The sequence below is a fragment of the Mustela nivalis genome (assembly GCF_964662115.1).
Source record: "Mustela nivalis genome assembly, chromosome: 7".
NCBI classification, from domain to species: Eukaryota; Metazoa; Chordata; class Mammalia; order Carnivora; family Mustelidae; genus Mustela; species Mustela nivalis.
Genome location: NC_139026.1, coordinates 60,480,332 through 60,552,420, shown reverse-complemented (window position 1 = coordinate 60,552,420; position 72,089 = coordinate 60,480,332). Strand labels below are relative to the sequence as shown.

Here is a 72,089-nt window from a genome sequence, read left to right as displayed (position 1 = left end):
CATCCCTTTGAAGGAATTGGTTCCGGGAAACTTCGCCAGCCCACCTGGCATCAGGACATGAAGACACAAGATCAGAAGTCATGTTGTGATACGAATGTGCCATATAATGCCAGGCGCTAAAGTAGGTGGGTAATGGAAGAGGAAAAGGTTTTAAAAACAGGAAGCCAGAAACTAGCCAGTGGCAAACACTTTTGAACATCAGAAGTGTAGAATTGTAACCAGAGCACCTACTTTACATTATTACCTAATTGAAATGGTTGCTCCCTCCTGTCAGGAATACATTTACTAATGCAGAGTGTACAACTATAAATGCATCATATTTTTTCCTTTTTTGATTGAGTATCACACAAAATAAAAGCTGGTCCAGGAATTCCTGTGCTTATAAGTCAGACTTTAGAAATACTACAGAGAATGGGCCCCCCTTGACATCCTGCTTATTGTCTTCCAATACATCAGATCACCTCATAGAGTATCTGACCTATCTTGTCCTTAGATCGTTGTGCAGTTCCAGATGAAATTGTACACAAATTGGCCAACAATGCAGATGTACAGACTGAAAAAAAAAGTGCTTGGATGGCAAAATTTCTACACATATTCATCAACTTAGTCGATATTGTGTAAGAGTAATTTGATTATGCTTCATGCAGCTCCGCACAAAGTAGCAACAACTTAAAACCATATTTTAATTCCTCTTGTATTACAATTAATTTTGTATATTTTTTTCAGAATAGAAGTGAAAAAAGGAAAAAGTTTTTTAGAGAGATTTGTCAAGTAATTAATAAAATATGCTATTTCTCTGTATCGTGTATTTTCTGAATTTTATATTTTCTCTTTCCACACATATACTCCCTTGGGTTTCTAATTTCATATGTGTGATTTTGTGTTCTTTTCTTTAACAGGTCTTCCTTTAGGCCAGAAAACACTTGGTTGCACAAAAGCTTAATCTTCCTTTGTTTTGATGAACTAAAATGGTTTCTGTCCTGTGAAAGTCAGGCGTTTTTCTGTTAATCATAAAGATAATTAAGCATACAAGAACATATTGCCCTTCATCAACTACGTCCAATATTTATGAGATTCAGCTTTCATTTATGTTTCTATGTTTGGACTATGAATCCACAGAAATTGGGCTCATGGAGAGTTTTTTTTTTAGATTTTATTTACATATTTGAGAAAGAGAGAGACGAGAGAGGGAGAGAGAGAGAGAGAGAAAGAGAGAGAGAGAGAATGAGTGGGGGATGGGGCAGAGGTGGAGGGAGATGGGGTAGCAGACTCCCGGCTGAGCATGGAGTGGGAAGCCAGGGGATCCCAGGGCCCTGAGATCATGACTTGAACTGAAGTCAGACATTCAACTGACTGAGCCCCCAAGCGCCCCCCAACGGAGAACTTTTATACAGCCCCCCACCCACTTTCAGAGATGGGTTTTCTTCTTCTTCCTCTTCTTTTTTTTAAAGAGCTTATTTATTTGTCAGAGAGAGAGAGAGAGAGTGAGCACAAGCAGGCAGAGTGGCAGGCAGAGGCAGAGAGAAGCAGCCTCCCTGCCGAGCAAGGAGCCAGATGCGGGGCTTGATCCTAGGACCCCGGGGTCATGACCTGAGCTGAAGGCAGTGGCTTAATAGACTGAGCCACCCAGGTGTCCCAAGATGGGTCTTCTTTTTACCCTTGGTGAAGGCAGGCAGCATGCAGTGAAAGATGAGTCAGAGATTTGAGTAGCTCAGAATAACAGAGGGAAATGTAGTTTGATAGAGAACGATATTTAAAAAAAGAAGAATGTAACTAGATCCTACTATTAACATTGGTGTTAAAGATGCAGCTAGGAGATATCAGATACCTATGAATTTCCTACTGAATACAAAGAAACCGAACAAGTCACTGAGTTGAATTTTGAGAAATGATGAGACCCAGTTTGTTTCATCTTTTTACCCAGATGTAAAAAGATGAAACAAACAGGAAAACCCCAAAGGAAATAAAAGGAATAGAAGACAAAAGACCAACTGAACGAAGGATCTGCTGTTAAGTGGGAGGCTTTCTTGGAAATAATTGGAAAAGAATAGTTGGTTCACCTTCTGACCAATTTCGATAGGAGAAGTCAAAGCGTCTGCTACTTGTTTTTGACCAGCCTCAGATTTGGGTCTCCCTCCTTCTGTGCTCACATATCTGGTGAGCAGAAATGACATTGTTCTTCCATAGTTCCCACAGAGACTTTGCCATTGGATCTCTTGGAGGCTCCTACTCACCTTTCCTTTTGGGGCTTACTTATTTCTGCTTCAGTAGAGCTGAGAGCTCAAGTGTCTGAAGCTCTTTGATGTTTTCATCATTGCAGAAAAATTAAACTAATCTACAGGTTATAAAATATGTGCTCTAAGAGTACATGGGGGAAAGGATACAGAAGAACCCAGATTACAGGATACAAGGTGCTAAAGCCCACAGTTAGCAGTACCAATGGAGACTCCAAACTAGCCTGAAAGGCTCTTCAGTCAAAACACCTGGGGGCACCTGGGTGGCTCAGTGGGTTAAGCCGCTGCCTTTGGCTCAGGTCATGATCTCAGGGTCCTGGGATCGAGTCCTGCATCGGGCACTCTGCTCAGCAGGGAGTCTGCTTCTTCCTCTCTCTCTCTCTGCCTGCCTCTATGCCCACTTGTGATCTCTCTCTGTCAAATAAATAAATAAAATCTTTAAAAACAAAAAAACAAAAAAAACAATACCTGAAGGCCACCATTCATTCAGGCCCATCATTTTATTATCCCCTCCAGTTTTAAAGATAAGATTCTTTAGAATTTGGGGGAGCAATCAGATTACCAGAATAAAACATGCAACAAGTCCATCAAAGAATTATGAATTCTGGGCTGCATTGAGAAGTAAAAGGTCAGTATTTTAGCAAAACATCCCAAAGTCTCTACAGGACAAATTACCTCCTCTAGAGAGCTATACATATATGACCCTGCTGAGTGTCACCAGATGTTTGTTTTGAAAATATTTTGCATTTCTTAGATGAAGGGCACGCGTTAACACTCCAGATTACAATAACATGGGCTTACATTTCAGCTACTTTAATTCACATCAATCTCACAACTTGGCAGAAACATCTTTCACACAGTCTGTGTTTGTTCTGGTCACACTGAGAATTTTATTTTTAGGAAAAGGTGTTTAAAAAAGGAACCACAGACACAGATTAAAAAAGTGTTATCTTGAAACCTATGTATGTGTTTCAGATTTCAGTCTTAGGAAAGGAAATGCTAGTTAATTTCTATGGAAGGGCTTCTCCTGCCTGGATTGAAAAAGAAGAAAACAAAAGAACAAGAAATGTATCTTAGCAAATCAGAGAAAACTTTTCTTTCTTTTTCCTTTGAGGGGTATAGAAAGCATAAGGGTGGAGAATTATTTGTTGTCTTCTGCTTGGATTATGTTTCATATTTTCATTTAAATTTTGCTCATATGCTTAAAGGCCTTGTCATAAGGAAAGGAAAAAAAAAAAAAACCAACCCTGAATACCCAGAAATGCTTATTAAATCTAACAGCACACCTGCTAGAGATTAAATGCCAGTAGCTCCTTGACTCATAACATTTCTTTTCACATCCCAATATCTTTTTTCACTGAGGTGTATCATTTTTTACTGCAGGAATCCAAGGAAACATGGGAGTTAGACACGCAGGCCAGTTAAAAGCAAACAAAGCTTAGCACTTAAACATTTTTTTGAAGAAACATCTGAGCTTGCAAAGTGGATGATACTCACTGCCCTAAAACACAATCCTGATCTTTTTGATAATGATATGCTGGAAAGCCTGTGCAACACCAGCACAGTACTTTGAGTGGAATTGTTAAAAAAACAAAAAACAAAAAACAAAAAAACCTCATCTTACCTTGCTATCTCATCTAAGAATAAGAACTAAGCTCTCTTCTGCCCAAGGGAAGATCTTGATAGATACCTCACCCTGTGAAGCTACTTCTTGCAGTCTATTTCCATAGCCTGGCAGCCTCACCAGAGTGGCACTTTTGGAGAGGGGAGGGACTGGCTGAGGACCTCAATGGAGGGCAGAGCTGCAACCCGTGAGGGAATCCACAGTTGAGCTGAAAGCAGCTGGAAGAAAAGGGCCCTGTTTGGGAAGATGGCGCTGTCCTAGGAGGCCAATACACTGTGGGTCAACACCTGCAGAATTCAGGGAATGGTGAACTTAGCAGAGGTCAGAGGCAGGTTTCAGGAACAGGCTTCAGTCTTGTGCAGCAAATGAGGAAAAAAAGAAAACCCTTAACAGGTACCAGGCATGTGGTCCAAGCCAACACAACTGAGATTGGGGAGGCCGTGGCCTCGTGGTGGGAGACAACGCCAGGCACAGGTCATCAAAGCTAACAGCACCATAGCTTCTAGATCCTGCTGACGAGCGTGTCCGAGCCTTGACGAGAGTCTCTATGCAATCTGTTCTGGATACGGTGTTCACCAGAACTCAGCTTGTCGGCATCAGGGTCTGCAACTGAGAAACTTCGGGAAGTTTCCGACCAGAGCTACTTATGTGGTTTCCCTAAATCCACTTCTGCCCCATTGCAATCTGTTTTTAGCCAAATAGTTGGAGGAGTCTTTAAAAATTTATCTGATAATTTCACCCTCTGTTTAAATTCCAGGGAAGGGGTTCCTTTGACCTTTAGGCTAAAACCAAACCTCAACACAGTCTACAAATCTCTATATCTAGCCATTCTCCCTGTTGAGTTCTGCCCTCCAGCCACGGTGGGTTTTCCCAGCTGTTCCATACACATGCTCCTGCTTTATACTGTCCACTCAGTCTGAATTCCTCTTCCCTATTTATCTGCAGAAGAAGCCTCCTGCTCTTTGGCTCGCAAGCCAAAAGTCACTTCCTTGTGGAGGAAGTGGAGGTGGGGACCATCTGAGGTCCCCTGTCCTAGATTCTCTTGTAGCTTTTCTTTCCTATTCAAAGCAGGTACCAAAAAGAGTGATCAAATAATTAAGTCTGCAATTTATGGTTTACAGTTTGTCTTCCCCACTGGCTGAAAGCTCTCCTAGACTAAGACCACATCCATGCCGCCTTCTGCTGTGCCTATCTACCATAAGGCCTTTGGCAAAGTAGGTGTTTAGTGGATAGTTCCTGAATGCTTGGATACATAAGGACTGACCATGTTATTATCATGTCCTAAATCACCATAGAGCCAGTAGTCTATTCTGCCTGTTTTCAAGGCCAGCCCATTGCAAGGATTAGTCTTTCTTTCTTTCTTTTTTTTTTTTTAAAGGATTTTATTTATTTATTTGTCAGAAAGAGACACAGCGAGAGAGGGAACATGAGCAAGGGACGTGAGGCAGGGAGAAGCAGGCTTCCTGCCGAGCAGGGAGCCTGATGCGGGGCTCGATCCCAGGACCCTAGAATCATGACCTGAGCAGAAGGCAGATGCTTAACCACTAAGCCACCCAGCAGCCATCCTTGCAAGGATCAGTCTTAGCAAAGCATTGGATCACAGGATGTTACATCAATGAGTGTAACATAACAATGATAATAAAATGAACCATATTTATGCATTGCTTTATATATTATTAAATCCATCTTTCCAAATTTCTGTTTTTAGAGTTGGGAGAGATGTTATTTGTGGAAAATGAAAAGAGAAAAGAGATGACAGACTACCACATCAGTTATCTGGAATTGATAAGTCAAATGAATACTCTGTATTGGTGACTTTTTCCATGATCCATAAGGCATTGCGTCCAGTGCGGTTTTACACAAAGTCACATTAACCAACGAGCCATAATGCCCTCAAAAGCCTAGAAGCTTTGGAATGCAGCAAGAGCTCTTACCTTACCTCCTTGTCGTACTAATACCTTGGAGCTGAAGTAGAGCAACTGAAGTTTTATTGATCCAATAAGGGAGGGAGGGTGGAGTGCAGTTTCCTGCCTGCTCTGCCTAGTCAAACACTGTCAAAAACTACTATGTGTGTAGTAGGAATGGTAAATGACTGTTCATCCAGTTTTCAAAATGTCGCTAGAATCCATTCCCTCTTCCAGCTTCCATTCACACTCCTGCTATCACTACCTTGGTTTGGACCTTTGGTCATATCCGCTATAGGATGTGAAAATCCAACTAATTGCCTTCCTGCCTTTCATGTCTCCACTCTCTAATCTTTTCTCCTGTCCTAGAGCCAGAATCAGTGTTCTGAAGTGTAAATATGGTCATTCAACTTCCCTAACCAAAGATCTTTGATGACTTTAAGTGGGTTATATGAGCAATTTTAAAACTTAAAAATAACAGCTGGGTCCTACTTTCAAATAAAAAATATAAAAGAGATATAAAAGATACAAGGCGGAGTGGAGCAGGATGGAGTTTGAGCCTTTTGGCCCACCCTGTGCTGCCATTAGGATACCTCTTTGGAACATGTAGGCCCGTTGGCTGCCCTGGTTGGTCTCACAAAGGCCAATCTCTTCAGAAACGCATTTATGAGATTCCATCTGGCCACATTTGATCCTTCTAGCATAATGGCTTGCTAGTCCACTCATATACTTTCTAGGCCCTGGACTTATCTTTCCAGCCCTCCATGCTTTTTCATTCATTTTTGCCTTGGCCTATGCTGTTAGTGGTGACTGGAAAGGGCACTCTCTACTGGGGAAATTTAAGACCCAGTTGGAAGGTTATCGCTTCTGAAGGCTTTTTGGACTCCCCCAATCAGAGCTGGGATCTCGCCTTCCTCAGCACTGACTCTACTTAGTAACCCCATCACGGCACTTAGCAATTGTATTGTCCATCTCCTTATTTGATATCAGAAAATACTTTATTCAACTTGGTGAAACCAGTGCTCTCCTAACACAATGTCTGGCTTATGGTTAGGTGTTCGCTGAATGTAAGATGATTCTGTCCACTTCTCTCAGGAAGTAATTTTTCCTTATGCTGCTTCCCAGCCTCTGCAGTATGTACTGTTCTAGACTGAATGTTCATGTTTCCCCAAATTCATATGTTGAGTTCCTAATTCCCCATGTGATGGTATTTAGAAATGGGAGACAATTAGGTCATGAGGGTTGAGGCCCTCCCCCACTATGGGATTAGTGCCCTTAGAAGAAGAGACGTGAGGGAGATGATCTCTCTCTTCTATGTGAGGATACAGGAGAAGGTAGCTACCTATAGACCAGGAAGCTGGGTCTTGCCAGATACCAAATCCGCTGACCCCTTGAGCGTGGACTTCCCAGTTTTCTTTGAGAAATAAATGTCATTTACCCATTCAATATATAATATTTGTTATAGAAGCCCAAGCTAAGATACACACATACTTAAGATGGTCTCTTTCTTTTCTCTCTGATTTGCATAGACATTTCAGCAAGACATGAACATCGCCCTCTTGGACTTTAAACCAGACTTTGGATCACTAAGGAGAGTCTAAGGACACAATGGGCTCAACTCTTGAGTGTACTGGAAGAGAAAATGTAACAGAGGCGTCAAGAGTTAAAAGAAAAAATTCGGTAGAGAAAAATTGAGAGGGATTCGGAATTGTTCTTCCTCATGTGGCACACGGTGAATATAAATTTCTCAAAATCCCAAACTCAGACGTGCAAGAAAGAAAAGTTTTTAGACTTTTTCCCCCCTAAATTCCAATTTAATATTTATTTAGAGACCCTATTCTTCCTGGTGGCCGAAACCACAACTTTAGTCAATTTCTGGCCAACTCAGTCACTGCAAGTTTTAACTGAATTCCCTGATTGCGTGCATGTAAGTAGACTCATGGCTCCGGGGAATGAAGCCGTATCTGGGTCTTAGTCAGTAGTTGTCCATGCTGTTATTTGCTGTAATCATCATGTATGGTTTCCAGATGTAGCCATCATTTACGGTGGCTTCTGTCTAGAGGTTCACATTCCTACTAATCCCCAGTTGTGTGGCCCATACCTCCTCACACTGCACTCTTCCCTTGTCATGAAATCAAAATCCTTTCACGCATCTAAACCCTGTCAACAAACCTCGTACCTTTTGTGGGGATTGTAAATGTAAGCCTGTTCGGGTTTATACAGCTTTAGATTATTTTAGTAAATAATAGTAACCACTGCAAGATTGCTTTGCTCTTCATAAATTATGCCACAAGTACAGACCTGATTAAAAGAACATTTATTAACAAGCAAGCTTGAAAACATTTATACAAACTCTAAGATTGATGAAGTCCCAGCTCTCTGTTCTTTTGGAGTGCTCTGACTACCTCTTCACATGAAATGTTTACTTGAAGCAGATGGAAAAATATCCAGAGGCAGAGTCCTGTGTTCTTAGAGTGAGAATCAGGCCACAAGAAGTCCTCTGGCTCAAGGGCTACACACAGGTTCATCTGTGAGACAAGCCTCAGACGGTCTCCCTAAAGGTACAGGTAGCAGGCCTGGTTAGATTTTCATGTTCTGTTATACAATGTATCTTGAGTTTATTGATTTCCACAAGGAGACCCTAATTCTAAAATTCGTTATGCTAATTAGAAAAGCTACTGGGTGCTCCTGGGTTGCTCAGTCTGTGGAGGGTCCAACTCTTGATTTCGATCTCAGGGTAGTGCTATTGGGCACCACACTCAGCGGGGGAGTCTGTTTGAGATTTTCTCCCTCTGCCTACCCCCACCCCCCATGCTCACAGACTTTCTTTCTCTCTCTCAAATAAGTAAATAAGTCTAAAAGAAAAGCTTCTAAGTCTAAAAGAAAAGAAAAGCTTCTGGAATTTATGAAGATATAGATAGTAGAAGGCATATATTCATCTCTGTTTCTGGAGTGTCAGCTCCTTGATTTGCGTGCTAATATTGGATTGCTCCTGGGATTTTAATTCCTGATTTGGGTAATGTCTTAGTCAGTTTGGCTGCAACAAAAATACTATGGGGCGCCTGGGTGGTACAGTAGGTTGAGCACCCAACTCTTGGTTTTAGCTCAGGTCATGATCTCAGGGTGGTGGGATTTTGAGCCTTGGGTTGGACTCCATGCCCCACATGGAGTCTGCTTGGGATTCTTTCTTCCTCCCCCTCTGTTCCTCCCACTTAGGTGCTCTCTTTCTCTCTCTCTCAAATAAATAAACAAATCTTAAGAAAAAAAAATTACCAGACCAGGCTTCTTAAACAACAAATATTTATTTTACACAGTTCTGGGGGCTTGGGCTCGGCTAGTGCCGAGATCAAGGCACTAGCAGATTCTGTGTCTGGCGAGAGATCTCTTCCTGGCTTGTAGATTGATGTCTTCTTGTTGCATTCTCCTGTGATGGAGAGCAGAGAGAGCAGAGAGAAAGGGCTAGCGCTCTTTGTCTTCTTGTATGGACACTAATTACATCATAGAAGTTCTACTTTCATCATCTAATTGCCTCCCAGAGCTCCCACCTCCAAATGCCACATTAGGGCTTCGACATAATGAATTTTGAGAAGACGAACATTCAGTCCATACCTGGAAACTAATTGAACCTTGAGTTGTACCTTAAACTAACAAGTCTATAATATTACACTAGTTATGCTAAAGGATTTAAAATTTTTTTCCTTCATACTCTGCCATAATCACTATCCTTCTGGGCAGTGGTGGACCTATGTTAAATTGCCTGGGTTTGAGTGGAGGGTGGAGAGGGATGGAGAAAGGATATGCTGATTAGTGCTTCAAAATACTATTTTACCTTGTAAGTATTCTTTTCTCTCTTGAGAGGAAACAAAGTCTGTTTTCTCATAAAGCATCAGCAGGAGGTAGATAGCCCTTTTAGATAAATGTTAACATTTTTCTCTGTGACAAGAAAAGCCTACTGACAAGTTGGGTAAGAGAAAAATTTAAACTGACTTGATCTAATTTAGAAAATAAATCTTGGAGCTTTTATTTTCTTAACATAATATAGTTTATCCTCATTTTAATTAATCATTACACCACAGAAGGTTGCCTTTTCTAATTAACACATAAAGAGGCAGTGATTATAAAGAACTTTGAAACATCTTAATTCCTACATATGGATACCATGCACAGAGAAAAAAAATAATCTTAAAAAACTCAATAGTAAGTATCTGGCACACAGTAGGGCCTCACTCTACATTTGCTTTTGAACGAATGATTGAATGAAGAAAGCCTGATACCCAAAGAGCTCATGTCTGAGGATATTGAAACATAGGAAAGAAAGGCATGACAACCTTTTGCACACTAGAAACTTGTAGATGATTGAGAGAATTTGTTTCTGTGGAAATTATCATAGAGAAAACAACACTCTGCCAAAATCTGATGGAAGAATTAGGATAAAGTCTCTCCAGTGACTCCTTCCCATCTGTCCCTTTGAACTCAAAGCCCAGAGTCTCAGGGTTTGAGGCATTCTGAGAGGGACAGAGAACTGCTATTAAGACAAGATGGGAAGCCTCAAGAAGCCTTTTGTCCTGCTTTAAGTGCCAGAACACAGAGTAAGGCAGAAATGATCTGTGAGAAGAAACTTAGAAACACTCACTAAACTTAGTGAGTAATTTATTTTTTTAACTTGATTTTATTCTATTTTTTATCAAACTAATACCAGAATAATTTAAAAGGCCAAATGCTTTTATAAGGTTTATAACGATAACAAAAAGTTCCTCCCTTACCTCTCTTTACCCCTCTTCCAAAGGGGCAACTGATTTTTTTTAAAGATTTTATTTTTAAATTATCTCTACACCCAGCATGGATTTTGAACTTACAACCCTGAGGTCAAGAGTCACATGCTCCACCAAGTAAGCCAGCCAGGTGTCCCAAAGATTTTTTATTTTTATTTTTAAAGTAATCTCTACACCCAACATGGGGCTTGAACTCACAACCTCAAGGTTAAAAGTTACATGTTCTACTGACTGAACCAGCCAGGCCAGAGGCAATCAATTTTAACTCTTTTAAGTAATGTTTACATTGTTAGTTTCTAATTGTTCAATTTTAGGTATTATCTATTAACTTCTTTAAATGGAGGGTGAGAATTTAGCTTTCTTATCCCATCTCTCTCGCATTTTGTCTTTGTAGGGGAGAAGCATAATTTTCCTTTACCTTTGTGAATTCTTGAGTAGGGAGTAGGACCCCAATATTGAAAGGGGAGAATAAAGTGACTTTTAGGAAAGGTGAATGAGCCTTTAGAAGAATAGATAATAGTTATGATAGTGTGTAACAATGTTTTTCTGGGTGGAGGTAGTGACCACTTTTCATCTTCTCTCCTGTTGTTGCAGGATTTCTTTTCCTTTAGTGCCCCTGGTTCTGGGTCCTGATGCTTCTAAGAATGAAGAGGTAGACCAGACAAAGAGTTGTGGGCACCACAGCAAAGTTTATTGAGCAGTAGCACAAAGCTCCCAAAGAGGGAGGAGACCAGAGAAGACTGCCCATTTGGTTTTATGGGCTCTTTTAATCTGATTAACTCTCCATGTGCCTGTCACCCAATCAGGTTTTTGTCTACACACTCATTTACCAGGTAGTTGCTCATTTGGCTCAGGTAGAGGGCTCCTTCCAGGGTAGTGTTTCGTAGCCTTGGGGATTAAGAAGGCAGGTGGCTGTCCTGCGCTAAGGCCAACCAGCTATAGGCCGCAGATCGTGCTCTTTGTTTAAATATCCCACTGGCTGTTCGGGGGCTTGGGCTGGGATGCCAAAGACCATTCCCTTCTTTCCTGTCACATATACATTGTAAGTCCTCCTAGTAGGAACACTTAAAACTAGAGCACTGAATAAAGCCTAGAATAACAGGATGGGGTCTTTTTCCTTTCAAGAGTATTTTTCCTCTTAGGATAGGGTACCTTGTCCCTGCCTGCCTTTCTTCCACCTATCCTCCATCATTGTGATGAGATTCAATCTTTCCTTGCTGAAGAAACTTCCCAGGGAAGGGATTTATGACAACTGAGTTCCATTTTTTTTTTAAAGATTTTATTTATTTGAGAAAGAGGGAGAATAAGTGAGTGAGGTGGGGGATGAGGGGAAGGGTAGAGGGAGAAGCAGACTCTTCACTGAGGAGGGAGCCTCACTCAGGTCTTGACCACAGGACCGTGGATCACGACCCGAGTTGAAGGCAGACAAGTAATGGACTGAGCCACTCAGGTCTCCTGACAACTATGCTTCTTTTAAAGAGTCTTTCTGGGCACCTGGGTGGCTCAGTCGGTTAAGCATCTGACTCTTGATTTCTGCTCAGGTCATGATCTCAGGGTCCTGGGATCGAGCCCCACGTTGAGTCCTGAGCCCCTTCTCAGGCTCCCTACTCAACATGGAATCTGCTTGTTTCACTCTGCCTCTCCCCCCCACCCCCTGCTCTTTCTCTTTCTCTCCTAAATAAATAAATCAATCTTAAAAAAAGAATCTGTCTTTCAGCAAATAACGAGAGCTCAGAGAAAACCTTTCCTTACATCAGCTGTTTTCTCAAATGCCCACAACTCAAAATGGTTAATATATGAAAATGGCGTATTTTGGGTGGCCTATTCTGCTTCTCTTCATCTTGCTACCCATCCTTCGAATATAATGATGTAATTTTTCATTAAATCATTATTCAGTACTTATTCTCATAGGACTATGCAAATATTAGCTCCATCATGTAGTGTGATTACATTTCCTTTCAGATGCAACTTTTTTTTTTCCCCCTCCATGGAATATTTGCCTCAGTTTTGCTTGTTTGGTTGTTTGGCTTTCTATATAGTCATCCTCTATCTTCCACAAAGGTACAGATCTCTCAATATATTTAAACACAGCAGGCGTTTACTTGGCTTCATTTCTTCTTGGTGCATGTGGGGTATGTTGTAAATAAGGGTATGAGTCCTGGGTCCTGGGTGTGAATCCTCACTGCGCTACTCACTAGCTGAGATCTTGCCTCCGATTCCTCATCTGTAAAAATGGAGAAATAGTAAGGCTTATCTCACAAGGTTGTTAAGACAAGGGTGCCTGGCTGGCTCAGCCAGTGATGCATGCAACTCTTGACCTCACGGTTGTGAGTTCAAACCTCACGTTGGGTGTGGAGATTACTGAAACATAAAAATCTTAGGGCGTTTGCGTGGCTCAGTCATTGAGCGTCTGCCTTTGGCTCTGGTCTTAATCCTGGGGTCTTGGGATCAAGCTCCATATCAGGCTCCCTGCTTGGGGGTGGGGGTAGGGAGGTGGAGCTTGCTTTCCCTTTCCCACTCCCCCTGCTTACGTTCCTGCTCTCGCTGTCTCTCTCTCTGTCAAATAAATAAATAAAATCTTAAAAAAAAATAATAAAAGTCTTTTTAAAAAAAGGCAATGATTTAAGCAGTAATAAATAGAAAGCATTCAGAACAATGGCAGACACATGTAAGTGATCAGCTGTAATATCCCTCCTGTAGCCTTGTGCTTCTGTTCTGGACTATTTTGTGTTATGTGTCTTAGAGCATATGTCTTCTCTTTCTTGGTTCACTCCTTGTTCTGGGGGAGCATATCCAGTAGTAAAGTGTTTTTCAAAATTATTTACTTACTTACTTTATGTATATAAGTATGTATGTATTTTTCAGAAAGAGTGAGTGAGAGCTTGAGTGGAGGGAGAGGCAGGGGGAAAAGCAGGCTTCCTGGCCCAGGAAGGAGCCCGATGTGGGACTTGATCCCAGGACTCCATGCCAGAACCCTGGAATCATGACCTGAGCTGAAGGCAGATGCTCCACGGACTGAGCCCCCCTGGGGTCCCAGTGTTTTTCAAACTTTAGCCTGCACCCAAAGGGCTTGCTAGGAAATGGACGTAGGTCCCCGCTTTTAGGGTTTCTGCTTCAATAGGTTTAGGGTGAGGTCCCAGAATTTGCATTTCTCAACAAATGTGCCAGAGAAGCTTCATTAGTATTAGCAGCTTCCTGAGAAAGAACTTGTAGGCAATAAAACTTCTGAGATTGTGCTTATCTTACAATGTCTTTATTCTGTTATCTCACCTTGCCAGTAATTTGAATGAGTTAGGATTCTAAGTCGCAAATTGTTTTCTTTTGGGATTTTGACTGCACCGTAGCTTTCAGAGCCAGTAATGAACCCATATCATTTTTATTCTGATCACTTTGTATGTGATGGACTTTTTCTCTCCAGAAGCTTTTAGGACCTGCCGATTAACAAGATCCCAAGGCATATTATGGAAAAAAATTCAGGATATCAGGAATAAAACTGGGTGATCCCTGGACCCTGGGCTCCTTCAATCTGAAAAGTTACCTCCTTCAGTTCTGGGAACTTTCTTGGTGTTTTCTCACTGATAATTTCCTCTTGTCCATCTTCTCTGTTCTTTTTTGTCATTGGAATGTTTAACTTTCTTGCTGATTTTCTTTTTCTCAAGTTCTTTTAATATTTTTTCCTTACAAGTGGTTTTATTTGCTTTTGGATAACCTCATCTTTTCAACACTTTGACTCACATTTTTATTTCCACCATATTTTAATTCTAGGAATGCTTCTGTTCTAAGTATTACTTTAAGAAAGCATCCTGTTTTTATTTCATGGACTTGTAATAGTTTCTTTTCTCTACCTGAGGATATTAGAGTTTTGTTTATGACATTATCTTTTACTTCTTGGGGTCTATGTCATCCACTTTTCCTTTTTCCTATTTTGGCCTCTAACTTTCATATTAAAAGCCTTAATCATGCCCAGTGATCCTTGACTGTCTTTTTCTAACAGTAAGGTACTAGAAAGATGACTAAAAGCTCTGTGTGTACTGATGGGACTTGGTAAGTGCTTGCTTCATTGTTGGATGACAATGAACCTGGTTCTTTCTATGGGGAATCTCTAGTTGTCAATCTCTGTAGGTCTCTTTTCTCTGGGGTTGATCGGTTTCTCTAGAGACTGATTGTTGCATCCCTTGTTTGAGGTTTATCATTCAGGCTGCCAGATTCTTGGAACAAATGGGAAAAAAGGTACTGAAGATTTTGCCATTCAGACTGGTGATTTTCCCCTTAATCCTGGTTTTCATCACGGCACACAGCTTCTGTCCCCAGCTCTGCCTGTTGTCAAGTTCATATTCCCTTTGATTCAGTTTCACCAAAGAGAAAACCTCTAGTCTTTGGCTGAAGTTGGTGACAGGTAGACTCCTAGTTGCACGGAATTGGGGAGTTGATGTAGAGATCAAATTGATTTTTATATCAGACTTTGAAAAATAGTCCGGTTTGCACCCCATTTGGACACCACCCCATCTTATTTCAGTGGTGCTTTGTTTCTTCAATTGCTGAGCCCTTTTGGGACTTGGTGGGGGGAAGTTATTCACTTGATTTTCTATTTTCCTTTGATTTATCACTCAGCACCTGCTTCTAGTTCTCAGAATTTTGTTACTTTCTCTTTGTTGTCATTTCTTATGTATTCTTGTTCTTGTGTATTTATTTATATGTTGTTACGTAGGAATGGAGGGAAAGAAGTATATTTAAGTTAATGGATTGCACCAGAAGTTAAGTAAATGCATTTTTTCAAAATAGATCAAGAAATATAGGTATCCTTACATATGAAATCTTATCAATGAAATACCTTTTGTAACTCTCATTGTTCTTAGGATAACTAATGGTGAAATATGTAATAAGAAAAAAAATGTAAAGGGTGAATATAGGCACCATGAAGCAGAAGAAAGTTGAGCCTCTTATAGAGAAAGAAAATAAATTAAAAGAAAAATATATCTTTGGAGGTTACTGGTTATCTAATTGGTTAGTTTATTTTTCTATACCACCTAGTTGTTCAAACTAAAAATTTTGATTTCATCCTTAAAATGCCCTCTTTTTATCTTCATATTCAATTTTCCCTGAATTTGATTTGTTTTTCCCTGTCTTCATTGCTCTGAGCTTAGTTCAGACTCTTTGCCATCTCTTCCATACACTAGAGAGCCTCTATACACTAGTAGCTCCTGTGATGATTAATTTTATGGGTTAACTTGGATGGGCTACAGGCCGCACAAATATTTGGTCAAACATTATTCCTGGTGTTTCTGGGAGGGTGTTTTGGATGAGATTAAAATTTTAAAGAGTGGAGTTTGAGTTAAGCAGATTGCCCTCCATAATGTGGGTGGGCCTCATCTAATCAGTTGAAGGCCTGAATAGTACAAAAAGTTGGCCACCGCCAAGCCAAGAGAGAACTAACTTTCAGCAAACTGCCTTTGGTTTTAAACGTCAACATTGAGTGACTTTGTGGTATGCAGCAGACAGCCTTTGGACTAGAACTGATGCATCAGCTCTCTTGTGTCTCTAGCTTATCAGCGCAGCCTGCAGATTTTAGACTTGTTATCCTCCATAACTGCATGAAATAATTCTTTAAAATAAACTTCCTATTGGTTCTGTTTCTCTGGAAATCCCTGATACAGCCTCTTTCTTGACTTTAATTTCACCCTGTTCTTATCCATTCTCCAAATAGCAATACCCAAGTATCTTTTAAAACTCAAATAGGATACCTTCACTTTGCTGTTTAAAAGATCTTCAGTGTCTTTTCTACACAAGACAACCTTTTTCAAGGTTCCAAGCTATCTTTCCAGCTTTAATCCTGAGCTCTTCATTGGTGAAACACACTATAATCTTTCCTGCTCTGTCCTTTTGCATGCATGGTTTCCTTGGAAATGTTCTCCCTCTTTTGCATCTGGAAAATTGGTCTTTTGATTCCTAGCCCATGTGTCACCCTATGAAGTGTTACTAAGGCTTTCTCTCTTTCCCAACCAAGTTGAGGGCTTCTTTTTCTAGTTCTGCAAAATCTGTACCATGATATATATGGAAAGAAATGCAACCAAAAGTGTCATATTGCATTGGGATTATTTGTTTATGTTTCCCTTTCTCATTAGATTCCAAGACTTTGAGGGGGCTAGTACATAGGAGGTATGCCACGAATATTTATTTAATTAGTATTACTAGAATTGTATCTGAGACTCTTTCAGCATTTTTTTTTTTATTGTAGCTGGAAGGTGAATGAAAAAATATGAAGTCATTTCACTGCAATTGACCTGAAATTTTAATTCTATATATCACAGCTTACACGATAAAGATGAATACTGTTCTATATTTTCTGGTACAATTTTTCCCCCTCCCTGCCCCCAGGTGGGGGGCTATCCTCATTAGGGTCCCAACTTCTTATTTTTACTCCTAACTTAACGTTCTAAACTGTCTTAGTGTTTTCCTAGTTTCTATTATATGAATACCTTAACCTTTATTTGGAAATTGATAGCTCATAAATAATAGTCTACGCCAGCATATTGCTTATATTCCCCAGAGAATTGACTAGTTTTTTTTTTCTTTTGTGAGACTTTAAATATTGTTAAAGAAGATGAAGCACAAGAAAAATATTAAACACGAAGGGGGTGTAAATGAACTTTACTTCCTTCTGTCTTTCCCCGAGCCTATCTCTCCCCATGGTGGAGGTGCATCCTTAGGACTATGGAACTTGGAAGAAATACTATCAGGCAGGGTCTTGACGTTATCCCTTACTTGGCCCCACTTTTCATAGTGATAACCGAGTAGATCTCCAGCTTCGGAACTCTGAAGAAATGGATGACTTTGCGCAGCACAGCGCTGGGCTTGAATGTCTCCGTGCTGTGGGACCAGCGATCCGAGGCTCTGTGGGATGGGGATGGGAATTTTATCCCACTCTGGTTTCCAGAACAGGCGGGTTTCCTTGGAGCTTGTGGGGTTTCCCCTTTAGAAGAATCTTCTTCCTGACCTCGCTAAGTTTCTGGCTCCTTTGTTGACGTCCCTGATATTTGTGATTTATTTTTGTCAGTTGACTTTTTTTTTTCCATATTAAAGTTAAAGTTTCAGCCTTTTGTTACTCTGTTCTTAGAGCAGCAGCTGTGCAAATGAGGCCTCTTCTTTGTTGCTAATGGCTGAGCTTGGAAAAGGCCGGTGGGGCAGGGTGAGAAGCTATCAACTTCTCTATTAAAGCAGATCTTTTTTGTTTATTTTAGGGAACCAGTCCATCTCTTTTAATGTTGTTTTTTTCTTCTTCTTTTAAAGTTTTTGTGGGTTTGTTGGATTCAGGGAGCTACAAACTTCTTTAATCCCACCATCTTTCTCCTTAATCTTTTCAAAATTTTGTTGTGGAGTGACAAGTTCACCTGAGGAACCGGGAACGAATGTAAATTTACAGCAGGACACTACCACAGATTAAGCCTTTTGTGTAGGGATTCTAAGACTTTTTTTTTTTTTTTTTTTTTTGCTAATAGGTATGCAGGATAAAGCTCTTCTCTTAAGACAAGACTGAATAGAAGCAAAGCAAGCCACCTAACACAGCAACAACAAAAAAGATTTCTTTTTATGGTTTCCAGGAAAACAAAGTCAGAACTTCTGAAAGAATACTGGAGTCTTGTTATTTTCCATCTGTTGTGGTCAGAGCTGATAGCAGCCACTTTCTCTCCCAAACTTGAGTTGTACAATCTCTCTATTCCGTATCATCCCGAGTAACAGTGAAAAGCGGCCTCATGGCTGGACGAATAATCATCCACGGAAACCCCACATGAAGTCTGTTTTTGATTAATTATTCCCCGAAAATGCAACATGCGGTAAAAGTTTGGGTTCAAGTTTCATCTTCTTCCCCACCCTGTCTCGGACATTCCCAGGCAGACTGGTTTCATTTCTCAAACTGCTCCTCCTGGTATCGGGTTTTTCCTGTGAGTTGAAATTTAAGTCCTTATTTAGAGAAAGAAAACAATCAACTTAACGCAACACCTTGTAAATGGTAATTTCGTTGGATGTAAGTGAAATTGGTAAATAGTGTCCAGTCCCTTTTATTGTTATGCACTCTGGCTGCTGATCTACAAATTGTTTTGGTCCGAGCTTTGTACGTCTTTTCTTTCATCTGCTCTCAGGGAGACTCCAGGGGTGGCCCAACACCAGCCCTGCAGGTGGCCCCCGGCAGAGACCCAGCCCCAGGGAGATCAGTGTGCAGAAACAACTCAGCAAAGCTGGGGAGGTGTTGAAGAAGAGGGAGGGAGTGTTCTGAAAGATCAAGGTAAGGATGCAGCTGTTTTCTAGCAAGGTATTGGCCATTCTCCAAAAAAGAAAGAGAAGGAAAAGTTTATACTTTCCCTCAGAATCAGACCAGTGTCACCAGGTAGAGTAAACGTTGCCTTTCACTCATGTAAAATAAGATCATTATTACCATGGAAGGGGTATTGGTACAATGTGAGGCTCACTGTGTGTGCATTATCTGATTTAATCTTGACCGTTGATACTGGTTTCATTTTTTAAGGGAGAAAGTGATCTAAGTGAGATTAGGAAACTTGTCCAAGGGGATGCCACTAATTAGAAGTGTATGCATCACTTCGGCGTAGTCTGTAGATTGAAACGCTCCTTTATAATAAACTCTACTGCTATAATAAATTTAGCAGTAAGTCTTGTATTCACTTTATTTGAGAACCAGTTGTTTGAGAGCAGACGTTTTAAACTAAAGGGCACGTGAAATCCTTGTTACAGGCCAACCTGCTTTCAACGCAGTAACTGTATATTGTGTGTCTCCTATGGCTGCTCTGTGAAAACAGGTCCTGGACACAGAGCAGTTAGTGAGGGCTGAGCAGGTGTACTTAGAGCTCCTAATTATTGCCCTGTGCACGCTGCATTGACTTTGGACTTTGTAAGCTCATGTTTTGTACAACACATATAAGGGAGCTTCAGATTCTCCTCTGCGCAACTGCATTTCACATTACGTGCTAAATCCAGAATGTCTAAGGATGACAGCAGCTAAGGCAGGCATTGGAATACATCTAACTGGATTATGTCCACATTTCCACAAGTTATCTTCTTGTGGAGTTACCTATTAGCCCATGAAGTAAGAATATGGGAAAGTGGTTTCTTTTAAAGATGGAAGGCATGCATATGAATGGCCTTGAGAGGAACTGCTTTTGTTCATCTTCTCTGCAGAGAAGAATTTTCTAAAGCAAATAGGTATTTATTAGCAAATTTGATCTAATGATGGGTAAATTTTTGTTTTATTTTGTAGTGATAGGTAAGATTTTAAGCTTGAATAGGAAGGAAAAAGTTTTGATGAATTTTTTACAGTTTTACTGGTGCTTTTTTCCTTTGTTGATAGCACTATACAAAAAAGATGACCTTTTCTAAGTGATGGATGCATTAACAGGAAACACAAAATCTTCTGGAAGTGAGATTGTTTTTAATATGCAAAAGATTTTTGATTTACTGCAGAGTACAAGGTCTAGAGCAGCAAGAGGGTCTTAATTGATAATGTACCCAGTAGGGAGCTTATCCTTTTAAGTGTAACATTTCAAAAGCCACTGGGTAAAGGGAAGAGGGGGTTGGGAGAGGAAAGCATGCTTTTGAAACCCAGTACTTAGGTGAAAAATGATGTCATGTATTTAGTTGTATGTCTTTTCTTTGAGCCTGTTTTTAAAAAGGGAACAGTCTACAATTCAAGATTTGGAATAATTTCATAACATATTAAAGTCACACATAAAATACAGAGAAGATGCAGGGAATTAAAACCATAAAGGCTCATTTTTTGCTAGGCTGGATAACTTCTTTAAAATGTATTTGCAAATCATCAAGAACTCAACTGAGACGGTGAATTCAATGATCCAGTGAATCAAAAAGGCTGCAGTGATTACTTTTTACTAATTCTTTGTTTAGATTAAATTGAACAAACAGCCTTCCCAGGCCGTTTTGATATTGGACAATTTTTTTCACTAGAGGAACATAAACTAATCGATAACTCTTATTTAAGTTATTAAGACTGCTTGAGAAATTTAAATAATGAAAGGAAAGACCTTCAGAATTTGAAGAGCTGAGCCACTAACAAGAAGCACACATGTAATTGTTTGTTTAGCAAACCATACCACACAGGTTTTGCAGGGTCGGACATAAAGTAATACATATTTGGTAGCGATTAGTTCTTTTAAATGCACTCCTGGCTAAGCTTTCACATTTCCAATAAAGAAGGCTATTACTGATGTAAAGACCATTTAAATCAAATGGGAGAACATTTTGCCATCTTGGCAACTGTTTAAGAGCCCCAGTAATACCACAAACAAATACATGTATTAATGTACATTATTTAATCAGAAATAAGTGCGTTTTCCTTTTTTAGGTTTCTGCTGCCAGGAGAAGAAAAGTTTTTAATTCATTTCAGGAACTGAACCAGAATTTTTTTTCTGATGTGACACATTAAAAAAAAAAAAAAAAAAAAGAAAGAACAATTGAGCTTTCAATGCCTCAGGCGTTCAAAGATAAATGGGAATGTGAGTACTGGCTACTTCGAGGGAGCTCTGCATTTAATATTCCCTCTCCTATTTGAAGATGATGCTCACAGGTTGACGGCCACGCCAAAAACACACAAGAAACTTCCTTGTTATCAGGGACTATTTGTATCTATTAGGGTACGAGCTAAGCGACTGTAACTTGGGAACTTGACAGTAAAATGGTACAAAGCTGGAAACTTTATTCTCTCTTTACTAATCATCCACGGGCAGGCAGGCTGACCAGAGCAAGTGGACATCTGTGTTTCTCAAAGTTCTGCAGGGACCCAGGTTCCTCCCAGCTCCAGGTTATTCCCTCCCTTAGGGTGGCTTATCACCACCTTGTTGGTGCTCCAACCACTAGGAGGCCAAAGAAGACGTACAGGGCCTGCCGATTCCTCTTTATGTTAAGACAGTGTTGAACCTCACCTGAGCCCTGTGATCCTGGACAACAGCAATGGTTAAAGGAATTCCCCTTCCCCCAACTCTTTGCGTGCTGGAAAGAGCTTACTGCAGACAACTGCCCATACCAAGGACTTAGAGAAGATTCAAGGATGGCTTTCTTTACATAAGATGAGGCCAGACACAGACCCTTCAAATTCCCATTCTTTGCTTCCTAAATGATTAGCTGAACAGTTTTGTCTCCACTGACCGATGGGAACAGAATGCTTCTTAGACGAGCTTTGGTGGAGATTTTCTGTGTGCCCCTGGGCTCCTGAACTTTGGCCTGCCCTCGGCCAGAGCCAGCATACCCCCTGTCCTTAAGGGTCTCTCTCCGAAGAATTGGCTGGATGACAGGCAAAAACATTCTTTGAACTCTTGTCTGACCTTGACACATTTTCATCCCATTTCCCCACACCTAGTTCTTCCTAACCTTCTTTACTTCTCTCTGGAAGAAATCCATTTCACTGAACACTTGCAAATTTCCTGGTCAGAGTGTTCTCCCTACTCCGGTAGTCCTTCCCCAACCATTTGCAATAATCCTTTCTAAAACAATCCAGATTCGTTTTGAATCTGACATATGTGAGCCAAAAGTTCAGTTGCAAAGGGCAAGGGGATGTGTAGTATCTAGATGAATAGCTAAACCCAGCTCAAACCCCGGGGTTCTGTTAATGAAAGGAAGAAGGGGTAACAGATATTAAAGAACAATTACAAATATGCCTGCACTCTTGATAAAGTCAGCCACAATCTGTAGTTCTACAATCTTTTCTCTCAGACTATCTGGAACTCTTGCTCGAAATAGGTGACCCAGAATCTCGCTGTCATGTGCCACCTTGGTTTTCCCTCAGAGTTTCACTGAACTACTCGGCTATATTTCTTAAAATGTGTCAAGATGGTCTTCCTTCCAGGCAAAGTGCTTGGGGCAAAATGCTTCTCCGGTTTACCTCAGGACTTAACCTAATCCAATTTTGGAAAAGGTATTTTTGTGGAAAGGATAAGCTTTTGCAGGACCATCGTACATGCCTGTACAGGTTGAAGAGCCTGTCAGGCAGTCTGGTCTTTAGAGATGGACAATGTAAAGTCCTGACTCTGCCAGTGACTAGCTGAGGACTGATAAGCATGGTATATAACCTCATGGAGACTTGTTTCCTTATATAAAAAAAAAAAAAAATGAGAATATTTAAGACCTATCTCACAGAATTATTACACTAATAAGAGATAAAGTGTCTAGTATAGTGCCTGGCCTTTGGCACATGCTCACTAAATGGCGGATGCCATTTTAATTATCGGATAAAGCTTTGCTCCCATCACATCTCCTCTTCCGGATGCTTCCTCATTCTGTTGCTCTCACCAGTCTGGTTCTACACCCACAAGTCCTCTCACCAGGCAACATATAATGCTGTCTTCAGGGTCTTTGCTCTTGCTTTTCTCCACAAATAGAATTGCCTAATCTGTGTTTAATTACTTGAAGGCTTCGTTTTTCTGACTTTTACCATAAAACTTCCTTTAAAAAAAAAGTAATTTGGGGACTACAACAGATAGGATGAGTTGGATCTCTGGTTATTTCAAACTGTACTATGCTGAGTTACTGGGCACTGAAATTACCCTGTGATATCTTCTCAAGCATTCTCCTGTTACCTATTTTCTGCACCGAAGAGGAGCAGTGGAATCACATTGCTTCCACTTGTTGAGAAAAATCCCACAAAGATGTTTAAAGAGCCAGAATAAATTACACACCTTGGAAGCCTGCATTTTGATGGAATATGTATCCAGTGATGATTGAGATTAGTTACAGAATCTATCCCTTGGCAGAGTCACTCATATTCTTCCACAGTCGAGGGTGTTTGTTGGATGAACGCACATGAGTTCTTATTTCAGGTACACGTGGTTTTAAATTCAGATTTTTGAGTCATACTGTGTGCTTCCTTAGATGTTCTTTTGGTATAAATCTTTAGACTTTAAAGTCCTGGTAGTGGATTACTTTTTTTTTTTTTTTTTTTGAGAACAGTCTTTAATCTATGAGTTCTTACCAAATTCGGCCTTCATCATTATGCAACCACGTATTCCATACCATCTGTTGGTGTTGTTTACAAGGGAAAGGAAGTAAGCACATAAAAATTTGGAACAACGACATAAAAATTCACCTTGAAAAGACTTGTTAGAAGTTATGTAGGGAATCCTTGAAGCTCCAGGTCAGGCAAAAAACGGATTTCATATAGGAGCCGATCCGTAATTTTTACTGCATAACAAAACCTCACATATTACCAACTTCTCAGCTAAAGAATAAAGTTTTTCTGATGATGAAACCTTTTTACTTTTCCCTAAGTCTTCTTGCAGGATTAGAGGAATAGTGATATAAATGAGGACATGTGTTGTAAGTTTCTGAGGAGTTTCCCAGGGAATAACTAAAAAATTTCAAAGAACCTATCTAATGATCATATTCAAAATTATTTTTCTGCCACATCCTCTTTTGGGGAGTCTACAGGCCAATTGGTGGTCCTCACAGATATGAATACAACTGGAAGAAATTCATGTCCACCGCAACCTCTCCCTCCCCCAGTCAATACCATAGTGAGAGCTGATTTTACTAGTTTTATAATATATTTCGAATTCCTCTTTCCCTCTTGCATGCTTGCCACTACGTCCGAGGCACCATCACCTTCTTCCTGGTTTACTACAACAGCATCTGAACTTCTCTATCCACTTCTTTTGCATTTTTCCAAATTATCACATGATAGTCCACGTAATTTTCTAAAAATAGAAATTATACTATGCCACTCTCCTTCTTAAAACTCCTCTATAGTTTCCCATTGCATTTAGAATAAAATCCCAAACTTCTTCCCATACCCTACAAAGTTCTACGTGTTCTGGCTTCTGAAGATCTTTCTACCTTATCACTGCTTCTTCCTGAGCACCCTCCAGAGATCCATGGTTTTCTTCATTGCTGTGAATCTGCTACGAGGCTTTCTGCTCAGTCTCTGTTCCCTGTCTGTCTTCCACTTGTCACCAGGCATTTGCCTCATCTTTTAGGTCACAGTTTAAACACAACCTCCTCCAGGAAGTCTTCCCTCCTTACCACATCTAAAGTAGGTCCCTCTTTCTCTGGTGTTCTCTATCACAGTACCTTGTCTTCTTTTTAGCCTTTGTCACTATTTGTAGTTACATATTGATTTGTTTATATTTATTTATTTTAAAGATTTTATTTTTAAGTAATCTCTATGCCGAATGTGAGCTTGGACTCACAATCCTGAGATCAAGAGTCAGGTGCTCTACTGACCGAGCCAGCCAGGCGCCCCATACTGATTTGTTTGCTGTATATCCTCCACCTGAGTGTGAGCTCTGTAAGTACAAAGTCCACGTCTGTCTTATTTGCCACTCATTGCTCAACTTTTCCAGCATGCCAGGAATACAGTTAAGTGCTCAGAGAATAGTTGTTGGATGAGTGGAATGAACAGTGATTACAGTAATAGACCTCTCTTAGGCCCTTATGATGTGTTAGGCACTCGGCCTACCACGATCCTAACATTTCATTCTTGTAAGAAACACGCAAGATGGGTATTCAAAACCCTGGTTTATAGTTGAAGAACCTAAGGTTTAGAGGGTTTAAATAACTTGCCCAAAGTTTCACAGCTACTAGGTGACAAGGCTAAGACTCAAACTTAATTCAATCTTAAAGTCTGTGCTGTTAACCACTATGCTATACTGAGACCTATCCATTTATCCTGAAAATGTTTACTGAGAATATAAACTGAACAAAACTACTGGGAAGTAAGGAACAATAAAAGTAATAGTACTTCGTTTCAAATTTACAAACTATTTGGCATTGAACATATTTGTGGATGAAATGACCAGGGGCTCTCCATAAAGCCGATTAGAATCCAGCCAGTAGGGCACTATACTGTCCAGAGGGCCCACAGGGTAAGGAGGCCACTGAGCATGTGCGCAGTGGTTGATGGGAGCAGAGCAGGCTGAGCCCCAGCAGGTGATGGACGTGACCCGGAGAAGCCTGCGGGGAGCTAGCTTTGTTCTCTGACAGGAGACCACGGTTACCCTCACAAACGCCAACGCTGCTTTTAGTGTGACAGGAGCAGAGCTAAAATCAGGTTTTCAATCTACTTTTGAGGAAAGTAATGGTAATGTTTACTTTACAAATGTCTATAGCCTTGGTGGAGAAAATGTCCTTTCAAGCCATCTGAAACTGTTCCATAGATGGAGGTTGTTATGGTGATGCAATGGAGCAGCTGTGGAGTAGATTTGTAAAGGGGAAACACAATCCAGGTCCTAATACTTACAGCCTGTCTTATCAGTCTCATTTATTGCTCTTTGAAAACATGGAGGGGATCCTAGGGAGTAAGAAAATGTGAAACCATTGAGAGGATAGCCATCCGGTCGGATATTGTAATGCACGATGCAATGAAAGCATGAACATCCCTTCTAAGTCTATCTGTATGAAAGCAGCAACTTTAGAAATTTTCTTTAAAAAGAATCACAAACTAAATGGCAGAAAGTTTGAGCAAAAGGTCAAGACGCTTAAAATTCTACTTTTCCACGAATCTCTAAAAATCTCAGAAAAAAATATTATTGTTTTGGTCAATCATTAGATTATTTGCTTTTAAATTCCATATATTACATTAGGGTCGGGAATGCTTTGTACAAAAGCACATTTCAATTAAATTTATTTTAACACCTCCAGTTAGGTGTTTATTTGCAGACAGAAATAGGATATTTCAGACACTGATTGGTCTGATTAATGGTGCTCATCAGGAAGAACCAAGGGATCATAATTAAACACCAAAACTACATGGTCTGTTGGTTTTATGTTGTATAAATTATGCATGAGTTTGGCATTTATATTTCATGGAAAAATTACAGTGCTGTTTCCTCAATGCATTTTCTACATAAAGAATACAATACATGTGTGAATGTGAATATGAATTTACAGCCTCTGATGTACTACCTTTTTTACTTTTTTTAAAGCAAAACTTTAAAAGATTCAATAGTCACAGTTTAAAGAACACACGGAGCTCCACTAGCTCTCTCTATACTATCGGCCCTTACAAAACAGCCAACTATTTAGCAGAAGAATCAATCTAGACATTGTTACTTTTTGAGTCAATTATGGATTTCACAGACCACAAAGAGACATCCCTAAATCAGGTGAAAAATAGCTTTGGGGGCACAATAGAATTGATAGCTTTTGATTTTTCTAGGTAAAGGCATTCAACATAAAACTATCATCTCTATTATTTTGTGAAAGGTAAGGACATAATTAATAGAATTCAAAATCAAATGAATCTGTCTTTATTAAGAACTCTTTACACTGTCCTTGTTTTTCTTACCTTACTTCCAAGCACTAACATTTATTATTTACAGTGAGACACCAACCTGTGGAGCAGCTTTTGAAAATGATGGCTTCCTGGGTCAGGAACTTTTATTTCCTGGGTAGTATTTGTACATTGTTGGCAATCGGTATCACAGGGCCATAACACTAGCCTCCTGGGATACGTATTCTAGGCTAGCTATTAAGAAAAACATGAGGTTCATCTCATAGTTCTCTATTATACACCTCTCCTTGCTGACCACACCCAAGCCATGGCAACTTTCTACCAGTTTGTACAATGTTCAAGACCCCACCTGCCTCAGAGTCTTGAACCACTTGTTGCTCCTGTCCAAACTGATCTCTCCAGCACTCTTCATCCGCTTAATACCACTTTACCCCCTAGGACTCAGGTTAAATATTTATCAGAGAAACCATCCCAGACCACACATCTCAATTAGGTTTCCTTGCTAGGCATTCTCCCAAAACCTGTAGCTTTCCTCTGATGCACTTAATACAATTAACAGACTGGAAGAGCTCTGAGAAGAGAGTGTAGCCACAAGTTCATCTTTGTTTTCTCAGCACCCAGCATAGGCTTGTCATGTAGCTAGCTGTTGGTCCAGAAACATTTATTGAATGATGGATAATGGTAACAAAATGATAACAACAGTTCCTTTTACCATTCACTGAGTGTAGACTTCGTTTCTGGTACTTTACGTGTAATCATTGTCTCTCAACTTTGCAATAAGCCTGGGAGGTGGTTCTTTCTGTGCTTAGTATGTGAATGAAGAAAGTGAGGTTCAGAGGCATGATCTTTTGTCCATGGGTGCAAAGGACAGAGCCAGAGGTTTAACTCAAATATGTCCTGTTTTAAAGCTTATGATCTTGTGTCTCTAATGCAAGGTGGTATCCTTTTATTGAAGAATGAGGAATTATTATTTTTCAAAAATTTATTTATTTGAGAGAGAGAGGGAGAGAGCAAGGGGAAGGGCAGAAGGAGAGAGAGAGAGAGAGGGAGACAGAGAGAGGATCCTGAAGCAGATTCCCTGATGAGCTCCGAGTCTGACGCAGGGCTTAATCTCATCACCCTGAGATCAGGGCCTGAGCCCAAATAGAGAGTCGGCCACTTAACTGACTGAACCACCCAGGCGGTCCAAAGAACAAGGAATTATTAATACATAAAATAAGTTAATTTAAAATTTTCAACTAATTATACAAAAACATTTATTGGTTGGTTTGGTTATCTGTTGTTGCATTAAAAAACAAACAAACAAACAACAAAACCCAAACCCTTGATGTCTTAAAATAAGAAGTCATATATTGGCTTATAATTCTGCAGTTTGAATAGGATTGGATGGAATAGTTTTTTTCTACTCCACATTGCATCAGTACTGGTGGCTTAACTATGGCTAAAGGATCCAGTTCTAAGAAAGCTTACTCGTTTGATGGCAAGTTGATACTTGTTAGGAACTCAATTGGAACTGTGAGCCAAGCCCTTGAAGGTCCTCCATGTGTCCGCTCTGTATAGCTACATTGGGCTTCTTGAAACATGGTCACTGCATTCTGAGATGGAGTGTCCCAAAAGCAAGCATTCTAAGAGGACAAGCTCCATGTGCAAACCTTTATTTTCACCATGCCCATGAGTGTACGATTGACCAAAGCCAGCAAACAGCCAATATCAAAGTCAAGGTCAGAAGGGATGGTGCAAGGTGACCCACTGTGGGTCACTAAAGAAACAATCTACTACACTTCTATTTAATGCAGAATGGTAGGAACAAAGATCTTCTTGTCTCAGATCTTTAGTCTTTGTTTCTAAAAATGTGAAGCGATGGGTACTCACAGAGAGCCATTTTTCTAATGACTACTCTTCTGAGTAAAAGCATAGTCATCTCTGTATTAGTCAGGATAGACTAGGTATCTAGCAGGAGTAAAAACCCTAGTAATTAACTCAATGCAACACAGCCTTATTTCTTGCTCTTGCTGCATTCCCAATTCTCATTATAGTTCCTCAGTGCCAATGAGTTGATGAAAGATTGATCTTGACAGGTACCTTCACAATCACCTGAACAGAGTGGGAAGAATGTGGTGAATCATGCAGTGAGCTTTGAAGCTTCTGCTGGAAATGGCATATGTCACTTTCTTTTACATTTTATTGGCCAAGGCAAGTCATGGGGCCATATATAATTTCAGAGAGAATGAGAAAGTAAAATCCTCCATATGCTTAAAAGGGGATAACTAGACATATTTGGTGAACAGCACCATTGTGGGTTGAATTATATACCCCCCCCCAACTTCATATGTTGAAGTCTTAACCCCTTAGTATCTCAGAATGTGACCTTCTTTGGAAATATGGTCATTGCAGAGATAATTACTTAAGATGATGTCACATTTATAGTAGGGTGGGTCCCTAATCCATGGTGATTGTCTTGCTTAGTTTTTGAGGGATAGAGAGAGCTTGAGTGTGCTTGAACTCTTGGGGGGTGGTGGGCAGAAAGAAAGGGAGAAAGAATCTTAAGCAGGCTCCACTCCCAGACAGAACCTGATGGAGGGCTCAGTCTCATAACACTGAGATCATGATCTAAGCTGAAATCAAGAGTGGGACACTTAACTGACTGGCACCCAGGTGCCCTGTTGTGATTGGTTGTCTTATAAAAAGGCAAAATTTTGACAGGGACACATACCTGGGGAGAAAACTATGTGAAGATGAAGGCAACAATCAAGGTGATGCTACAGGAGCCAAAGAACACCAGATTGCTGACAGACCACCAGAGCTGAGAGAAAGGCATGGAAGCATTGTCTCTTACCGCCTCGGGAGGAAACCAACCCTGCAGAGTCCTTGATCCACTTGTAGACTCCTGAGATGTTAAAAAATATATTTTTCTTGTCCTAAGCTTCTCAGTTTTTGATACTTTTTTGCAGTAGCCCTAGGAAACTAATGCAAGCATTGATGATGAACATAACCTCTAACATCATTTCTATTTTCCTTTTATAACACTAATTCACCCCTCTGAGTTTTCCTTTCTGTTCTCCCACGCATACTGTGCACTTATGTGTGAACAACCTTTTTTTCCAATTCAAGACTTTGAATTGAAATTGTCGGCAATGCCTGTTTCTCTTTTGCTTCTAATTAGAGCAAATTTCTGAAAATATTCTCCCGCAATATTGTTTGTTTGCTCGTTTTTCATTCTTTCCCTCACTGTGTCTTGCATAGCAGAGTGATGAGTTTCTAACTCATTTCTTTGTCTCAAGTCATGCTCTGCTTCTATTTATATCATATGTAGCTTTCAGAATAGCCAACTCTCAACACCAGTTTCTGTATTTCATTTCTCTACTTGGTTTAACATGTCCTATTGTTTCCTACTCTAGCCTTTGCATCTCTGGACTCATTACCTCTCACCCTCTCTTCCTCTTCAACTCTTTCCCAATTTTCATTATGATTAGCTGTCACCTGTCTAACCTAGCAGAATACACCTGATGGTTGCCCATTACTATACTCATCTTGGTAATTTTACCTCAGTGCTTTTGTCTGTCATTTTCTGGATGGAATGTTCTCTGCAATAATTCATGTCTTTCTTTTCTGATTATCTCAGAAATCACCACCCCCAGAAAACTTAATGGATTGCACTATCCATACTACTCTTAACCTTCTCAGCACTTATTTAGTTTACACTATTATTATTCTTACCTTGATCAAGGCATTGTACTTGTCTATATGAATTATGTAGTATAATTCTCTTGCCTCTATAGTATTCATATTTATTAGATAAAGTTTCAGTGAGGCTAAAGCCCATGGAATTTTTATAACCAATGAGAATGATCATGATTTAAATAAATCACTTCAGGTGATTTATTTAACACACATATACCAATTTTAGTAGTACGATTTGATGAGCTTTGAGCTATGTACATGTGTGTTTATATTTTCTATAATCATCACACCAAACAAGATAGAGAACATTTTCATAACCCCAAAAAGCTTTCTCATGATGTTTACAGTCATTTCTCTATCGTCAGGCTCAATGATCTGATTTCTGCCACTATAAATTGGTTTGCTTGTTCTAGAACTTCATATAAATGGAACCAAGTAATATATTCACTTTGTTTTTTCTCAGTGTTATGGCTTTGAGATTCATTCATGTTGTGTATGTACATTATTAATTTTTTCCTCTTAATGCTGAGTAATATTCCATTGTATGAATATACCATAATTTCTTTACCATTCACCTATTGATACTCATTGGCTTCCATTTTTTCCCCACTATTTCAAACATAGCTGCTATGAAAATTTTTATGGAGGTTTTTGTGTCTATATTCATTTATTTAATGGGAAAATATCTAGAAGTAAAGATAGTAAGTCATACGATAAGTATACATTAACTTGAAGAAACTACCCAGCTACTTTTCAAGGTGGTTATGCCATTTCACATTCCCACCAATAGTATATCAAATTTCTAATTTTTCCCATCCTTGTCAACTTGGTATTGCCAGTCTTTTTAATTTTAGCTGTTGTCTAGTGAGTATGTAGTGACATCTCATTATAGTTTATTTTTCATTTCCCTGATGGCTAATGATGTTGGGAATGTTTTCATGTGCTTTTGGATCATTTCTGTATCTTTTGAGAAGTTTCTATTTAAATATTCTGCCAAATAAAAAAGAGCAAAATATTTTAATTTTGTTGAAGTCTGATTTATTTATTTATTATTTGCTTATAGGTAGTGCTTTTTTGTGTCTTGCCTAAGAAAAATTTGCCTTTCTCAATGTCATAAAGAGATCTAGTAAGTTGTGTCTTTCAAGAAAGTGTTGATTTCATTTAAGTTTCCTAATGTATTGGTGTAAGTTTGTCTAAAACAGCTTCTCAATATTGTCAAGAACTGGGAAGAACTGAGACTTTACTCTACTTGCTGGTTGAGTTTGCCTGCTCCATGTTCATGGATGCTGGACATAAGACTCTTGGGTCAGAGATGAAGGATAGTTTATTACTCACAGAAATAGCTGTAATTAACATTTCATCTTCTTTCCCAAACTCTAGTTCTCATAGGGTGATATGAAGAAGGTCAAACGATAGCCACACACGCAGTGGGTTGTATTACAGAGACAAACGCAAAGCTTTGGGAAGCCAAAATTTTTTCATGAGTGGTAATCATACCTGCTCTCTGTTCCAGAGACAGTCATTATTTGTATCTTTTAAGGCTGTAAGCAAGTCTGATAACACTACCAGAATCTTCATTAAATAGTTCACTAATTAGAATAAAGAGTGCGATTTTAATATATTTAATAAATACTCACATTGCATTTATTTGTCAGACACTGATCTTGGCACTTTGTAAACATCAACTCATGTAATTCTCATAATGACCCTACAAGGTAGGCATAGTTAGCATCCCTATTTCACTGATGAGGAGAAAGAGACAGAGAGTTTTAACAATTGTTCAAGGTTATGTGGCAAGTTAGTGGCACACCAGATTTGAACCCAGATATTCTGACTTCAAAACATACTTTCTTTATTATTATACTATGTTTCTTCTTGTTTTTCTTCTTCTGCTCCTTCTTCTCCCTCTCCTTCTTTTTTAAAGATTTTATTTATTTATTTGACAGAGACACAACGAGAGAGGGAACACAAACGGGGGGGTGAGGAAGAAGCAGGCTTCCCGCCAAGCAGAAAGCCCAATGCAGAGCTCGATCCCAGGACTCTGGGATCAGGATTTGAGCTGAAGGCAGATAATTAATGACTGAGCCAACTAGGCACCCCTACTATGTTTTTTCTGCTAGAAATAATGTTTGTTGGTGAAACAAGTGGTATTTAAGGTATGTTTATTAAATAGAAATAATATGCAAATGCATCTATAAATGTTGCATAACAATATTACATCATAATAATATATATTGATAAGAGTTTGGGAACCCATCAGCCTAAGACTCATTGAAAAATGCTCAGGCCAAGTATTCCATGTGGTTCAGCATTCTATCATGTATTGGAAGATTCTGTTGTCTGATCCAAGTAGTTAGCTGATTCTGTTGCTAAGATATTTTCACAACTACCATGGCTGAAGGTACACGTTTGAGGGGAGCCTGGGTGTCACAGTCAGTTAAACGTCTGTCTTTGGCTCAGGTCATGATCTCAGGGTCCTGGGATGGAGCCGCATACCAGATCCCTGCTCAGTGGGGAGTCTTCTTCTTTCTCTGCCTGCTGCTCCCCCTGCTTGGACTCTCTGTCAAATGGATAAATAAAATCTAAAAAAAACACAAAAAAATACATGTTTGAGTACCTAAAAGACTTTAACAAGCTCAGATCGGATGGCATTTTTAGTGACTGTCTACTAATAAAAATTTGTATGTATCACAATATTTCGTCTGAGATTTGCTTTCATTATAACATCCTACATGTTACTAGAACTGCAGATAGAATTTTCAACAACTGTAAGTTGCCAGAGATTACAGACATCTACCAAAAAGAACCAGAGAATTTTGAAAGCCTTAATTGGCTTAGGTTGGTTAGCGATGCCAGATTTGTCTGACTCCGAAGACCTCTGCTTTTGTTCTGATTATAATTCCACATTCTGGTCTTCCTTTAGAAAAGGACAACTCATTTATTTTGTTTTTGAAAAGGTGATACAAACACATGGCATTAAAGTTCAAATTGTACAAATGGCTAACAGTGCAAAGAACATGTCCTACCCACTCCTATCTTACAGTCTTCCTCTGCAGAGGAAGCCATTGTCATTATGAATTCTTCTAGAAACGACTAGTTAACCCAGAAAATATATAAACTAACATTGCCTCTTAAATGGGAATTCTTAACTAAATAATACTTAATTGTCCTTTATGTGTCATTTTGTATTCCTAAATAAATTTCAGGATCATTCGTGGGAGGCATTTATCTCTTTTCTTCTTTTAAAAAAAATTTCCACACAGCTTACTGCAGTGTGTCAACACGTATTGCTGCTTTCTGTTTGGGTAGGATGAATAATTGAGGGAAGAGAGAGCTGGATCGAGATAAGTTATATTCTGGGATCCAAATATCTGAGAAACTTAAGTGAAATCACACACACCTACACACACATACTTGAATGGTTAACTTTAATTAAGAAGGACACTGTTTTACCTATATCCCCAAATTTTAGAGGCCTTGTTAGCTTACTTATTTAATTTGCTAGCTCGGTGATTTCCCACCTGCCAAAACTCCCTAAAACTCCCCAGTCATCCCTGTGATTCACATGCACTCATGCCATCCCTCTCATGCTGTTCCATTTAAGGGTCCTTGTTGAAAGCTGCTGGTTGCAAGCCACTTCGGAGCGGCCTCGGTGGGAAAGCCACTTCCGTGTTCAGCACACTTTCTCACGAGGCTCCCAAAGCTGCGACATCTCCACCCTGTCAAATACTACCGGATTTCTCTCCATTTTTACTACCACCATGGAGCCATGCTGTGTGAGTTGCAGAAATGATAAAATGCCTTTCCCCTACCTCTGCTTTGGACGTTGTTAACCTGGCACCAGTCTCAGGAAATTTGTTGGCAAAAAGCCACTGCACGCTTGCTCGGCAGCCCTTCTCCCTGGTGTTCCGGACCGAGTCCTTAGGTCAAGCTGTAAAATGAACTAGAAACTGTCCTTAGCCTTTGTTCCTCTCTGGATCCCTGAATCCACATATAAAACTGCTCTTTTCTGTCTTCACTTTCCATCCGGCTCCTACAAATGGTTAGTGAAGCTGGGTGAGGTAAGGGTGGGTGTTGCCAACCAAACATACCAGCCTCAGCTGGGTGACATTTATTCCGGAAACTTACTGGAAATACACAACATCATTTACCAAGGTGTCTGGCATAATATAAGGCTTCACCTCCTGTTTGATGACATTTAGAACTCCATATTTTGGGGAATCTCTGTAACATCAGCATTTTTCTTAATCTTTTCAAGTGGAGAATCTTGGAGCACTGGCTTATAAGTAACCGTGTTTTGGTAGTTCACTTATTAAGTGTTACGCTGAAATCAATGGAGACATAGTCTGAATACTGATTTGATGGAAATGCTTCATTGATTTTACTAGAGCTCAGCCAAATTCATTAACAGCCTAGATTCATTAAGAGGCACTATTAATTCAAGGAAAATTTAAAAAGATTAAATTCTTTTATTGTGTTTTATAAAGCATTGCACATTAATCAGAATTTAGTGTATTTGGTTTTAAGACTCCTGCCGTTTCATCTATGAATCTTTGCAGAGAACACATTTATTAGTTTGCTTACCCAATATTTATTTGTGCTAGTCACTGCATTGAGTTTTGGGGACTGTGTAAATTGCAGGATGGGTTTTTAAAATCCTCACCCTTTTATAGGTAAGGTGCTTACCCTCTTCTCCTGGGGACTCTGGCTTATTCTAACCTAGAATAATAGAAAATGGGAAAAATGGGAAAAGAGACAAATTCTTTAGAACAATGCGTTCGAGCTCTGCAATCAAATAAAGATGCTTTATCTGGTTCCTATTGGAGAGGCAGTTCCCTTTGTTCCTTCTCTCTGCACACAAAACACAGGCTGAGGGGATGGATGTGTGGACTCAGTAGAGACGCAAGTAGGTGAAGAATCACAGAAGGAACAGAGGAAGGGAGAAGGAGACAGGAGAGAGACTTCTTGATATTCCTCTGAGTTGGACTCAACTGGGGCTGGCTGTGACTCCAGGAAAAGTGTAAAGGGTTCTTTCCACCATCTTTAGAAGCTGGGCTTATCCCTTCCCTTCCCCCAATTACACTAATTTTGGGGCAATGTGCTAGGGCTAAGGGATCTTGGGGTCTCCATCAGAATCCTAAACCTAACTAAGCAGGCTATGTGAACACAGTGTGCTAACTGTGCAAATGTTACTTTCAACAATCTCTCGTGTGTCCCTGGCCCCAGAGCCAGATTTCTAAACCTTTCCTCCTTTTTTATTTTTATTTGTTATCTATCTGTCTATCTATCTATCTATCTATCTATCTATGACAGCAGTAGGAGGAGAAGAGGGAGAAGGACAAGTAGACTCTGCGCTGAATGTAGAGCCTAACATAGAACTCAACGTGGAGTTTGATTCCAGGACCCTGAAATCATGAGCTGAGCTGAAATCAAGAGTTGGATGTTTAACTGACTGAGCCACTTAGGTGCCTCTAAACTTTTCTTTATAGAAATTATGGAACCGGGGCGCCTGGGTGGCTCAGTGCATTAAAGCCTCTGCCTTCAGCTCCGGTCATGATCCCAGGGTCCTGGAATTGAGCCCCACATCAGGCTCTATCCCAGGGTCCTGGGATTGAGCCCCACATCAGTCTCTCTGCTCAGCAGGGAGCCTGTTTCCGCCTCTCTCTGTCTCTGCCTGCCTCTCTGCCCACTTGTGATCTCTGTCAAATAAATAAATAAATCTAAAAAAAAAAAAAAAGGAATTATGGAACCTATTGCTTCCTGCCCATCCAGCACTTAATGGCATCACTAAAAGATTACACCATATGAATAAAACACAGTCCCTTGGTTTTTGGAGCTCACAATTTAGAAAAAAATAATGCTGTTAGGGGCCCCTGGCTGGCTCAGTCGGTACAGCATGTGACTCTTGCTCTCCGGATCATGAGTTTGAGTCCAACACTGGGTGTGGAGTCTACTTTAAAAAAAAAAAAAGAAGAAAACAACTTTACACAAAAAACTAAAATAAAATCAGAAGATAACCCTTGTTAGCTACTGTGATACGCTCGGGAACAATGTTGCAAAAGAAGGCAGAGATCTGATGAGTGTCTGACTGGTTTGAAGTGTGGGTCACGGGAAAGGAAGAATTAAAACAACTCTGAAGTTTTTCTGATTGACCTGAAAATTAGTAGTGTTGTGAATAGAAATAGGTCATGTGCAGTTGGTGTCTAGGGGGAGAATAAAAAGAACTCCATTAGGGAAATGCTGAGTTGGAGTGAAGAAACAGACTGGTGGAGATACAGGGTAAGCATCTAAAAGTTTGGGTGTGGAGATCAGAAGAGTATTTTGAGCTAGAGGCATAGATTTGGTGTCACTGGATATGGGGAAATCTGCGGGTTGGATAAAATAGTGGGTGGTATTACAAAGACAGCAGAGAAGGGGCTGAACATTGAAACATACGTTCAGCAGGTTAGGGGATGAAGAAGAGATGCAAATGAAACATAAAAGAACAAAGATAGTAAAGCTTTACCAAAGCCAAGTAAGAAGAAAGAGGAGGAGAAGGAGGAAATCAATTGTGTAAAATGTGGCTGAGAAGTTAAAAAGGATGAGGACTGAGGAAGTTCCATTAGGCTTGACCACTGGGAGGCTATTGGTGTTAGACGAGTGCAACGGGAAAATGGTGTTGGATTAAGAAGTGATGAATAGGGGCACCTGGGTGGCTCTGGGTTAAAGCCTCTGCCTTTGGCTCAGGTCATGATCCCAGGGTCCTGGGATTGAGCCCCGCATCAGGCTCTCTGCTCAGCGGGGAGCCTGCTTCCTCTCCTCTCTGCCTGCCTCTCTGCCTATTTGTGACCTCTCTCTCTCTGTCAAATAAATAAAAAATATCTTTAAAAAATAAAAAAAAAAGAAGTGATGAATAGAGAAAACAGAGAAGCAGTGAGTGCAGATTTCAAAATGGCTATTGCAAGAAGAAATACCTTGCTTGAATGAAAATAATTACAAGTTTGTATTATTTACATTTCAATACCAATGGAAAGCTAGATGAGCCATTAAAATGTTTTCAGATGCAGTGAAACAGTAATGTGTCTATCAGAAAACCATGGGTGGCACAATTTTTTGTGTGTGTGTGATCAAGTCGTGATCAATATATGCAGAAAATTTTTTAAAATGAGGAAGTGGTGCTTTTATCCTGTATGTGCCTTATCTAAATTGCTCTGAGATCTCAAAGGTATGTGTTATACCTTTAGGGGAAAGTAATTTTATATTATTTTATAACAGAGATAAAAAGGTGGTTTTGATTTCTAGTTCCTTAATTCAAAATCAGTTAACTAAACTACCTGTTTTCCACTATTATATTTTAGAGAGTAGGTTTTCAAGGTCTTCATACTTATTAAAAAATAGACCTTGGTGTAAATTAGTTTTTTCCCGAATACTTTGCATTTCTGGAAACAATTACAAGACTAATGTAAAAGGAACTTAATTAAAAAAGGAAAAAAGTTCTAAGCATTTAGCTGCTCTTCCATGTCTTCAAGTTGCACTGCAAATATAACTTGATGAGAAGAATCTAATTAGTCATAATTAGTTAGAAGACACTGAACATAGCTCTAGGAAAAATATAAACCAATTTAAAACATAGAAATACATATCAACCTTGTGCATAGGGAATCTTGATTTTAGTGAACTAGTTTTGGTGTTTTTAAAATTCTCATCTTGAGTCTCTAATACCACCATCACGATCATGTCAAGAATCACAGAGAAGAGGACTATTTTACTAGGCAGCTATCACAGGAAGAGAAAACCTAGCTGGAAACTTCTGAGACTTCTTTAAGAAAAAATTTAAAGCAAAAATAGTCTCTTTATTGAACTCTATAGCATGTAAGAAAGCTATAATACTCATCTTAATCTTTTTTTTCCCCCAAAGAATACTACTGAATAGATATGAAAAGTGTCATTCCCCATGAATATATACTATACAATCTACAGGATTTTGAGTGTAAACTAGGAGATGTTTGCACAGAAATGACAGCTATCTTAAAATATCAATCACTTAATTATTTTTGCTGGGAGGTGAGGATTGGCTTTCTCTTCCATGATGGTACACTGGGGCTGGAAACGGTGAGTAAGGGCATCAGATAGTAGAGTTTTGTCCCAACTATTCCCTTTACTACCATACAACCTGGCAAGATTCTTTTGTGACCACTAGTTTCTGTATGTAAAAAATGAGGAAATCCGTATCTCACAGGCTTGTTGTGAAGGCTAAATAAGACAACACGTGTGTGACTTGTGACTTAAAGATCACTTCCATACTTTTCCCTCACATGCAAAAGAGATTTACCAATCTATTGCGTTGAACCATAAGAAATTGTTGATATTCAACATTTCGATCCATTGAAATGACAATGTCATATGATCCAATCTAATAATCCCATCCAAACTATAAAATCCAACTCAGATCCCAAAGTCCAATGTAAGATTTGAGGTGGATAGCCCCCAGGACACAGTCGTCTTTCCCTGCCACATTTCCTGTACCATTTATTTGGACACATCTTGTGTACTATTTTGAATGGTTGGCAATATTGTTATATGAATGTGTTTTGCTTTCTCAACTATTTTGTATATTCCTTGACGGTGTTCATTGTCTATTCTCCATTGTGGTACCTGGCATTTTGCGTTCCATGTAATATTTGCTGAGTACATTTTTTCATGATGCTAATAATAATAAATAATTCATAATTATTGACTTGATTGCTCTGAGGATAAAAAATGTATACTGTGCTTTCATCCAGCAGTGAACCTTTTCATCCATGTGTCTAATATCGATGAAGGAAATTTCTTTGGTTTTGTGGAATCTTCTAAAGATAATATATGTAATGATAATGCTATCCTTGGTACACAAAAATGATTGCCACTGATGAAGAGCTCAGCATGAGTCTAAAGGTCCTAGAGTTCCCCTAGTCAGTATAAGCTCTCTCTTTATGTTCCACTTATTAGAGAACTAGGGAAATTAGGATGTTAGCCAAGGTGAAGTGGAGCAGTTAAATTAATTAGTCCATGTGGGGATTGATTCCTTGTTCCTGTATGAATTTATATTGTATTTTAATCAACAAACACAAACACCAAATCAATCTTATTATTTTAAAAATAAAAATGGCATTTTTCTTTGTGATTCTAATCTCGTATTTTCAGCAAGAGATCGGGTGGAAGATCAGGGTTGTTGTATGTCCCAGAAGGCTAGAGCAGCAGAAAGATTCTTATACAGAGTTGGGTTTGATAAAACTGGGAAAACATGCACAAATCAAGAGCTGAGCTTCCAAGTTAAAGGGAAGAGTCTAAGTGAGTCATCAAAATGAGCAAGAGGGCTTAAGCTAAGGCACTATTGATGTTTGAGGGGTCAATAAATTACACATCTGTCTACTCTGGGTTTTATTAGTAAATATGAATTTGAAATGTACCCTGTGCCCAAGGCCAAAGTAGCTTCCTGCTCCTTCTCCCCATGAATCAGACTGATTTGGCCCAGGGCAGGCAGAGCAACTGGGCAATCCTGGTACTTCATGGAGGAGAGGCCTGTGGCCAAAAATCAGGTTGATTATAAGAACAAAAAGCACAGAGGAGGATAAACCATCTACCGAGAACAGCTCTTTTTCCAGTCTGAGCTACTGGTCATCTCGTTTTTCTTCGTATGTTGAGAGGCCAGTGAGAAGAGAGGGAAGCTTCTCCTTAAAATTCAATCAAGATAACAGAGCCTAATATTAAGGCTGGCAAAACTTCACAGCTAGAGAACACACACCTCCACCCTGGACTCCCTACACCCCCAGCAAGAATGAACTTGAAGAACTGAGGAGAGATTAAATGTCAAACTGGTAAGCAGACAGGACAAATGCCAGAGAGAGGGACTTGGCTGAAACCAGCACTTATGGATTTCTGGGGGAATGCATGTGCATAGTTGGCCTCATAATAAGGGTCTGAAACAAAGCAGATGCCAGAAGTCTATTGAATTTTCACTTTATTTTTTCAACATCCTCTTATGGTTAATGTCTTCACTCTCCTGCTTCTGATTATGATGGAGTTATTGGTACAAAGATAGTCTCATGCCATAAAAAAACATGAAACCAGACAGGATATATGAGGCAAGGCTCTTTAGGTTTTAGATAACAGGCAATGCAAGACTCTGATCCCTGAAAAAAGGGACACTCATCCATGATTGCCCTGGATGTCTGCCTGGGAAACATTCTGGAATCATAGCACAGGATGCTGGAATCCATCGTGCTTATGCTTTGATGAAGAGATAGTGATTAGAGTTCAAGACTGCTTCTGCTGAAGAAGCAGAGGAAAAGGCTGCACAGAGGGGGATCCTTGGAAGTCTCATGGAGGCTTCCCACCAGTGTTGCCTGAGGACCTGGCTGCATATGTGCCCTGTGAGACTACCCAGGGCTTACTACAGAGCTGAGGCTTGTAGCTATTGAGTTGAGAATAAAAGAGAGGTACTATAGCTTGAACGATGTTGGGGACATTGGCATTCTAGCTCAGCCATAGTGGAGAAATCTAGTTAATATTTCACTAATATTTTTAAAATCCAGCTAAGACGCCAGGAAGACCTCTAAGGACCACATCTGAGAGTAAAGTCTAAAGGCTTTACCATAGGCTTTTCTTTAGTATAAAAGAGTCAAACCCCACACCCTGACAAGATCCACAGGAGAGACAGAGTTAGGAAGTTGAATTCTTCCAAGTAAGGGGTGCTTGGAAAACCCCCTTTTATTTCCCCTTATTAGGATCCTCCCTAATAAAGCATAAAACCAAGCAAACAAGGTTTTCATACAAAGTTCAAAGTAATCATCAAGTAATTCAGCTGCCCACAAAAACAAGTCAACTCTTCAAAGGAAGATAACAGAATTTAGAAACTTCACAATGATTTATTCACAATATGCAGTAAAAGAAATTATTATAAACCTGAAAAAAAAAAAAAAAAGGTGCCTGGGTGGCTCAGGGAGTTAAGCCTCTGCCTTTGGCTCAGATCATGATCTCAGGGTCCTGGCATCGAGTTCCGCATCAGGCCCTCTGCTCAGCAGGGAGCCTGCTTCTGCCTCTCTCTCTGCCTGCCTTTCTGCTTACTTGTGATCCTCTTTCTGTCAAATAAATAAATAAAATCTTAAAAACAAAATAAACAAATAAAACCCTAGGAAAATGTGGCCTATAATCAAGAAAAAAGTTTTTTTAAAAAAAAGCTAACTCCAAGATGGCCCATGTGTTAAATTTAGCCAACAAAGATTATAAATTGATTATTATGAATATGTTCGAAGAATGAAAGGAAAATATGATAAGATCTCTTGGATAGGATCTCTCAGTAGAGAATTTTAAACTATAAAACAGAACCAAATAGAAATTCTAGAACTGAAGACTAATTTTTCAATGGAAAATTCACTGGAAAGTCTTAACAGTGTGTTGGAAATGACGGGAGAAAGTTTAAAGTCTTCAAAATGAAAATTCACTCAAATTAGCTTTGATCTAAGTGTAAGTCCTCAATGACTTATGCTGGAAATTTTGGAATCAGTTTAGAGGGTGTTTACTCTTTTATTAATTGCACTCAAATAGTCACCAGGGCCTATTGATCTTTCCCTCAAAACATTTTTCATATGAGTGCTTTCTTTTTCATTTCTAGTTCTGCTTCCCTAGTTCAAGGTATCATTCTCTTGTGCCTAGATTACTGGTAGAGATGGACTTCCAAACCATCTAGTCTAACTGTTGTAATTGTTCATTCATTCAACAAATGTGTATAAAACACCTACTCTCTTTCTGATACATATCTCTATTCTGTCCTGAATTCTTTCATACTTCCAATTTTCATCAGTAGGAAACTAAATTCTCTCTGGATTTCAGGGTCTTCTCTATAAATTCCCTCTGTTTTCCATAAGTTACCCCAATCATATTTCTATTTGTCATAGACACCATAGTAGCCCTTTGGCTACCCAACAATGAAACTCTCTTCTTAATCTATGAGTAATCTCGTCTTCTGAAGCAGAGCTGCCTCTGTGATGTAGGAGCTGTAGATGCTAGATAATCAATTTTCCTGGTTTCTTTGCAGTGCCATCATATGTTATAGTGCATCTTCTCTCCTTTGGACCTACTTCTCCCAGACTTTGGTTTACAGGGTAGAGATACAGAGTGACAGTGCGCTCACAGAATGTGCAGTGATGTGTGGCAGCAGTGTCAACAACTCCCCTGTCTGCAGAGGCATCAGTTGACTATTTGGGGCCAACAGTGCAAAATGAGGTATTTATGTCCATTGATAGCTGCAGAAGAATCTTCTAGAACACCTACTTGCATTGCAATTTTCCCTAGATAAGTCTTGAATTACAATTCTGGTCGTTGATTTTGGCTACTCAGCCTCTACACCTCGTTCTACGTTTCTTCTGAAGATTTCATGAGCTATCTGCATCCTTCTATTAGCCAAAATTGTTTTATAATGCACATAGCTAAGGATTATGATTGAACACATACACACAGACTTTACCTGAGACAGGTCGATCTCCCTATCCCAAGAACATGCCAAGCTCATCCTGGACTGCCAGCTTCATCAGGTTCATCCTAATCACTAGGAATTCCTCCATTTTTCATGCTTCTATTCAAATCCTGTAAATCTTCAAGTTTCACTGCTTCAAAGAGATTTTTCCTAAATTTTTTGTGGGCCTTAATAATCATACCTTCCTCTATAGTTTACACCTTAACACTAGGTTGTATACAGTTTACTGTTGTTCACTAATTTTAAATGCAGAGTCTAAGTTTACTTAAGTGATTACAGTGTAAGCCCTAGATATCTGTCATGCACGTCTTGCTTAACATTGTGTTTAGAACACTGTACTTACTTATTGCACGTTAAAAACAGCATGAATTTCATGAAAGACTTTGCTTTTATTTAGTGTTTCATGAGTAGTGATAATATTCTGGGCAGCATTAAAACACGATAGTCTTTGTATGGGAAGAGAACACTATTGACTGGTTGAAACCATCTGACATGAGCTGTTTCAGTTTCTTCCTTTCCCATCTTAATATTTTCTTAGGGATTTCTTCTCATTATTCTTGCCTCAGAGAAAGGAATGTGACTCCTTCTACCTTGACCCTCTTTCAACTCTTTTGAAATCTTATTCTATTAATCTTTTTCCCTCTCATATTCTTTCTGCCTTGGGAGTGATTCCCCATACTAGCACAACAACAAAAGCTCTCACAATCTATTTCTCTCTTCTATTACCTTCAAAGTTGCTGAAGTCTTTCTTTTTCATGACCAGATTTACCAATATAATGATCTTGCTGAATACCTCACTTTTCCCCATCCTACCATTTCTCAGCACCTTGGAAGACTTTTTTTCCCTCTTACCACTGAAGGGAAGCTGCTTTTTGGTGGTTACCCCAAATCCTGCTCTATCAGTATGGGCTTGATCTTAGCCAAAATCTCAGCCACTTAAAACTGCAAAGGTTTGCTTCTCATTCATGCTATACAGATGGTCTTTGCAATATTGTGGGTGGGCTGGGGCTGCTGCTCCATGTCCTCTCCACTCTGAGATTAAGGCTGAAGAAGCAGCTTGTACCTTGAACATTGCAGGTTGCCTTGGCAAAAAGAAAAGTTGGGTGTGGGGTCGAATTTACAAGGTTTTTCACTAAGAAATTACATTTTCTGGCCCAGAAATGTGACATGTTGCTTTTGCTCAAATTCCTTAGACAGATATGACTATATGGCCCTATTTAACTAAAGAGGTTAGTTGAGGAAGTACAAACCCACCATGTGCTTAGAATGGAAACATAGTGTGAGAACTATCAGCTCTCCTTACTATCAAATCACACAGATTTTTCTCTCCATTCCCCTTTTTTCTTCCACAGCATTTGATATTATCGACTTCTCCCTTCTTACAACCAGCAGAGTGCTGTATGAATCCAGATAAGTGTTTTGCCAATTTTCAAACTCAGTAGAGTTGATCTCTGAACAGTACGGGTTTGAACTATATGAGTCCACTAGCACGTGGAATTTTTTTTTTCACATAAATGTATTTTTTTCTTTCTTATGACTTTCCGAATAATAGTTTATCATAAGAATATATATATAATATATAATAAATAATATAATATATAAAATATATACTTATAATATATATAATATATAATAAATAATATAAAATAATAGTTTATCATAAGAATACAATATATAATACATATACAAAATATATGTTGATCAATTACTTATATTATCAGTAAGGCTCCTGGTCAACAGTAGGGTAGGAACAGTTAAGTTTGGGGGAGTTAAGAGTTATATTTGGATTTTTGACAGTGTGGTGTCCCTAACCCCCGTGTTGTTCAAGGGTCAGTTGTTTACACAAGCACAAATTCACTATTGTCATCTGCCTTCCTGACTCCTACTGGCTAATTCCAATCCTTTTCTTTCTATTCTTTATTTCCACTTATGGAACTATCATTTTACCTACCATTGGACTTTGAATCCTCATAATTTTTAATTTCTCTTCCTTCAGGAATTTCTTCCAATTAATCCACTGCCAAATCCTGGCTATTTCCATTTTCCTAGCGTTTCCTGAACCTGTTTCCATTCTCACTGAGATCTTGAATATATGCGATCGGGAAAGCCTCATTTTGGCAGCTCTTACCAGATCCTCTGTCTCTGAGGTGTCGTGTGCCATTAGAGTTTAGTTCCTCAAAATTCTAATCAAGTTGTATTCTAAAAAAAATTCCAAGAATTCTGTTTCTTAGAAGATAAAGTTATAATTATCTGTTTAGTATTCGAGGTCCTCTATCATCTAGTTTTGACCTTTCTAGAATTTTATCTCAAATTTTCCTGTAAGCTCCAAACCAGATTCCATTTCTTTCTGTAGTCCCTTTTGATCACACTAGCTTAACTTGAACTCTCTGTCCTTTGTAAGACCCTGAAGCTCTTCACATTTCATGATAAGTATCATACATTTTATTGTATATACTATTTCTTCCTGCTTATATTGTATTCTGTTTTATATGTCTAAACATTATTATTATTAGACTTTCTTTCTTTATTGAAAGAGACTGGATGCTGGATTGTAAGCTGATGTAGTCACCTTAGTTTTCTTCCTATCCACTACTTACCTGGCACATTACATTGTACACTGCAGATATGGAATATTGATTGCTGAAGCAATGACCCACCAATTTTCCTCTTTTTTTGTGAGCAGGTTGATAGTGACTTGTCTTGAGCCAATCATAATCTCTCTCTTATTTTTTTTTTTTTTTTAAGCTCACTAGCATGTTTTTTACATGACTGGCTGGGCTTCGGAGTTTAACCTGTATTTGTGGAATGGTGGTTTTGTCTAAGGGAACATAATTGGCTCATGTGGTGATTGAATCCACAACCTTAGCCTCATTAGCACGTTGCTTCAGTCAGTTGAGCTCTCCGGCTCGGTTCTATAAAATATCCACAAAAGACAGAAATATAGATATATTTAAACCAAACTCATGCTTTTCCCTGTATATACTTACAGAGGTAAAAATTAGTTGCTCACTGAGCTTGGACAACTGGTTGAAATTGGATAGTGGAATTAATAAATGTTATTTTGAATGAAAGAATAAATTTTATTGAGTCAGAATAGGCTAATTAAAAGCAATGGAGCATACAGAGCCTTTGAAATGTGTAAGAAAGTCAGTTTCATGTGATATTTCATGCCTTGCCCCGTCCTGAAAAAATGCCAGGCAACTACTCAGTGGGGCTTTCAAAATTTTGAAGAAACCTGCCTAACTGTCAAAAAAGTGGTCCAGCACAGCAAGATACTTCATCAAAGCCCTAACTTGCCAGGCTTTTTTGGGAGCCAGAAAGCAGCTGCAGTTTGGTCATGTTGGGTTGGGGCCAATCTTGAGCCACAACTGTGGAGAGCAGCTTTGATGGGATTCTTTGTGAGACTAAAATGGTGGCGCTTTAAAGCGAACACTCAAGGGTAAGAAGGGTATCCGAGGAGGGGGCCCCAGCTGACTGGACATAACCTATATCTTTGTCCATTCACTGCAGACAGTCCATGGTGCTCAAAGGGCCAGCTCACAAGTTACCCCCAAAATCAAAGGGTAGGAGCCCATAAAAGGGACCAGGCATCCGGGCTCTGAGTTCAATGGATTAAAAACCCTACTATTATTTGCCTGTTGCCTATTTCAAGCTGTATTTATATCAGAGTCCTAAAACAGCTCATTAGCTAATGTTCTAAGTAGAAATTTTAATTATTTAGTATGGATACATTAGTTTGTTTCTTCGTGTGTCACCTTGTTACAGATGTAGGGTAGAATTGGGAATACCTGTCTAAATTTGATACAGCATTAAGATTGCTTTAAGACAAGAATTGCCAATTTTCTCCTCATGTACTTGGAAGATTGAGAATTGGAGTATCTGAAGTAATTTGCTTCTAAATATGTAGCTCCAAGGGCAGTATCGCTATCTCTGTAGTATGAACTTGTGTATTTGAGGGCCCTTTTAACAGGTCTGAGAGGTTTGTGATGGGAAAATGTTCATTAAACCCAGGCCTTGGGGGAAAAGGTCAGTCTCAGTTACTCATAGAAAACATTTAAAAGGGACCATGCAGTCTTAATGAAAGAAAAAATAATTGGCAGAAAGTCTTTTTAAAGAGAAGGTTGAAGTTTTGGTGGAAAATGTGAAATACAGTGAGGAAGATGAATGTCTTTCCTCATTTCCTATGATGAGCAGTTTACATAACTATGAACAGTTTGATAATCACACTGCCTCCAATGTAATTTCTTTTTTATTGGTTTATTTTTCCTGATTGTAGAAGCAATCAATGTATATTGTAGAAAAATGAGAATTTGCTAATATAATTTCAAATAAAATGCTGAAATAAGCTTGAGAGGCAAATGAAATCAGACAACGGTTAATAGATTTTAATACCATCTCCTTTGTAGTATAGTAAGTGCTTCCAAAGAGTGTTAGGAAAGAAAATTCGACCACAAGGGGCCTTCCTTCCCGAAATCTCTATGGGCTAGTATTGATTTACTTTAGAAGTGAGGAATAACAACCGAGGGTTATTTGGGCAGAACTCATCTGTGGGCATCAGCTCTCTGTCTTCATGTGACTCTGATGAGGACCTCTTCTTTCTTTTTTCAACCGCTCCGGACCGCTCCTTCAGGCAGAAGACAAACAGGAGTCTGCGTTCCTAGCATTGGCCCATGTTAAGAGACGACAGAAGCATCCACTGTGTGGGCACCTCCCTGTTTGCTTTCAAAAGAAGCAGGCAGGCATGGCTTTCACAGTTGGGCCTACTGCTCTATAACCACAAAACAGTAAGCTTTTCTGTGGAGCTGGGCTATTTGACTGACCAATTTTATTTTTAAATCTCCCCAGTGGACTTGAGGCTGTCAAGAAGAAGCAGAACCTTTCCTACCCAATAAACACATGCAGAAACTAATAATCTACATTGCAACACGATCTAATGAACAAAATGTATTTTCATCGAATTCTGAATAGGAGGAAAAGTCTCAGAAAAACTAGGAATCAGGTTGGGGGTTGTCTTAATACTGCATTTTTATGACTCGTGGATATTTTGTTGAAGTCTTTCTCTCTGATGCTTAATCCAATTAGGAGTTAATTGAGACTAAAATGATGTTCAGTCTAAAAGGGCTTAGAATAGAAGGCTTTGCCCAAGCAGTATTTTCCACTGAAAATAGTGAGGTCTTTGTCTTCCCTTGTTTTAGATCTCACTTCCAAATTGCAGCGTAATGCCGCTAACCTACCTGTATTTGCCGCGAGATGTCACAGCTCCTTGTCAGAAGAGTAAGATAAAATAGGAGTAATAGTTCTGTGGGTAACAAGTACAAATGAACGAGTTTATTGCCTAATGAATGCTGTTTAAGAGAATGTCAGGAGTGGATTGTTTCTGTGACTTTAATGGTAATTCATCTTCGAGGTGCTTTCAAGAAGTGAAACTGTGACTCCTTTGTTTTGCCATCAAAACAAAACCCAAATATACAGGAGCCATATAGGAGGTAGTTAGACTTTGCTTTATCTTGTAAATGAAAGGAGGGGCTGCATATTTTCTCTGTTCCTTAAGGTCGTTTTTGTACTTGGAAGTTTAGAATAAAGCATTGCTGCAATGAAGGAGGAGTGATTTACATGATGAAAATGTTGGTTCTGGAGTAATTCTCTTAACAAGACTTTCACATAATGAGAAACTCTTTAACTAAGGCTCAGGCCCCTCTGCGGTTTAAAGGTCAGTAAACCGATCCTAGAATATACCTTCAGGGGCCGAGCCAGATGTAGTTGATGATTTACCCTCTTCTAAATAAAAAGTGAGCAAATACCATCATTTGACCTGGGAACCAACACTGGGCGGATTCCCAGCATAAATTCAGGTTGTAATCAATTTCCGGCTCTTTGTATTAGGGAAGAAGCTTTGGTGTTTTTGCTTGCTTGAGTGGCTGGCTGCCTTTCTATTTATAGATGGCCAATGTTTAAAGCCGTGGTTAATATCTGGCTAAAATTTATTTGGATGAGAAATAATGGGTGTATCTAATGACTAATCTGTTACGGCACAAACTAGATAATTCGTGTCTGATGATTAGCTCCCAAATTAGTTTTTATAAATGTAGTAATAGAGAGTAACTTTAAAATGTTAAACATAAACAGTCACACAAAACGACAAAGACAGAAACTATTAAGCATCCATAAAACAGAGAGCAAGCAGCTCTGAGGGTAATAAGCCACAGAGCAATGACTTGCAGCATAATTATCTGATACTCATATTTTTCAAGTTTCTAGTGAGAAATATCTCACTTTAAAATAGCTGAATTCTGGCTGAAATGTATCAGAACTACAGAAAAGGTGATACAATGCAACTCGTAGTTAGCACACTGTCTACTCTGGTGGTGAAATTTTCAATGGTCTTGCAAGGCCTACTCTTGTAAAATCAAGTCCAAACTACCTTGCGTAGCCAAGGTAGTTTGGTCTTGCCTTTGCCTTATGGTTCTGGCCTCCTGTCTCCCAAGGAGCTTCCCCTCAAAGACGTGTTTTTGCCTAGCTAAATCCTACATATTCCTTAAGAGTTGCTTCAGGAATCTACTCCTCTGGGAAATGTTCTCTTGTCTTTTTGCAAACATGGCAGTATTCAGCTATAGTGGTTATTACTAAAATTTCTGTAGAGTAGCTCCATTAGGTTGGGCTCATAAAATGCCTCATTATTCCTTCCAGAGTGTGCAGTCAGCTAGAGACTTAAGGTTACAACACTATGCACACAGCTTTCTGGTATTTCATTCTTAGAATGAAGACATTGGAGAAAGAATAAGAGAATATAACAGTTCTGAACAATCCATGTTCGATTCGTAGCCCAAAGAAGAAGATTTGGGGGAGGATAAGGCAAAGTCACCATCACTTCAAAGTTTCTTTTAGATTAGTATAGAAGACTCATTGATCCAGCTTTTTTCCTTAGTAATCTCACTAGCACTTAATGCAAACTTGACCAGAGGGGCTAAGGACTGCTAGGTTATGGTTTTTTCCTGAGAACTGAGTATTTAACTTTGTGATCTCATTTTTGGCTTCCACTCCTTTTGGGAGCACGAAGGCCTATTTCCATAGACTTTCATGTCAGTTTCAATGTTAAATCATTTTTCTAATATTGCAGAATTCTTCTTCTTTTTTAAAAGATTTGTTTATGTATTTTAGAGAGAGCGTGGACACACACACATGTGAGCTGGGGGAGGGGCAGAGGGAAAGGGAGAGAGAATCTCAAGCAGACTCCCCACTAGTATGGAGTCCGAGGGGGTACTCAATCTCACAACCCTCAAATCTCAATCTGAGCCAAAATTGGGAGTTGGGCACTTAACTGACTGAGCCACTTAGGCATCCTTATTGCAGAATTCTTCTTAAACCCCTAATAGAAGGATCTGGGCTTACCCTATTCCTATTGTACTAATAAAGCTCCTTTAAGAAAGGACGTCTAGATTACTGCTTCAATATTCATTCAATAGTTCAGAAGGCAAATGCATCTCCGTATCATCTGTTTTTAGCTATTTCGCTACAGCCTTTAACAGCATTAAAAAACAAAACATGGATTTTTTTTTCTCCCTCGTTTTTGGGAGGGGTTGGTAGATGCAGAAGAGAGGGGATAAGTGTACCTTCGAAGCAGATTCAGTCAGTGAAGAGTTTCAGGGAGCAAGCCTTCCCTGCATGCCTTTATGCCTTCTTTTATAATATTCTAATACTCCCTCTTAGAGGGAGAGGAAGAGATGATTTGAAACCCTGTTAAAGTTGTATGGAAAGATAGTGGAAGGAGCCCAAAAGAAAAGGCACAAACACACACAAAAAGAGGCACAGAATTCTTTTCTTTTTGGCCTTTAACATTGTAAAAAAAAATGATAGCAATATCATATACTGTATTTACAGAGCCAATGCTTTCCAAAGCAATTGCCTCATATTATCTCATCTGATCTTCACAAGAAGGTTAGGATAATTCATACTATGCATTTCATTCGACAAAGTAAGATATTTTACAGGTTGTCTTTTCTCAAACACAAAAATAAAATTCTAAGGCTTTCCCAAGGGGTGCCTGCATGGCTCAGTCAGTTAAATATCTGACTTTGGCTCAGGTCATGATCTCAGAGTTCCAGGATCGAGCCCTGTGTCAGGCTCCCTGCTGAGCAGGGAGTCCCCTTCTCCCTCTCCCTGTACCCCTTCCCCCAGCTCGTGCTCTCTCTCTCTCTCTCTCTCAAATAAATAGATAAAATATTTAAAAGAATTCTAAGGTTCTCTCCAGTTCAAAGATGCATAAATCTAAAGAAATACTATGAGAGTGGCATTCATTTTGAGTTGTCTCCGAAAACAATTTTTTAAAAAAAGTTTTTATTTTTATTTTTATTTCAGTAATCTCTACAGTCCATGTGGGGCTCAAAGTCACAATACCAAGATCAAGAGTCACATGCTCTTCTGACTGAGCCAGCCAGGTGCCTCTCCAAAAACAGTTTTTATTTTTTATATATATATATAAAAGATTTTATTTATTTATTTGGGACAGAAAAAGAGAGAGCACAAGTTGGGAGGCAGAGGGAGAGAAAGAAGCAGGTTCCCTGCTGAGCAAGGAGACCAATATGAGACTTGATCCCAGGACTCTGGGCTCATGACCTGAACCAAAGGCAGACGCTTAACCAACTGAGCCACCCAGGCGTCCCTCTCGTTGTGATTTTGATCTGCTCATCTGATTTGTTCACTTGCATCATTCACTTCCATAATGGATTATGATGCTGAGCATCTTTCTTATGCTTATTGGCCATTTGTATAACTTCTCTGGAGAAATGTCTATTCAGATCCTTTGTCTTTTGTTGTTGTTGTTGTTTTAAAGATTGTATTTATTTATTTGAGAGAGAGAGAATGGGAGAGAGAAAGAGCATGAAAGGGGGAGAGGGTCAGAAGGAGAAGCAGACTCCTCGCTGAGCAAGGATTCCAATGCAGGGCGCCATCCTGGGACTCCAGGATCATGACCTGAGCTGAAGGCAGTCGCTTAACCAACTGAGTCACCCAGGCACCCTTCTTTGTCTTTTTTAAAATTAGGTTGTCTTTTGTTATTGAGTTGTAAATGTTCTTTATATATTCTGGATCCAAGCCCTTTATCAGATATATGATTTACAAATAAATACTTTCTCCCATTCTGTGAGTTGTCTTTTAGGTTTCTTGATGGTGTCCTCTGAAGCACAAAAGTTTTTAACTTTGATGAGGTCTAATTTATCTACATTTTCTTTCATCATTTGTATTTTTAGAGTCATCTTTAAAATTATCACCTAATCCAAGATCACAGATTTACTCCTATGCCTTCTTCTAAGCGTTTTATAATTGTATTTCTTATATTTAGGTCTTTTATCCATTTTGAATTAATTTGTGAATGTGGGTGAGGTAGGCCTCCAACTTCATTCTTTTGCATGTGGCTTTTCGGTTGTTTCAGTACTATTTGTTTAAAAGACTCTTCTTTCTTCCTTGGGTTGTCTTGACAACTTGTTGAAATTGAACCACCATAAGTGTAAAGGTTTATTTCTAGACTCTTAAGTTTCATTCCATTGATCTATATGTCTATCCTTATGCCAGTAGACAATTTATAACTTGCTATCTTAAAGATTTATTTAGCATCTTAGTTCAATATCTATTTTGCTACCTTCTGTGAGAAACATCTTTTTAGAAGTCTATATTAAGGACCCTGGATGATGAAAGAAAATTATTTATACAATATCTTGTGGTTATTTTCATTCACCGATTGCTTTAACAAAATGATCAAAATATAGGGAAGTGTTGTTAAGGAAGGAGCATCAAGTGTAAAAGTAAATCTCTCAAAATGTTTATTTTTTTCTTGTCAGAGCTTAAAAACTATTACATAGTTTACAGTTATTAAAGACATATCTTATGTCTGGAAGCATACATTTCCTGGAAATAAGAAATACCCCTTAGACCGTGTTTTCATGTCTTCAAAGAACTTAAAATTCTAACGAATGATGACTTACATTCAAAGACTATATTCTACCCAAAAAGCTGAAGCAGATGCTTCGTAGGAAAATTTTGGAAAACTGTGATTCCCATAGTAGGGGCTAGAATTCTTGTTTGACTTTATGTATTCACTAGCTACACAGTAAGAACTTAGTGCTTACTAAGTATTGTGCCATCAAGGTCTGAAACCCAGTTTTGCCTTGAGGTCTTAGGCACCGGCATGGAGAGACTGATATCTGTGATGTTTTATCTTGAAATGCTTCCTTACAGGTATATGTTGTGTGTTATAAGGAAAAACTGTGGAAAACTTCAAAATAGGTAACATTTGTGTTAAAAAATTTGCTGTTATTATAGAAGTTTATTTAGAATCTGAATTTTGATCTTTAGGACTTCAGAATTTTCCATCCATCCATCCATCCATCCATCCAATTAATATATTTATTCAGTACCTTTCATGTGCTAAGTACTGGCCTGCACTGATGATGCAAGCAATGAATAAAACAGAAAAGAAAACTCTTCTTTGATGAAACTCCTATTTTGGTGGTTAAGGGTTTAAAGCAAAACAAAATAAGGTACATATATAAAACACATTAAGTGTCAGACAGTGATGTGTGTGAGGGAGAAAAAACCCACAAGGGATAAAGGATGAAATTAGGAGGGGTGTGTGTGTGTGTGTGTGTGTTTGTGTGTGTGTGTAGAGAGAGGGGTGCTTGAGACGTTTTGATGAGGTGGCTATAGAAAGCCTCACCTAGAAGGTGACCTTTCAATACCTTCAGGCTTAGACCCTTCATGGCCCTCCCTCTCCTATTTGTAAGTTCTGCTTGTGGCATGCATTATCACTTGGGAGACACGGTTGTGTCCGGGGTACCATTCTGGCAAATAAGGTGCTCAGACTTCTGCAGAAAAAAACTTCAAAATCCTTAAGAAAGATTTTGCTATTTCCAAATTCTTTTTTGCATTTCAAAACAATGATTTGGGAAAGGTATTACTTATCTTTTAATGCAACTGGATGATTGTAGACTGGACCTCAACTTTTTTTCCCCCTCAAACTAAAAGGCTTGCCAATCTAAAAGCCTCAGAGCCTTTTGGGGGCAATTTGAATTCAGCTTTGAGGGTAAACCGTTCCTTTGTTTTGGGAAAATCTCTTGACTAAGGCTTTTTATATACTAATAAAAGTCTTCTCTTAAAAGTTGTTCTTTTTCCTCTTCTATTATAGTTGGGGAAAGCCTAAAGGTGGTGCAGTAACTGGAAGCAGAGGTTTCAGATAAAGATGGTGAGAGTTCTGCAGTCAGGGGAATTGAGAGGATCTTTTGTCTTTTCTTTAGAGAATTTTTTTCTCCCACTAAATGTAGACCCCATGGTCTCTGAAAGTTATTGTTTGTTCTTGTGGGGAGTATGTGCGTACTCTCCCTTATGCTGCTGTCCAACATTTGCCAAAGATTAGAAGGGAGACACCACTGGGGTAAGGATGCAATTGGACAGCTCAAACTGGGAGAGGGGATCCTAAAAATGATGTAACTGCACTGGTTAAAGCTTATTATTCTAGACTGTCCTGTGGAAGCCCCCCAAAGTGTTATTAAAAATCAAATAACCTAGATTTTAGAAAATGTGCAATTATTGAATGATAATGGATTCTTCTGTTACAACTCCAGAGGGTTGGAGATGATATTTCCCTTACAAATTACTGTGAGAAGAGGCCAATTCTGGGGCAGAGAAATGAAAGTCATTGAAGGCAAATTTCAAATTTCTACTCTCACTGAGTCAAGAAACAGCTTTTCTTAGACTATGAGATACAGAGTTTCGGAACCTCTCCTATGGTGGAGGGGGTGAGGTGGCCTCTGTTACTTGGAGGAATTAGGGGAGGCAGACAAGGATTCTGAAGTTGAGTTTATATTTTTAGGTTCTAAGAAAAGTGGTCACTTCTATTGACGTTTAAACCACTCTGTTTGCTAAACCACTCATTGTTTGTTTGGTCTCTTAGTTATTCTAAGTCTCTGCTGGAAATGTTGGTTTGGTTTTTGAGCTGTGGAACATTGGGGATAGAACTCTCCTGTGCTGGGGCACCTGGGTGGCTCAGTCAGTTAAGTGTCTGCCTTAGGCTCAGTCATGATCCCAGGGTCCTGGGATGGAGCCCCACATCGGGCTTCCTGTTCAGTGGGGAGTCTGCTTCTCCCTCTCCCTCTTACCCTCCCCCTCTGCTCATGCTCTGGCTCACACTTTCTCTCTCTCAAATAAGTAAATAAATAAATAAATAAATAAAATCTTCAAAATTAAAAAAAAAAAAAGAACTCTCCTGCGCTTAGGAAGGAAGGATGGAAGCATCAAGGCAGTCACAGTAGGGGACAGGTGTACTTAGCAGAGGAGCCTTCTCACGAAGGAACTGGCACAGTTAGCAAGATGCGGTGCGGATTTAATTTTTGAAACTAAGACTGGTGGGAGACTGAGCTATTTTTATTTGACATTAAAAATGTGACCTTCTTTCGGTGTTCTAGGTTTGTGAGTTCTGTGACATATTTACTTCTTCAACAAACATTTACTGAACTCCTTATATGTGCCAGGTACTATTTTATGTGTTTGGAATACATCCATGAAAAAAAAAAACCAGACAAAAATGGCTGAATTCATGGAGCACACACTGTAGTGTGGGAAGGCAAATAAATGTTGTAGTATGTTGGAAGGTGGTAAGGGCTATAAGCAAAAGTTAGAGCAGGTAAGGTAGGGTAGTGGAGAAGGGATTCAGGAATGTAGGGGTGAGGAGTTGTTGGTTGTTGCCATTCTAAATAGGGCAGCCAGGGTTGGCCTTGTTGAGAAAGTGACACCAGAGAGAAAACTTGAAGGTGGTCAATAAATGAGCCATGTGGGTATCTAGAAAAATAGTGTTTCCTGCAGGAAGAATAGCCGGTGCTCTGAGGTGGTGAGGTAGGCTGAATAATGGCCCCACTAAGTACATTCATGTCCAAATGCTCAGAACTTATGAATGCTACCTTATATGCAAAGAGGACCTTGCCAGTGTGATTAAAGTAAGGATCTTGAGATGGGGAGATTATCTGGATTATTCAAATGGACACAAAATAATCACAACTCTCCTTACAAGAAAAACAGAAGAGCAATCAAGAGTCAGAGAAGACGAGGGGCACCCGGATAACTCAGCTGGTTTTGGTGTGTGACTGTTGTGTGTGTGACTGTTGCTTTTGGGTTGGGTCGTGATTTCAGGGTTTGGGGATTGAGCCGTGCCTCTGGCACCACACTCAGCTCACAGAGTCTGCTTGAGATTCTCTCTGTCTCCCATTCCCTCTACCCCTCCCCATGCTCTCATGTTCTCTCTCTCAAATAAATAAATACATCTTAAAAAAAAATAACATCAGAGAAGATGTCATGATGGAAGCAGAGGTTGGAGTCATAGAACTTAAAGATGGAGGATGGGGTTATAAGTGAAGAAACACTTGTGACCACTAGAAGCTGAAAAGGCAGGAAATAGATTCCCCAACTCAGAACTTTCAGAAGGAGCCAGCCCATCTGATACCTTGGTTTTAGGCCAGTGAAATTGATTTAGGACTTCTGACCTCTAGACTATAAGAGAATAAATTTATGTTGTTTTAAGCCACTAAGTTTGTAGTAATTTGTTACAATGGCAGTAGGAGATTAATACAGTGTTAGTGTGCCTAAGTTTGTTCAAGCAACAGAAAGGCCAGTGGTCCAGAGGGACAGATGAGCGTAGAAAAGGTCAGAGAGATAGAAGGGTTGGGGAGGATCTCAGGAATCCAACCAAGGCTTTTGTGCAGAGGGGAGTGATCTGACTTTCACAATGGACTGTACATATGTGTGTGTGTGTTGGGAGGAGGTTGGGGGGAGCCTAGGGTGGTAGAAGGGAGACCAGTTGAGGAGCCAATTTCAATAATCAAGGAGAAAGATCAGATGAAGGAGGTAGCAGTAGAGGTGGTAAGGTCTATTTTAAAGATAAAGCCAGCAGTATGTCTTAAGCGGTTAGTGTGGTTTAGGAGAGAAAGAGGAGTCTAGTGTGGCTCCAAGATATTTGGCTTAGACAACTGGAAGGATAGAATCACTAGTCAGCTACATTGAGGGACGCAGGTGGAATGTGGATCTAAAGTTTGAATATGTACTATATATCCACATGGTGGAAACATTGAGGAGACAGTCAGATATGTAGGCTTGGAGTCCGAAAGATGGTCTGGGATTTGATACAAATTTGGGGGTTGTTGACAATGTAAATACAATTTCAGCTATGAGATTGGGCAAAATCACTGGTGGGTGATTGCAGGCAGGGAAGACTAAGGCCTGGATACTTCAGAGGTCTGGGAGAAGAGGAAGGACCAGAAAAGAGGACAGAGAAGAACAATCAATAAGACAAGAGGAAAAGAAAACACTTTTTGTTGTAGTTCAAGTAACAACAAATTCCTGTATTTGAAAGGACAATACACACCAATCCACAGCCCCAGGAGAGAGGTCACTACAGAGAGACAGTTCTTCCTAGGGCTCTTGTTTTCTGCACATTCTGTCAATAGAGGTCCTGAAGTTTTTATCCCAGACTGTCTTTGTAAGGATGTTTGTACAGTGAACACCTTGGAAGATAGAGATAGTGTCTCCCTCTGGAGCAAAGAACAGGTTTGTTTGCTGCCCAGTAAAATAAGGACCATGCCTCCTTTTTAAACAAAGTGCAGGCCACTACGCTTACTCTCATTATAAAAGATGGGGCATTGCTATGCCTGGGTTTCCTTAGCTGTGACACAAATCCCCTGGGCCCCTCTGGATAGTCCTTGAAGGACTAGGGGTGAAAGGGAAACTGGTAAAAATAAGAAACTCCTGCTCCTTGGTGTGCTGTGAGGAACAAGGACCTTTGTCTCTGACCCGGGATTCTCCAGGCTTCTGCCAGCAGGACCCTGTGGCAGGCTCACTTATCAGCTTGCCACCAGGCTACAACCTCAGGCCCTTCACAGCTCTTGCCAACCACAGTCACAGCACTTCAATGATACTGCTGCACATGAAAATAGTAAAACTCTAAAATCGTTGCATATTAACATTTCTAAAGGATAACCTTCCTAAAATGGATCACATACCTTCTCATTTTCTAAAGGAGGAAGGCTCTGATATAATCTTGGATGTATGATCGGGCGCTGAAGGCCTACCGAGTAACGTAGAGTTGTCAGGGTCCGCATGTGTGATTCTCAAACTGTCCTTTATGAATCAACCACCAGAAGTGCATGGGAACATTGTACTTTGCTACACCCCAAAGAGTCTTACCTTTTTAACAAATCTCAGGTGATTCTAATGTAAGCACTGAGGACCACTTTGAGGAACTCTGCTCTCTGTGAGATGGTGCTGGATTAGGAAGGGTTGAACCTCTTTTGACTGCATTTAATAGTTGTTTACCCTCTTCAATCACTGCATATTGCAAATTATTTTTATTTATTTATTTAAGATTTTATTCATTTATTCGACAGAGAGATCACAAGTAGGCAGAGAGGCAGGCAGAGAGAGAGGGAGGAAGCAGGCTTCCCGTTGAGCAGAGCAGAGAGCCCGATGCAGCGCTCTATCCCAGGACCCTGGGATCATGACCTGAGCCACCCAGGCGCCCTGCAAATTATTTTTATTAGTAGTCTGACTACTTCAAGCAGTTTCTTACTCCTGCTTCATATTTTCTTTGCCCTAAGGAACACAATCAACCAATCTTTCTAGAGGTGTGTCTAAATGGTTAAAAGAAAGTTTAAGTGAAGGACAGAGTTATATTCCTGCTGTATTATGTGTGATCGTTGGTGCAAAGCTTTTATAACTAGACTGGAGTCCAGTTTAGAGTCTTTTATTTAGAGGATCCTTTTGTTTAGAGTCTTTTATTTATTTATAAAAAGATTTTATTTATCCACTTGACAGACAGAGATCACAAGTAGGCAGAGAAAGAGGAGGAAGCAGGCTCCCTGATGAGCAGAGAGCCCAATGCGGGGCTTGATCCCAGGACCCTGGGATCATGACCTGAGCCAAAGGCAGAGGCTTTAACCCACTGAGCCACCCAGGCACCCCTGTTTAGAGTCTTTTAAATTTAACTTTTTGATTATCAGTTGTGTTTCAGAGAGTCAGTGCTGCCATAAGCACTCTCTGATAACTGAATTTACTGATTTATATATATATACATATATATGTATATGTATATATATATATATAAATGAATATATATAAGTTCTTTCCCCAAAAGAATTTGGAGTAGCTTTTGCCATATTTACTGATAACCAATAGAGTTTACAAATAACAAACCTTTCCTACAATAATTTGAAGTAACATTTATAATGTTAATAAAACCATAATAGAAAAACTATAATAAAATGGAAATAGAAACAGAACTATGGCAAAATGATGAATGTAAAACAGAGCCATATATGTTATTGCCACATTGAACTTCATACTTGTGAGATTCCTGGCAGTCAAAGCAAAGGGGGAAATATAACAGGTACATGTTTCCTCTTACCTAAAAGCAAGGGCACCTGGACAGCTCAGTCAGTTAAGCGTCTGCCTTAGGCTCAGGTCATGATCCCAGGGTCCTGGGATTGAGCCCCACATTGGGCTCCCTGCTCAGCGGGAAGCCTGCTTCTCCCTCTCCCACTCCCCCTGCTTGTGTTCCCTCTTTCACTGTCTCTCTTTGTCAAATAAATAAAACCTTAAAAAAAAAAAATCAAGGAACACAGAACTTAGAAAAGATGAAGTTTCTCCTGGCAGCATTTTCTGGAATAAATTTTGCCCAAGGGGATTTTCTTTATAGGAGACATTGAGTGATAGGTTCTATAATCTACCCAACTATTTTTTAAGCAGCAAATGAAAAGGCAGATTTCTTTTTTACTTTCTTATAGCAACATTGCATGGAGGCAAAAGGCATCATTAAAGCATAACTCAGTCAAAGCAATGCTGTGAGGTACTGAACTCCTGTGAGCCATATATATATTATTTTTATAATTTAATAAAGTGAGGTATAACTATGTTTAGTTTTGCAGGAAAAAATATTTGCAGAAAAAAATGTTCACATGTATCTTTTGGGATAAATGGCTGATGTAGTAGTTTTCAATGAGATCATTTAACTATGACATGAAATTTACCTACTGGTCTGACCGACTCATTTAATTCACACATCCCACACTGTGTTGTCTTTTTATTTTTTTTATAAAAAATAAAATGTGCTTGTGAGTGATGGGGAGAGGCAGAGAGAGAGGGAGGGAATCCCAAGCAGATTCCGTGCTGAGCACAGAGCCTGATTTGGGCCTTCATCTCACACCCTGAGATCATGAGCTGAGCCAAAATCAAGAGTTGAATGCTGAACCGACTGAACCACCCAGGTACCACACCCAGGCTGTGTTGCCTTTCTTACATAAATATCTGCAAGTACTGTATATGGGTCTTGCTGGTTGTGGCTTCTGTTTTCTAGATTATTGTCTGTTCACCACATTGATTAAAAGCTAACTACTTTTTAAACTCAAACCCTAAAACTTGAGGGTCCTCTTGCCCTGTGATCATTTGTGTTTGTGCTGTATGTTTTGAACATGTCATTCATCAGACAGTCCTCTGAGACACTGCATAAAAATTACTGTCTTGACTATAAGGTATTCCATTAGTTAACTAGGACTACAAATGGTGTTTAGATACTACCTGTCAGCATGGTTTGAAACTCCCATCTAAAGATGGAAATTGCAACAACAGCAAAAAAAATCTAACATGCCTCTAAACACAATGCTAAAGAAACAATGGCTGCCAATATCAATCAAAACAGAACAATTGTAGAAAGAGAAGGACCAGTGAATAGAAATTTGCTGTAAGTGAAAAAAAGTAGGCATTTATCTTTATAAGCATCCAGCTTAAGTTAGAAACAGACAACAGGTTACGCAGTGCTTTATGATGTATTATAGCAAGATAAAATTTCTGCTGGTTTCAGGTTTTTGCTTCTGTGGATAGAGATAAACTCTTCTGTACCTAGTAAACATCTTTGTTGTTGAGTGCATTTTTTCTGATACTTCCCTATAGTTCCCTCAATACATACCAACCAACTTCCAACTTAGGGCTTAGAGGTCTTTTCTCAGCTAGAATAGCATTTGTGTTTTTAATTGGAAGGCCAGCACAAAGTATCTCTCATTTCTATTTAAGCAAGTTTTTCTGTGTTATCTTGACACACTTTTTACCATTCACCAGCAAGGAGCATAGCAACCAAGATAATTATATAAACACTTTATGTGAAAATATTCTATTTAAATCTGTAATTACATAATAGCATAACATAGTAAGCTATGTTTTCAAATCATTTCTAAAAAAGAGATTGTAAAACTCTTATACAGATGTGCTCTGGGACATATAGGAATCTGAAGGCAAGAAGAAATCTTAAATTTGAAAGCAAGGTTAAAATAGTCTGTTTTCCAGATTTTTCATTTTGTGCCTTGAATAATAAGATGTTGTAGCAATGAAAACAAAATATTTGCCACTTCTCAAGAAAATTTTATTTTTGAAAAAAGATGATAATGATAATCTGAATCAAATGGTTAAACATTCTTATCATAAATTCCTACACTCTGAGTGAGTTTAGATATTTTCCAGGATGCTTGACTGGATTTTGAGGAAACTTTTGGGGCTGTCGTGGTGGGCAAAATGGAGTTTTAGTGGGGGTGTTAATCATGGCTTCTGTAGCTAAACACATCCTCCCATACAAGTCTTTGCCAATTCTTGCATGTCAGGAAAATTGGGAAACAGCCTCTGTGGGGCAGAGAAAATAGAGAATCAAAGTGATTAATAAGATAAACAAAATGGTTTATGTAGGTGACAATGATTAAGTGATAGATAAAAGCCAATATAACAACTAGAATGGTAATCTGCTTTTTTATGTTTAGTTTTTGGGATTTATTGATTGTTTCATTGGTTTGTGGTTCATGAATTAAGAAAGAAAAAGGTTAAGTTAAAAGAAAAGAAAAAAGAAGAAAGAAAAGAAAAGTCTTAACCATTTAAATGGGTGACTCAGGAAGAGTGATGAATGATTCAACTTGATTTGCTTTCTTTTGACAGCTTGATATTAACTTTGTTTTTCCATGTTGGCTTTATACAGAAGTAAATAAGAGCTCTTTAAAGCCAAATTATATTTTAAAATAAGCAAAACTCGTATGTATTGAGCATTAGTATATCTTTTTAATGGCGGCAACATCTTAAATTGTTTTAAAAATCTATTTGGGTAAAGTTTTCTATTGCCGCCTGTCGTCAATCATAAAATCTAAGAAAAATATTGTTAAAACTACTATGATAAAATAAAGCACTAAATGACATATCCAACAAAGGATTAGTATCCAAAATATATAAAGAACTTATAAAACTCAATAGCCAAAAAACAAATAATCCAATTAAAAAATGGGCAAAAGACATGAGCAGATATTTCTACAAAGACTTTTGGACAGCCAACAGATACATGAATAGATGCTCAACAACACCCATCATCAGGGAAATGCAAAAAAACCACAATGAGATATCACCTCACACCTGTGAGAATGGCTAAAATCAAAATCTCAAGAAACAATTAAGCATTAGTGAGGATGTGGAGATAAAGGAACCCTTGTATGTTGTTGGTGGGAATGCACACTGGCCTGGTCACTGTGGAAAACAGTAAGAAGTTTCCTCAAAAAATTAAAAATAGAACTACCCTATGATCCAGTTGTCATACTACTGGATATTTACCCAAAGACTACAAATACACTAATTTGGAAGGATATATGTACCCCTATGTTTATGGCAGCATTGTTTATAATGACCCAACTGTGGAAGCAGCCCAACTGTCCACCAATAGATGAATGGATAGAGAAAAGGTGGTATATATATTGGAATATGATTCAGCCATAAAAGGAATGAAATTTTATTGTTTGCAACAATATGGATACATCTAGTGAGTATAATGCTAAATGAAATAAGCCAGTCAGAGAAATACAAATACCATATGATTTCACTCATATGTGGAATTTAAGAAATAAAACAAACAAAGCAGGGGGGAAAAGAGACAAAAGCCCCCAAAAAGACTCCTGACTATGGAGAACAAATAGATAGATACCAATGGGGAGGTGGGTGAGAGAACAGGTTAAATAGGTGAAGGGGATTGAGAATATAGTTATCTGGATGTGTAATAAATGGAATTGCTGAATCACTGTATTGTGCACCTGAAACTAATATAACACTATACGTTAACTATCCTGGAATGTAAAAAAAAAAAAAAAAAAAAAGCCTTAAGCAAAAGTGTTCCTTCTATTCTATTAGCACTGTAGGGTGGGGATCCTACCTTATGCTCTCTTCTAATTTTAGCGACTAACAAAATTGAGAGTAAGCCGGTTTAGGAATTCACTCAAGGTCAAGTGATTATTTAATACATTGTGGGGATTCATACCCAGATTTGTCTAAATGGGAATTTAAATCCAGGTTTACCTAATTCCAAGGCTGGAGTTCTTTCCATGAGTTTCCTAAATAATGAGGCTCACACGGCTTTCGTTTGATTGATTATATTTGAATCAGCTAAGCAAAATGATTTTACCACAGAGTGCTTATAAAAAGAAAAGAAGTCAAAGAGATCTGCCTTCATCAGAGGTGTTCAGAGGAAAATAGATTAACACCAGAGAAAAGTTCAAAGGGCTCAAAAGTTCAAAGGCCCATACAAAGGAGGTTTTTCTTCAAAAGAAAGGACTTTAGGACAAATGTTGCTGTCAGGCAATGTTTCCTAAATTTACCTTACTATAAGATTCACTTGTGATGCTTGTTAAAAAAAAAACAAAAACAGATTGTTAGCCCTCTCCCTTAGAGAATCTGATTCAATAGACTTCATGTGTTCCAACCCCCAAATCTGTATTTTAATAAGAACTCCTCCCCCAAGTTGTTTTGTTTGTTTGTTTTAATCAGGCAAGTTTAGGGAACATTGTTTGAAAAGTAAGGATCGATATTCTGAATATCCAAAATTTAACACAGGTACATATTTTAACTGTTGGAAAGAGTATAACAACAAAAAAAAGATCATTCGGTAGATTTTGTTTGAGGGTGTCTGTGAACAGCAGGCTGTGTGAAAAAAAGAAATCAGGGTAAATGGGGTTCAAGTGAAATAAAAGATGGCACACATGTTATTCAGAGCCTTTCTGGACGCATGTGACTGAAGGCCAGCTCACACTAGTTTAAGCAAAAAGAACAATGAGAGAGAGAGAGAGAGAGAGAGTGTGTGTGTGCGTGTGTGTGTGTGTGTGTGTGTTGGGGGGGAGGGGGGATTGAAGGGGTTTACTGGCTCGGAAACACAGTTAACTACCGGAAGGCTTAAATCATGTGCGAATTCCCTTCTGGGAGTGTCACGTCATTCTCAGGGAAGGCTGTGATTGGTCATTGTGAGTCATCTGCCTGCCCCTGTGGTGGGCTGTAGCCAGTGATTGACAGTCATATGCACCACAGCATATGCTCCACAGCTTTTGCTTCGAAGCAAGGCCTTATAACAGAAGGGCAGGGGGAGGGGAGCCTGGGTGGCTCAGTGGGTTAAAGCTTCTGCCTTCTGCTCAGGTTATGATCCCAGGATCCTGGGATCAAAGGGCTCTCTGCTCAGCAGGGAGCCTGCTTCCCTTCCTCTCTTCTGTATCTGCCTCTCCGCCTACTTGTGATCTCTCTCTGTCTCTCTGTCAATTAAATAAATAAAATCTAAAAAAAAAAAAAAAAAAAAAGGGCAGGGGTAGGGGATTAGGACTGGGGGATTAAAACAAACAAACCACCAAGCAGTGACAAGAATACCCTCACAGTCATTATTTTCCCTATTCAGGAATTTGGATAAACTGTGAGAGCAACTGTTGTAAGTATTGTAAATAAAATTAAGTATTGTAATTGAAGCTCAAATGCCTGGCTTGCATCATTTGAATAAATGGAGAAGGGACATTTCCATACAAAAACACTGATTTGAAAGGATATATGCACCCCTATGTTTATGGCAGCATTGTTTATAATAATCAAACTATGGAAGCAGCCCAACTGTCCACCAATAGATGAATGGATAGAGAAGAGGTGGTATATGTATTTGAATGAATGGAGAAAGGACATTTCCAAATATATGTTTATAAAAAATAAAAAATTAAATAAAAAAAAATACTGGCATCACAGTGTTTTTTCCATCACAATTGAATGGAGAAAGGACATTTCTTAGGGGCCAACTGACAAGCTTCTTCAGGACTTGCTCACCTCCCAGATAATGTGTACATTTTATTTCATTTCCTTTTACATCCAACTCTTCCCTAAAGTATGTTAGAAGTGATAACTTATTTTTGGAAATTGATTTGTTTCCAAAATTACAAGCATCAGTTTTGTAGTTTTCCAGCAATATTTCCAATAAAAATTCCGAGACTTCACTTCTTAGCCTATGCCTGAGCCTCCTTCCTCCAAAAAGATTTCATTCTCAATAGTTGCAATGATAAAGCAATATCATGCTATTTAAACACATTTTATTGAAAAGTGGCAAAGATTTAAAAATATTTTTAGCAGTCTAAAAATACTGGTTATGTTGGCAGCTTTTTAAAACAAAATGTCCTTCAAGATCAAGGACAAAAGAGACAGTTACAGAGAAACCATCCGTTCAACAAATCTTAAATTAAAAAAACCCCTACTACGTGGCACATTACAATAAGTAATTTGGAAGTCTTGGTATTATTTGTTATCTAGGGTAAGATAAGTGTCTCTGGAATAGTAGTCCTTTTAAGTTTCTCAGAAATCTGATGCAGAACAGCTTTTTTGCCCAGTAAAATTTGGATACTCATAGGGTTGTTGCCATCACCAGAAACATGGGTAAACACAGTTGGTCACTGGCACTCCTTCCTTGCCTCCTATTCTTGTTCCCTCTGGTGGAGCCCCTGCATGCCCCATATCCTGATTGTTGTTCCTCTGGGGTTGCAAAGACCTCACTATGGGCTCCCTGCCCAGCTCTGCCCTATCATGAGTGTCTCTTCCAGAATTTTTACAGTTACAATGAGTCTGGGTTGATGTTAAGATGGTATTATGTTTAACAACACACTAATACTTGAATCCTGCCAGCCTTTCAGGCATCCATTCTCAAATTCCCAAGGAATATGCAAACATTGGGGGGGGGGGGAGGCAAGCAAGGAAATGCTTTGCTCACTCTGCTAGAGGAGAACCTGGTGAGTGAGGTTGGAGGAGGACCAAGGAGCTTTCCCCTCCTTCAGCCTAAATTAAAACCTTGAATTCTACTGATACATCATAAAAGGCACAGAGAACAGACTCACGAAGACACAGAGAGACAGACAGACAGCAAGAGAGATGGCAAGTGTCTCTGGTCTCCCAGAGACCAGGAGGCTCTGGCCTGGCTGTCTTGTGGGATAGCAAATCCTATACTGCATCTTTCCAAGAGCACTCTTACAGAAGAGATAATGAGCCTCTCCCAAAAACCATGGCTTGTTCTGTACTAGCTTTTCCTTTACACGCTGCACAAATGGATATTGGTAGGTTGGACCTCATTTCTGAAATGCTGGTCAGAGGCGTTTCTGTGGCTCTCTTAAACAAGGCACTGGGGCATAGTGCAGAGAAGATGAAGCTGGAAGGCAGGCGATACGTTCCAGTCGCCCTTCTGCTACTAAGTGCCACTCAACTTCAGGCAATTCCAATTCTCCGAATCTGAGTTACCTGATCTGTAATCTAAGGCTATTACTACCTTAGATATTTTCCGAAGGCAAGAAAAATTCTTAACATATTTGCCATCACCAATATCCTAATTCTCTTCCTTAGGCTTTTGACGACCCCAAAGTATGAGAGTATATTCCCCTCCTTTTTTTCCCTCAACTTAAAAAAGTGAAAATAAAGGCGGAGACCTCACGTACTTCTAAGATTTCAGAACACAGCACCCCAAGAGGCTTGCTGGCATTTAAGTCTCCAGGTCTCCTGGGAGAAGAGTTGCAGAGAGCTTGCCCTCTAGACAGCAGGATGGAGACGTTCTAACAAGCCAGAGAGGACTGTGACCCCAGTGGCTGACAGCTGCGCCTCCAGTACCTTTGGCACAGAAAGGCCAAGGCCTCAGTGTCTGCCTCCTGGAACAGAATTTTTTTAGACAACGATGATGGGTTTCTCAGGAGATAAAAGACAAACAAATGAAGGACAGTAGGATAAATTCTTTCCCGATGGAACTGTCACTTGACATAAAATTCTGGAATATGTAAATCCATTTCTGAAGACCTTCTTGAAAACCTTGAGCATTTGTTGGGGTCATGGAGAGTTGAGAGTTCCTGCTCATGAAATTGTTTCATACTTGTAGAGAGGAAAGTTGCAGAAGGAATAAAATTGTCTCTGAGAATGAACTCCTGCACAGAAAGACCCTGACCAGTTTTTCATGAACAAGGGGTGGATTATAGAGCTGAGAAGGACAGCCCTGTCCTTATGAATACACTACTACCCACGCTCCCTGGGCCTCCCTGTTGGCGTACACGCGGGGGGTATGCTGATCATGCTCATCGGTCTCTGGTCACATATGGCTCTTATTTCTCAGGAAGTTGTTTCTGGCTATATCCAGACCTGCATCTTATTTGTGCTTAGGAGCAATTTTATTGGCTAAAGAGGATGCCGGGTCTGCCATGTTCTTTCCCTCTCTGGTCCTTTTGGCCGTTGTGACTATCCTGGGGGGCACTGCTGCCTGGTTGCTGTGGCTAGGATCAGGGTGTTTCCTCCACGTGTGGTCAGTAAAATTCACCCAGTTCTCCCAAAGGGCCACTTGTGAAGTCTCCAAGCAGCAAGGTTAGAAGTCTGAGGAGTCTTCTGTTCCTGGGCATGGGTCACATTGTTACTCAGTTATTACTCATTAGCGGGATACAAAATGCAACGTGGGGCCTCTGCCCTGTGATTTTCAGAATCTCTCATTCAGCTTGGCCTACAGTCTGTCTCCATAAAACAGCTCAGCATGACTCCCTGGTGCTGGACCTGAAAATTCAGTAGGCGACAGACTACAGATGGTAGGCTCTTCTCCACTCCCCTCCCCTCCCCCTTCTCTGTATGTACAGTCTTATTTTTCCCCATTTAATTAATTCTTGCAAATAGATGCTTGCTGGCCATTTCCCCCACCCCCTTCTCTCATATATATGTCTTGACTTGTAATATCCTGTGAGTTTCGGACCTCTGCTATGCTAACTTAATGTGTTTCGTTACTATATTCATTCATGTATTTTTTAGAGTTGCCAGATAAAATACAGGATGTCCAGTTAAATTTGAATTTCAGATACACAGTGAATGATGTTTAAAGCGTAACTAATGCCCCAAGTGTTGCATGGGGCATGCTCATACTGAAAAATAATTTGTTTATCTGAGATTCAGATTGAGCTAGGTATTCCATATTTTTATTTGCTAAATCTGCCAACCCTAGCTTTTATTACTCTGTTTTCATGATTATAAAATATTTAAGAAGATTTTTATGATCGTTCTGGATGGGTGTCCTTAGTAGTCTCTCTCTCTCTCTTTTTTTTTTCCTATAAGGTTTTCTTCAACCAAAAATTCTTCTACAGAGGCTTTCAGAAACCTTAGGTCAGAAATTAGAGAGTTGACTGTCATAATCATATCTTCTCCCAAAATTAAGGACTCTGCCTTGGAAAGGAGGGAGCAGTCATCAGAAAGGCAGGGAGGAAGGAAGATTCAAGCATGCTGGGAATAGAGGGTCTGATGTCCCACAGAGAAAGGAGGTAATTGGGCAGCTTGGGAATCTTGGATGTTTTCCAAAAGTTTTGGGAATCAGAGGTCCCTGGGATTATTACTCATGCCCTTGGTTATTGCTCAAAGCAGGTGAAGCCTGGATAAGAAAGAGTTAACCAAAGTTAGACCGTAAGAGAGCAAATCACAGGAAACCCATGAGGAGAGTGTCCTAGGCCTCCTGATGTTAAACAGTATTATCTCCTGAGTTTTAGTATTCTGTGTTGAAAATTTCTGAACTAAGACTCTGTCGATTTATACAAAATGACAGAAAACACTTTTCCCTTAGAGAGATATAAAAATAGAAATAATGCCTTGAAAACTTTAGCCTTGGAAATATAGTACCTATTGATCTGAATTGCTAATGCAAAAATATTGTGTTTTTATTTTTAAATCTATATGTCTCTGACTTAAAATTTTCATAAATATTGTAGCAGAATATTAACTTTCATTATTTATGAATCTGTTGAACTTTGCGAGGCTTTGCTGCCAGTTAAAGGATTACGATTTTAAGGATAGTTCATTTTACATCATAAATAACCTAAAAGGTCACTTAGTATCCTACAATAACATCTAAAGACAGCAGATATGGAGAGTAAGCATTAGAAGGTGGAAGAGTTTACAATTACTTTTAAAAAGGTCCATTGATTTTTTTTTTTTTTTTTACGTTGGAAATGAAAAACAGAAATTCCATTAGGGTTAATATGTATTACAAAATGGTTGTTTTAGTTTATACCTTTTCTGATATTCTTATTATTCTAGTAGTAGTTTCCCTTTTCAAGCGTGTAGGTTTTTGATTTGTGGTAACGTGTTAGGGTACAGGTGAGGCAGCTCTAACAAAAAGACTCAAAATTCAAGTGGCTTCAACAAAACAGAAGCTCCTCTCTCTTTCTCATACATACACAGACCCACGCATAACCCAAATGTCTTGGAATGGCAGGCAGCGTTTCTTTTCTCAGTTTGTCGCCTCCAGGGGGAGGAGCTATGGCAGCCTCTTCTCCCAGCCATTGGAAAGGGGCAAAGGAGCCAAGAGAACTCGAGCTCAGGTGTGTGGAGAGTCAGACCCAGAAGTGGCACACATTGTATTTGCTGACATTCCACCGAACGGAACTTAACCAGGTGGTTGTAGCTAGCCACATAGAACACTGGGAAATATCTGGGACCATCTCAAAGTGCTGTTTTCGGATTTATTTAATGAACAGGTGTTGGCAAAATAATGCGTTCGTTAAGCAGAAGCCAATTTTTTTTTGTCTTTTAATTTTTAATAAAATAATTATTTCTTGATAAACGTTCATTTTAGATAATAAAATTAATTTATCTTATGTAACATTATCAGTAGTGTCTGCTCATCAGGATATTTTTGGAATAATAGTTTTTTTTTTTAAAGGTTTTATTTATTTATTTGACGAGAAGAGAGAGAGAGGAGAGCAAACACAGGTGGGGGAGGAGCAGAGGAAGAGGGAGAAACAGACTTCCCCCTGAGCCCTGAGCCCAGAGCCCTGTACGGGGCTTGATCCCAAAACCCTGGGATCATGACCAGAGCCGAAGCAGATGCTTAACTGACTGAGCCAGCCATGTGCCAAATACATTTGTAATAATTATGAACTTTATGTAAGATGTGTCTACACATCTTAAGTATGAACTTTATGTAAGATATGTCTATACATCTTAAGTATAATTGTCAGTGTATATGGAATATAAGTTAGTATCTAGGTTTCATCCTAGATGGGGATTTTATATGCTTATGTTTCTATTGAATTTACAATTTAATGCTAAACTTCCTTTTTTCCCCAGAAGACTGGTATACTGAAAATGGTTTTCAAATATTATGCCAACTAAAGCATTTGTTTTGACTTTCTGTTCCAAAAACACTTTGAAAGGCCTAATGGAAACAATTTCTCTAATGAACCACTATTTCTTTCTATGCTGTTTAATTGCCTGCTTTGGTTTATCTCATAAATACTTGGTTATTGAATGTCATGGAGGCCTCACCGCTCTCTGGGGACACCTATGAAGGGTTCTTGATAGCTCTGGACGCTTGATGACAAGGTGCTCTCCAGGCCAGTGAACAGGGCCTGCCACCCAATTGGTTTGAGCCCAGGAGGCTCGAGGAGAATTATGAACAAGGACTCCAGCTTCTGTGCTGTTTCCCTCGCTTCTCTGAATTTAAGAATCACCCTTGGCACTTATTTAATATTTAACTTCCCTGCCTCCTCACCTGGATTGTGATTCAATGGTTTTAGGTGGGGCTTGCGAATTTGTGCCTTTAGCAAGTACCTGGGTAATTCTTATCATCCGAGGTGTTTGAAAAAGGCGGCAGAGGGGTAGACTTTATTCTCTGTGCTGAAGGGCAAAGACAGCATCCTCCACTGGGATTGGCCACTCTAAGTAATAGACAGGGTGGGCTGCCAATCACTGCTCAGGGGCTTGGTAGCATCTTCCTTTGTCTGGGAAGTGATGAGATGACCCGAGCAATTGTCCGGTATGGGCACTGGGAAGGGCACATCTCTTCTTGGGCCATGGGTTGAAAGACCGCACAGCCATGTTTTCTCTCTGGTTCCAGACTATCTAATGATAGCTACTTTCGCCCGAGAGGAAATCGTTTCCCAACGGTGGATGCTGGCCTAGGGGCCCTTCCTTATATTCCAGTCCCGAAGCGGAATTCACAGTACTTAGTAATGATGACCACCTAAAAATCATGGATTACCCAGTTACCAGGGATGGCTGTTTTATTTTTTTATAATCCTTTAATCTCTAGATTCTTGGTACTAGAATATTTTCCTTTTCTTTCTTTTTTTTCCAAAGAGAGGCAGGAAAATTATGTTCTATGTACAAGGATCTGAGGCTTTTCAGAAGTTTGCATTACTCCACCTTGCTTTGACAAAGCATCTACATCAGTACCTGTGTTTACCAACCAAAAGAAATCCAGAGAGCACTTTTGCTTTTATTGAAAAAAAAAAAAAAAAAAAAAAAAAAAAAAAGACAAAAACCTGCAAATAGCCTTCAGCTTTTGTTTTTTAGCATGCTTCTAGCAGAGAAAGTGGCCCTGCCCTGCTCCTTCCCCAGAAGCTGCACTCAGCATCTCAGCCTTGACCTGTATCTGGGGACATCTGTGCCTTATCCCCATTTGTTTTGTGCACCTTTTAGCAAGATGCGTCCAAAGGTATCAGAAAAGCCTAAGAGAGGTTATTTTATGGGTCTGGGAATGCTACAAAGATTTTCCATAGGAATCCATTGATGATTGCTTCTTTGCTTTATGCCATCTCTGCTTACAAAAAAAGGCATAGGAACATTCTACATTTGGAAAGCAGGGGAAACCTGTATTCAAACTCTCAGCCTTTCCCTAGGCTTTGAATAGTTCAAGCTGAAGCCAAAGCCGGATAAAAGACAGGGTAACAGGATAAAAATAGACAGGGCCTTTGATAAGCAGACATGTGAAGACTATTTTTATTAAACATCTGAAGTGGAAAGCT

The 72,089-nt window shown here is 39.3% G+C and overlaps 1 long non-coding RNA gene across 1 annotated transcript; it reads left to right on the top strand.

The window, feature by feature from the left end:
* Positions 1-18,590: 18,590 nt before the first annotated feature.
* LOC309870367 lies at positions 18,591-31,479 on the top strand. The gene is made up of 2 exons (XR_014314539.1): positions 18,591-18,815; positions 29,481-31,479. It is a non-coding gene; the product is annotated as an uncharacterized lncRNA (long non-coding RNA).
* The last annotated feature ends 40,610 nt before the right edge of the window (positions 31,480-72,089 follow it).